General features: G+C 37.3%; 1 protein-coding gene across 1 annotated transcript; it reads right to left on the reverse strand.

The window, feature by feature from the left end:
• Nucleotides 1-8,845: 8,845 nt before the first annotated feature.
• LOC106084613 (uncharacterized) lies at nt 8,846-57,956 on the reverse strand. Its single transcript, XM_013248436.2, has 4 exons — nt 57,728-57,956; nt 11,966-12,743; nt 8,924-9,030; nt 8,846-8,860 (listed from the first exon to the last, which is right to left on the reverse strand). The coding sequence occupies exons 1-4, from the start codon at nt 57,791-57,793 to the stop codon at nt 8,846-8,848; spliced, it is 966 nt and encodes a 321-aa protein (XP_013103890.2). The 5' UTR covers nt 57,794-57,956.
• Nucleotides 57,957-70,297: the final 12,341 nt, after the last annotated feature.

A 70,297-nucleotide genomic window follows, 5' to 3' on the forward strand; every position in this document is an offset into this window, starting at 1 on the left:
GATTGACCATAATCTATATGGTGATGTCTGTCCGTCTACCAGGAGAAATTATTTTGCCACTGAGAATAGTTTCTAATGTTCTTTCTCATTGGGTTATTTTCAATAATCTTTTGAAATAAAATTGTATTTCAAAATATAATTTAGGCTTCATCTCATAAACTTAAAATGCTTGTAGCTCCTAAAAATATGTCATCATAGGATGAGAGTTTTATTAGTTCTTTTGGTAACTCACCGACATATTTAACTGTGACCCTATCAAAACTTAAACTGAGATCCTTTAAAAACTTAAAATATGCACACCATTCAACCGAAAGATATTTGCAAGTTGCGTATGCCAAAAAGGTGGAATATTTTTGAAGTCAAGATACACCCATGAGATCAAGAAATTTAGATTATAAATATAATTAAATTTTTATTGTGTGCATTGAAGAAGGCACAGCGGTTTCTAATTATAAGCGTATTCAGGTAGGCTAGTTTTCCTTCCTACTACTTTTCAACAGTAAACTGGATCCGTTGGTCAAAATTATTGAGATTCGTCAGGATGTTATATATTGCACGTATTTTTACTATCCCAAAAAGGTCGTCCAAATATTTTGTCATTATCTAAGGGCTAATATCACAGTTGGCTATTGATCTTTTTAACAGCTCTTCCATACAATATCGGCTATAATTAGGGATGCAGATGATCTAACTAAGGAAGAAGGGGATACTTCCCTCATAGCAATTAGTGCAGCCCGATTAAAGTTTAAACTCAATGACAAGGGGCATTCTTTTTTATGCCTAGTCCGAACGGCGTGCCACATGGCGACACCACTTGGTAGAGAAGTTTTAACATGGCAGGATACCTCACAAATATAGCCAGCATTAGTAAGGGGATAACCACGGTTGAAAATTTTTTTGACTATGACGTTGGGCGTCATGGGCGGACGTGATAACCTCTGTAGATGATCGCCATTGGATTTTTACAAAAAAATTTCTTCAAGCCCAACAACAAAATAAAAATATTGTCAAAATTCAAATAGAAATAATAAATAAAATTTTTAAATATTTTTTTTTTAAATTAAATTTGATTTTTTTTTAATTTCATTTGAATTTTTGTGACTATGTTGCTTCCAAAAATTCATTACATGGCAATTCATTACATTAAGTCCTTGGCAATTCATTACAAAAGGTCTTCGTAACTCATTATTTATGTTAAGGGGGTTAATGAAGGATTTTTTGAAGTAAATTAAAAGCGAAAAAGTGTCTATAATTATTGGCATTTTATTTTGAGTTTCACTTCTTCTGCCTGCCCACTGCACTAAGAGAGCCTTAAGGGCCAAAGAATTAAAAGTGAGCGGGACGTTTTTGTTGCAGGATTTTAGAGAATAAAGATGGTGGCCAAAAGGAATTTTTAATTATAATAAATATCTACAAAATAAAATCTATGCAGGCGGCAAGAGCAAGAAAAATCAATGAAAAAAAAATAAACGCTAAAGAAAGGGGTGTAGAAGGAAGGTCTACAAAAAAAACTCAAACACAAAAGAAACTTGTGTTTGCCAGCTTTCACTTCTTTCCTTGCTCTTCGCCAAGGTCCTTAACAACAGACAATGGCCAACAAAAAAATGTAAAGAAATATGCAAAAGCTATAAAAAAGAGCCAAAAAAATTAAGGGAAAAAAATTTGAATTAAAAACCAAAGCAAAGTGGGAGTAAAATTGCAGGCGGAGCAGGCAAAGTTGAAATAATGAAAAAAGGGGTATTAAGTGGTAAATGAAAATTGACATTTATATAAATTAAAAATGACAAAGAAAATTGGTATATAATGTAAAAGAAATTCGACTAAAAAGAGAAATATGCAAAAATTCGTGGAGCAGAGAAAACAACACTTTGCTTGCAAGAAAGAAAAAGGAAAGAGTGATAATTTATAAGACAGCAAGAAAGAAAAAAAAACTCTGGTAAATAAATACTACAAAGGAAAGAAAGGCAAAACAGTCTTAGGCATAAAAGAAAGGAGGAAAGGATTTTTTTCTATATATAAGACAATAAGACCCACACCCATCATGCCAACAACATGATTGTAATAATGAAGCGAATTGAATATTGGACACGAATAAAAAATAAGAGTTCTAACACCATTGTCATTGCTATTGCCATTGCGTATGGCCAATACCCCTTGCTTGCCAGCAGTAGCAGCAGAAAATTATGCTCTTCTGTTGCTGGCCATCCTAAAAGTATGCTGTAATAATTTGTTCAAGAAGTTAGATAAGGGATGATGGTGTTAAGCAATTGTTTTTTCTTGTTTTTGTTTTTGGTGTTTTTTGGCGTGTGTTCGAGTTTTCTTTTTGAATAAAACTTATATTGACGTTTATGGGTCCAATCCATTCATCGCAGCAGCTAGCCAGCCAGCCAGTCAACCATTCATGCATGCAGCCGTACATGCTGATGATGCCTACTATGGTCCAGCAGAGTAGTGTGTTAAGCATTTTTTGTGTTCTCACACACACAAACACACCAATAGCCAAAATTTTCCTAGGGAATTTCCCATACAATTTTTTTTTGTTTTTCCCCGGCATTGATGATGCTTTTGCTGATGATGTAGGAAGCTGTGATAATGCTCTGCTGCTGCAAGCCACCCCTTTTATATGTGATAGCTTTGTGTGTGTGTGTGTGTTTTTTTTGCAGAATTTTCCTCATTTTTGTTGTTGTTTTTATGCCTTGGTCTCTAGGCTTGTGTCTTATTTGTGTTTTTTAAATTAGAACCTGAGGCATATGACCAGCGTGTCTTGAATTTTTAAGTTCCCATTTGCTTTTACCCACCCCTTACACCAAGTTTTTTTTTGCACGAAAAAAAAGTAGAGTACATGAAGGGTGATTTCGTGTTATATTTTCGGTTTTCTTCATTGACTTTGACAGTTTTCCTTTGCCTTGTACTTGCTACCATGAACCATCGATCGTGTAGGCAGGCAGGCTGGCCTTTCTCATTTTAGTTGCTAGGATTTTTCATTGGTGATTGTTGTTACATATTGGTATTTCATCTAATGGATTTTAGAAAAGAAAATAATGTAGGTGTTTCAGTTATTGAAATAGTCATATAACACTGAGAAAAAAAATGTAATAAAAATCGACCATGCAACTCATTTTGAATGTTTAAAATGGTGATCGGTCAAAACAATTGCCAAAATTTTAGAAAATGATATAACTATTACATTACTGATATGACCTCTTTATAGAGAGATAGACAAATAGAAACTTGGCGCAATGGCCAGTTAATAACTTAAAATGCTTGTAGCTTCTTGGGTTAAAGGATACGGGCCTGGCAACCGCAATGGTCAACCGCTTCATTTGGAGACCTCTGGTACATTGAGTTCGTCCTAGAAAGAAAAGAAAGAAGAGAGTGAGAGAGATGAAAACTGATAGATAAGGATAAAAGAACGGTCTGCTTAGAAACCGGCAAAAGTCTTACCGACCAGAGGGCCGCCCCGTCTGCCACCCCAACCCTTGTAGAAGTCCAGAATGACTCGAACCAATAATACTACGCTCACTCCCCGCCATCGCGAGGTATTGGCACAGCAAATCCTCGACCGTGTATAAATCCCCCTCATCCCCACAGCAAATGCAAATTTGCCTATGAACATTCCATTAAAGAACAGGTGAAAACTTCTCATATATGAGTGCTGTCCGATTCAAGTTTAAGCTCAATGATTGGGAGCCTTCTTTTTATAGCCGCGTCCAAACAGCGCGTCACAGTGTGACACCTCTTTAGGGAAAAGTTTTTACATGGCAAATTATCTCACAAAAGTCGCCAGTATTAGTAGATGTTAACCAATACTGAAAAATTTGATGATGTTCTCGCCAGGATTTCAACCCAGTGCCCCTATACAGCTTGAAACCATCCCTTTATACAGAGGCACCTAAGAAGGTCGGGACGCTCTCCCAAAGCTTCCTTCCTTGGAAGACAACCTACAGATCGCAATCACCGCAATATTCTGCAGCTTTTCCATCATACCGCGTAGACCCAACTTCTCGAGGGCCCGGTGCTACACCAAGCACCCATAGGTGAGGATCAGTCGAACCACAGCAGTGTACATCCAGTGGACCCTTCTTGGCCTAAGTTCCCTCTCTGCCCCTGTTTGACTCTCTCCCCAAAATTTTTGTCCAGTTCAATTTCTGGTCAAAAATAATGGCCCGATATTTAGTCTGTCGAGAGAGCGGTAGCTCCACTAAAACAGAGACCACTTCCTTTAACTCGCCTTATCTCCTCCTTCTTGTGAATAACACCAGCTTTGTCTTTCTGGGGTTTATGCCAAGGCAATAAGCTCTCGCTCAACCAGACAGTTTCCTTAGCGCGACCTAAGGGACATGCGTGATAGCAGAGAGAAAGCGATCGCCAAACAAAATGTAGGCGTCATCAGGCGTTTACTCTTTCCTCATGGGAGCATATAAGAATCCCATTGAGGATTGCTTATGGATTGATGTTATGCCTAAGGGCAGATTCATCAAAGCATCATTAACTGAGGGCTTGGTGAGAAAGTTTTTGATCAGGGGAACGCAGAAGGTTTGTGTTCGGGGGGAGAGTTATCAATGGGCGAATTTGTTTCCAATTACCCAGGTAAGAGGTTGCAGGCTGTTTGGTGCAATGGAAAGCTGAGGAAACTGAAGCGGACTATGAGGAGACAGTGCCAGTCATATCAGGCTGGGTACGAATTGTCACCTCTATATGGAATCCCCAGATCGAAACAAGGGCGCGAGGGCTAAGAGGACCTCATGGCGGAGAAACTCTCGAACTTCTGGCTACAACTCACTTTCCGGGGTGGTCAGTGGATCTGTGATTTCTAAGTTACGTCCTGGCGATTGACAGGTTTGCGACCTACGAATCGACCGGACCGACTGGCCATGTTTTACAGCTTACTCGTGGTCCGTTTCAGTTTCTTAGGCCCCCATTTCACCAAACAGGCAGCGACCTCTTACCTATGTAAATTAGAGGGCAATTCTCCTCAAAGCTGCGCACCTGTCAATGCGTTTGCCCATCGATAAACAAGAGCCGCAACAGGGGGCATAAGTAGGCCGCCAATTTAAAGAAGCCTGTTCTCTCTATGTAACCCACCATGTCGTTGAGGGCGCTATCAACTGACTGAAACTTGGTGCAGGCATGCTGATAGCCTCTTATCAACGATGTGTCAAGAAGATTCCTGATGTAGGTGTCGCATGAAAGACTGATTGGGCTAAAGTCCTTGGATCGGGAATCGCTCGATTTTGCCGCCTTAGGTATAAAAGCGACCCTAACCTACCGTCACGCAGTCGGCATAAAGCCAAACAAAGCCCAAGCAGCATAGAAGGTGATATACCATCCGGTTCAGTCGATTTGCAGGGCTCAAACGAATCAATTGCCAGGATAATCCTCCCTTTTGCTATCACCCCTCAACAACCGATAGCTCTTCAGCACTGATTTATATCTGAGGGCCATCCATAACGTAGGAAATCACCAATCCACTGACCACATCCGATCACCTCGGAAAAGGCGTTGTAGTCAGGAGTTCGACATTTTCGGAACTTGACTAAGTCCAAGTTCCGTCATCACTCAATATACTCCCGAGAGCATTGGGGTCCTTAGATAACACTTTTCGAAACCTACCCCGACTCCTTATTTAGGTCCAAATTCGTATCTACCCCGGTACGACACCGATTTAAGGAGAAATTTTTACATGATGTTCTCGCCTGGATTTAACCCAGGCTTTCAGCGTCATAGGCGGACATACAAACCTCCGCGATACGGTGGCATCCATTTCGGATCCTATAAGGTATTTAAAAACTTGAAATGCTTGTAAATCCTTAAAAATCTTTATATCCGTCATTATAAGATGTAGTTCCCTTTGATACTCGTCAAAATATTAAACTAAGAACCTATAAAAGGTTATAATGCTTTACAGGGTGAGGGTTTTAACAGTTTCCTTATGCATCTCATTGAAATATTAAGACTTCCCTCATATCAATGAGCGAATATTGACTTCAATGATACGGAATTTTTATTCAGCTCGCTGCAGGTTTTTTCGACCTGGGGTTCGCTACAGGGCTGGGGTATTTAAGCACTCCTACAGGTTCTTTTGGTCCATAGGATTATGCGAAAACTTGAGATCGGGAATGAGGGTGTGAGCTTACGCGGACGACCTGATAATTTTTTGTTTTAATGACTGTAGCTTCTTAATATTCCATATACAGGTGGGATATCTGTATATTTAGTATAAAACTTGGAATTTCTCTTGAATAACTTAAAATGATTGTAATTCCTTAATTTTATGCATATTCAATTTCGGTCCATCCTAGATAGAGAATCTATGGCATGGGTATGGAAAGTTGGAGAATTGGATCTTGTTGTGGTTTTTTTATCGATACCCATCCCTGGGTTATATTCATAGGGTGAGGATATATAGGCTTATGTCTTAATTTCAAATTTTTGAGATTAAAGAGGATTAATTCGGCAAAACCACTAACTTGAATACTCACTACTATGGATTTTCTAATGGTGGGCCCTGCCACATTGAAAGCCATTTTTGTCTTCTTGTTTTCTTTAAGTGCATCTTTCGGTATGACCATTTTGATATAATATATAAACTATGTTCAAGTTAAAAATAAAATTACACACATTGCAAAAGAAAAGTTTTACATACCCTACATTTGCTGGCCACATACATATATTGGTATGTCAATTTCTAAGTATATAGGTTGTACTTTACAATCTTTTTTTTTCTCCATTATTATTATTTTTGGTTGTTTTTCCTTGTGAAAGGGTTGCAAGAATTTTATCTTAGGAAATTTCATTTGGTTTTCCGTTGAGTTTTTTCCCCTTTTTTTTCCTGTCACTGAAAAAAAGAAGAGCTTGAAAAGAGTTGAAAAAGATGTTGTTCTTAGCTTGGTCCATACAGAGTTTTTTTCTTGGTATATTTATTTGGGTTCATTTCACTTGATTCAACCCTAACGATGGCATGTCCATAAGACAGTCAAACTTTCAAACCGCTTACACACCCTTCATGCTTCAACAATGGTCTTGTGTGTGTGGAAAAACTCAGTGTTTTTGAAGTTTAAATAATAAAAGCACTTAGAATTTGAAGTTTTTCCTCCAGAGACATTTCAACTAAATAGTCCACTGGGTCAAAATGAACCAAAAAAAAAAACTGCGCAAAAAAACCAAATCCCATTCAAGTATGAAAAGAAAGCAAAAAAACCCCTTTTAATACACTCACCCACACACATGACTGACATGATGGCAAACCGGCCGTTAGAGATGAAACGGAAAACAGACTTTCAAATAAGAGATCAAATTACCTGCATAAACGGAATTGGTTTCTAACTTAACTAATCAATTAAAATCTAAACCTTCCAAAAGCAATGAGGAGATGAAATGAATGCGAACATTGGCTTTATTTTGATAACATTTATGGCTAACAGAGTAAACTTGCCATACAGCAAAAGGATAATTGAAATTGAGATATGAAGAACCTAAAGTTAAAAATAAAAACTTTTCTGGCACAGCCTATAGTTCAAGTGGTTCGCCAAATAGTCCTTGTCTTATACACAATTTTCCCTAAAATTTGCGAGGAACATGGATTAGAGAAAACCTTTTCCGCTGCCACGTTAGTTGTTGGAGTTTCCTGCGGAATATGTAACCATGCATAGTTCATAGGTCCATAGGTTGTATGGCTTCTGAATGTTCCCTGCCGTAATAGATGTTCTTAATAATAGGATTTTCCGTAGAGGCCTCGGAAATATACTCCACGGAATTGCGGAGTTCCATTTGCCCTTGCATCTTCTCAACACAGTCTTATAGATGTTTTAGTTCTGTTGCTTCCATAAGATATAATCAAAAAAAATAACTATTATTGGGCATCATCAAAAGCAGTGGTGGGCGAATACACATACACTACTGTATATATATGTGTATGTACGCATGAACATAAGCCCATGGGCTTGGTAATATTGTGCACCCTAACACTAACGAATAAACTTCGGCATAAATCATAAATAACTTAAAATGATTGTAGCTCCTTAATTTATAGGTTTTAAGTTTTACTCAAAAACCTATAAGCTTATACCAGTAGAGCCACCTTTATTGGCTCTACTGGTTTTTCTCCCTAAGGACGCAAATTGACCCAACTCTTATTCCATAAATACCAATGGATTGAATTAGATGCTTTTTTATACCCTCCACCATATGATGGGGATATACTAATTTTGCCATTCTGTTTGAAACTCCTCGCAATATTCGTCTAAGACCCCATAAAGTATATACCCAGTTAGCAATTTTAGCCGAGCGCTCTAAAGTCTGAGTTTTTTCCAAAGTATTCTGATATTTTATAAGAAAATTTGCCGATTTCTCAAAATTTCCCTTAGAAATTTATCAGATTTTCGGCCAGATTCTTCGTGTCTGCATTTTTTTTGTGGTTATGACCGAAAATCTGCAAATATTCTGCATATACTCGTAAGGGAATTTAGCATTAGCTTTGCTTTGAGGTGTAATATTTGTGTTCAATTCTTTCATGACAAGTTTTACATCGCGCACCATAATCGCTTGGTGCGTACTGAAAAAGAACACAGAATCGCTGCCATCTAGCAAAAGCAATGAAAATAATCGACCTTATAAATGCCAGGAATGTGATTGTTCCTACAAGAATAAAAAAGATTTGGTCGCGCATAAACGTATTCACCGTATAGAAAATGAAGATTATAAGTGTCAGATTTGCGACAAATTGTATAGGGACAGCGGTTCACTGAAATATCACATAAACAGAAACCATACAGGAGCTCGTCCGTACCATTGTCAATATTGTGGCGACAATGCATTCTCTACACTATGCGAATTATATAGCCATTTAGCGAGATTTCATCTAAAAGAGTGGAACGAGAAAAGCAAACTGGAAGCCGAGACGCGACAGTTGAAGAAAACTTACAAGTGCACCAGATGCGATAAAGTCTATCAGACACTTTTGGCCTGGAAAGAACACCAGGCGGCACACGGAGGAAAACTGAAATATTCTTGCAAGCTTTGTTCCAAAACCTACAGATACGCATTGCAAGAGAGTCCACACAAAGGGGCATAAGAAAAACAACAAAAAGTGAAGACAGTAAAGCAAAGGACACCAAAGACTAGTGAGTGAATAAAAAACGAAAGAAAAGAAAATTGTATCTCCCGAAAAAATAATAAAAAATATACAAATAAGTAAAAAAACACGAGTTTTGTCTGGGGTCTGGGAGAAATACAACAACAATTGTCTATGGGGATTTGAAAGTGAAATTAACTAAATTGTGAAATTAATTAAAACTTGAAATTAATTCCCGACAGTCCCACATTTAGATATCTTATTCGTACTCTACACTCAAATACCTTTTATTTGAGCCCCATATTACCATGGTCGGTAAATATGTCCGATTTAGGAGTGTTTTGGGAGTTGGGGTGGACCCAGGAACTTGGTCCCACATTTGGATGTCAAATTCGTATTCTACTCGCATCTACCTTTCATTTGAGTCCCATATTGCCATGGTCGGTAAATATGTCCAATTTAGGAGTGTTTTGGGGGATGGGGTAGTCCCCCAAACACTTGGTCCGAAAATTGGATATCAGATATGTTTTCTAATGTAAAATACCTTTCATTTGAGTCCCATATTGTTGTGATTGGTCTATAAATATATTTGGTAGATTTTGGGGTGCGTCGTCCCCCCTATTTTCACCACGGGATTATTATGCACCATCTGTGAAAATTTCAAGAAAATCGGTTCAGCCGTTTTTGAGTCTATACGGAACAGACAAACAAACCAACAAACAAACATACACAAATTAATTTTTATACTCGCCACGCAAGGATGGAGGTATATTCAATTTGTCATTCCGTTTGCATTCTTGATCAGCGTGAAAATCTGACCGATCTAGCCATGTCTGTCCGTCTGTCTGTGGAAATCACGCTACAGTCTTTAAAAATAAAGATATTAAGCTGAAATTTTGCACAGATCCTTTTTTTAGTCCATAAACAGGTTAAGTTCGAAGATGGGCTATATCGGACTATATCTTGATATAGCCCCCATATAGACCGATCTCTCGATTTAGGGTCTTAGGCCCATAAAAGGCGCATTTATTGTCCGATTTCGCCAAAATTTTGGACAGTGAGTTGTGTTGGGCCCTTCGACATCTTTCTTCAATTTGGCACAGATCGGTCCCGATTTGGATATAGCTGTTCTTTAGACCGATCTCTCGATTTAAGGTCTTGAGCCCATAAAAGGCACATTTATTGTCCGATTTTGCCAAAATTTTGGACAGTGAGTTGTGTTAGATCGTTAGATGTCAGATCGGACAAGATTTGGACATGCTGCCATATACACCGATCTCTTGATTAAAGATTTTAGGCCTATAAAAGGCGCATTTATTGTCCGATTTCGCCGAAATTTGGGACAGTGAGTTAAGTTCAACCCCTGGACATACTTCTGGAATACGGCACAGATCGGTCCAGATTTGGATATAGCTGCCATACAGATCGATCTCACGATTTATGGTTTTGGGCTCATAAAAGGCGCTTTTATTGTCCGATGTCGCCGAAATTTGGGGCAGTGAGTTGCGTTGGGCTCTTCGACATTCATCTTCAATTTGGCCCAGATCGGTTCATAGTTGGATATAGTTGCCATATCGACCGATCTCTCGATATAAGGTTTCAGTTTGGCCCCGATCGGTTCATAGTTGGATATAGCTGCCATATAGACCGATCTCTCGATTTAAGGTTTTAGGCCCATAAAAGGCGCATTTATTGTCCGATGTCGCCGAAATTTGGGAAAGTGGATTAAATTAAGTCCATCGACATACTGCAATATGGCATAGGTCGGTCCAGATTTGGATATAGCTGCCATATAGACCGATCTCTCGATATAAGGTTTTGGGCCCATAAAAGATGCATTTATTGTCCGATTTCGCCGAAATTTGGGACAGTGAGTTAAGTTCAACCCCTGAACATACTTCTGGAATACGGCATAGATCGGTCCAGATTTGGATATAGCTGCCATATAGACCGATCTCTCGATATAAGGTTTTGGGCCCATAAAAGGAGCATTTATTGTCCGATTTCGTCGAAATTTGGGACAGTGAGTTGCGTTGGGCTCTTCGACATTCATCTTCAGTTTGGCCCAGATCGGTTCATAGTTGGATATAGCTGCCATATAGACCGATCTCTAGATTTAAAGTCGTGGCCCCATAAAAGGCACATTTATAATCCGATTTCGCTGAAATATGACACAGTGACTTTTGTTAGGCTCTTCGACATCCGTGTCGTTCAGATCGGTCTGCATTTGAAACTACCAATATTATGATCTACAATATTGAACAATGACTTGTACTTATAACTCAATATCCGTTTCGAATTTGGTCCAAATCGGACCATTTTCGATATAGCTGCTTTGGGGCCATAAATTATGCATTTTTACCGGATTATGACGTAAGGTGGTTCACATATATACCCGAGGTAGTGGGTATCCAAAGTTCGGCCCGGTCGAACATAACGCCTTTTTACTTGTTATATATATAAAGATAGGGCTTAAATAGTTATGGTGCTACAAACATTTTAAGTTATTTATATTGATTTTTTAACTTTAAGATCAGTTACTGGGAATATTTTATTGGGTTGCCCAAAAAGTAATTGCGAATTTTTCATATAGTCGGCGTTGACAAATTTTTTCACAGCTTGTGACTCTGTAATTGCATTCTTTCTTCTGTCAGTTATCAGCTGTTACTTTCAGCTTGCTTTAGAAAAAAAGTGTAAAAAAGGTATTTTTGATTAAAGTTCATTCTAACTTTTATTAAAAATGCATTTACTTTCTTTTAAAAAATCCGCAATTACTTTTCGGGCAAACCAATATTTTGAAAGATAACGAGTTATTCTTACACCCTTCGTCCAGTCGATATCATATCATAATCTTTTCAACATTGTGTTACCAGCTATGCTTATTTCCTTTACTTAGTGGATTTGTCTTTAGCAAAGACGATTTATTTGATCCACCAGGAACTTGGGACTCCATACTTAAATCACTGGCATTTTCAAACTCTCCGCCTTCAAAGAACCCTATGAGATCATCAAACTCTTCAAAGTCGCCTAAGGAATTATCGGAATCTTCCGATGATAAAATACAACAATCAGGGTTAGAATGTTTTTCAGACTTGTGAGAAAATGGATCTTTAGATTTTCTAGGCTGACATTGAGAACCATGCAAAGCCTTAACTGAGTTATCAGAATCTTGAGGTCTTGTTGATGCATTTGTAGTTGATAAAGCATTAATGTTTAGATTTGTAGCCTTTTTACCATAAGTTTTAGAGCTAGAATCATTATTTTGAGAAGCATCTAAGCTGGATGTTTCCATTGATATTTCAATTTCATTAGGATTGCAGCATAGGTGAGAGTAACTGTTGTCGAATGAGGACAATATGACTTGATAATCTTGTGTTTTAGCCAACTTGCTATTTTGAATTGTCTCTGCGGGCTCATGATATCTCTTAGTGGTTTTTTGTTGTTTATGTTTAGATGTATCTTTTGATCTCTCTGCATTTCCATCATGACTTTCTTCTACATCTATAACTTCCATGTGGGTTTCACCAAAGTTCATTGAAGATTTATAAGCCAGTGATAGTTTTCTTTGGGCAGTTAAAACCATTTGCTGATATGAATGAAATTCAAATAGGCGACTCCAGCAATCCATGCAAATATTTCTTAAATGCTTACCCCTATTCATATCCAATAACTAAAAGAAGTAAATAAAGCAAACAACTTTGAATATCATATATAATCTTAATTATCATCTTTCTCCTCTTCAGCCTACCTTTGTAGTGAAATATTTAGCAGCCAAAGCAAAGACCTCATTTCTTTGGCCCTTCTCATCATATAGATTTTGTGGCCCTGTGCAATGATTTAAGCAAAGACGGCAACAAGCTGATTGCAACATTTTCAAAACTAAAAAATCGCTAAAATTCAAAAGTCTAAGATTTATATACACCAAACTTTGATGTTGATGTGTTAAAATTTCAAAAATAACTATTTAGTCTTGAGAGAATGCACTTTTAAATACACTTCCTTACAAAAAAAAAACAGGTAGTAGAAATTTCTTCAGCTAATTGGAAGTTAAGGCATATAGGAATTGCACCATGATATTCTGAGACTAGGTAAGAAAAAACAGGCTTTACTGGATACAGGTATCATGATACAGGTAAAACATCATAAAACAAAGTCAACACATTTGTAACTGCAAAAGGCCCAAGATGTAAGACCCAAGGTCAATGATTAACATGCGACATTACCATAAAAATAAGAAGAGGAGACTATAGAACATCTGCTGTAAGTGCGTACCGCACTGAAAGCCAAAAGAAGTTCCCCTTTAAGTTCTTATTTCTTCAAAAACTTGTCCGAATATGCAGATGTGAACATTCAGATATTGTTGGGCTGTTTAAAGCCATTTTGATGTATAAACGGTAGGAACCAGAAGGCTTCTTCCTTCTCCACAAGTATCACAATGGACACAATTGTATCTGTGGGATTGATTGCAAACTGCCTCTGCTAACCTACCATAAAATGTGTTTATAAAAATTGGTATGGTAGAACAGTTTATAAAAAATTTGTCCATTATCAATAGACTCTGTTTTCCTTGTCTTAAAATCAACAATTGTTCAGGAATGACTAAGGAAATACTTCATAGTATTTTTAATAGGAAAATTCTCCTTCAGACTTTCTGAAGTAATATTTCGTAAACATGAGGGTTGTCATCAGATTGTCTGAGAAGATTTTTCGTAATCATAACAGGCAGAATGTTACTGTTGGAAAAAATTTAACTAAAATTGTTTTTGAAGTAAATCCAGCTTAGAAAAACGAAAAGGCATCTCTTACTCATATTACCACTAATAAATTTCCCATGAATATTTCTTCAAGGAACAGATGATACTATTGTCATATCAATGAGTGTAGTTCGATTTACTTTTAAGCTCAATGATAGGAGACCTCAATTTTTCAGTGGCGGTTTTCTCCTAACTAATGCTGGTTACATTTGTGAGGTATCCTGCCATGTTAAAATTTCTCTACCAAGTGGTGTCGCTATGCCGCACACCGTTTGGACTCGGCTAAACGGATACCTCACAAATGTAACCAGCATTAGTTAGGAGAAAACCGCCAATGAAAAATTTTCTGATGTTCATACCGGGATTTGAACCTCGTTTACTCATATAGTTGATATTTTATGTGGTTAACTTAAAACAAGTAAAAACGTACTAATTCGGTCGGCCCGAATCCCACCGCCATGGATTCTGCTGAAAATGTATACAAAATAAAGTTAGTTGAAGGGCATAATTTTATTCTACATACCAAACTTCTGTCAAGCCAGGAAAAATTAAGCTTCTAGGAACCGAACAAGGATGATCGAGAGACAGGTTTACTTGGGAGCTATATCAGGTTATATATTGATTTGGATCGCATTCGGCACAGTTTTTGGAAGTCACCACAGAACACCGCATGCAAAATTTCAGCCCAATTGGACAAAAATTGCAGCTTGCCAAGAGGTAAAATCGGGAGACCGGTTTATATGGGGGCTATATCAGGTTATAAACCGATTAGGACCGCACTAAGCAGAGTGGTTGGAAGTCATAACAAAACACTTTATGCAAAATTTAAGACAAATCGGACAAAAATTGCGGCTTGTAAGGGCTCAAAAAGTCAAAACCGGGAGATCGGTTTACATGGGAGCTATATCAGGTAATAGACCGATTCCAAACCTACTTGACGCGGTTGTTGAAAGTCATTACGGAACACTACACGCAAAATTTCGGACAAAAATTACGGCTTGTAAGGGCTCAAGAAGTCAAAACCGGGAGATCGGTTTACATGGGAGCTATATCAGGTTTTAGACCGATTTGGGCCGTACTTGCCACAGTTGTTGAAAGTCATAACGGAACACTACATGCAAAATTTTGGACAAAAATTGCGGCTTGTAAGGGCTCAAGAAGTCAACTCGGGAGACCGGTTTATATGGGGGCTATATCAGGTTATAAACCGATTTGGACCACACTAAGCAGAGTGGTTGGAAGTCATAACAAAACACTTTATGCAAAATTTCAGACAAATCGGACAAAAATTGCGGCTTGTAAGGGCTCAAGAAGTCAAAACCGGGAGATCGGTTTACATGGGAGCTATATCAGGTTATAGACCGATTCCAACCGTACTTGCCAGAGTTGTTGAAAGTCATAACGGAACACTACATGCAACATTTCGGACAAAAATTGCGACTTGTAAGGGCTCAAGAAATCAAATCGGGAGATCGGTTTATATGGGAGCTATATCAGGTTTTAGACCGATTTGGGCCGTACTTGCCACAGTTGTTGGAAGTCACCACAAAACACCGCATGCAAAATTTCAGTCAAATCGGACAAAAATTGCGGCTTGTAAGGGCTCAAGAGGTCAAATCGGGAGACCGGTTTATATGGGGGCTATATCAGGTTATTAGCCGATTTGGACCGCATTAAGCAGAGTGGTTGAAAGTCATAACAAAACATTTTATGCAAAATTTCGGACAAAAATTGCGGCTTGTAAGGGCTCAAGAAGTCAAATTGGGAGATCACTTTATGTGGGAGCTATATCTAAATCTGAACCGATATGGCCCATTTGCAACTCCCAACAACCTACATCAATATTAAATATCTGTTGAAAATTTAAAGCGGCTTGCTTTACGCGTTCGACCGCTAACGTGATTTCGACAGACGGACGGACAGACATGGCTAGATCGACTCAGAACGTCGAGACGATCAAGAATATAGGTACTTTATAGTGTCTTAGACGAATATTTCGAAGTTTTACTAACCGAATGACTAGATTAGTTCATCCCCATCTTATGGTGATGGGTATAAAAAAGTCCATTATCGGAATATTCTTTTTAACTTGTCTTAAAATCAACAATTGTTTAGGCCGGGGTTACAAAATTCTTCGTAGTTATTGTGTGTGCCGTATTTCCAATTGTAAAATTTCCCTTCAGACTCTCTGAGGTAATATTTCTTAAGTAATTATAACAGGCATCAGGTTCGCTAGGTTAGGTAAGAGTGGCAGTCCTTTGGCAGACTCACTTAGACAATTTTAAGTCCATTGTGATACCACAGTAGCGACAGACCAAGGCCTGTAGCGGGAATTGAATCCACGACCCTGCTCCGGCAATCCGAGCACGCTACCAACTCGGCTATCGGGGCGCCTATAACGTTCGTTACTGTTGGAAAAAAAAGCATCTCTTACGCTATATTCTAATTACTACTAAAGCGTGAGTTTTTAGCTATTATCTTGTTGGCTACGCTAATTTAACAGCTCACGCACGTTTCGTGTTTTGTTTTACTATCAAACATTTTCAGTTTGGTCTATAATTTAGCCATGAACCGTCTTACAAACGAACAACGCCTTCAAATTATTGAATTTTGTTATCAAAATGCGTGCTCTGTTAAGAAAGTTCATCGCGCGCTTTTTCCATGTTACGACCAAGCTCATTTTTGACTCAATGGGTACGTAAATAAGCGAAATTGTCGATTTTGGAGTGAAGATCAGCCAGAAGCATTGCAAGAGCTACCAATGCATCCCGAAAAAGTCACCGTTTGATGCGGCTTATGGGCTGGTGGCATCATTGGATCGTACTTCTTCAAAGATGATGGGAATCGTAACGCAACTGTGAATGGCGAGCGCTATCGTGACACCACATACGACACAGCACGCGTAACCATAAACTTATTGAGAGGTGAGATCGGTAAAGATTTTATTTCACGTTCGGGGCCGGTCAATTGGCCGCCTAGGTCATGCGATGTAACGCCTTTAGACTATTTTTTATGGGGCTATGTTAAAGCTCATGTCAATACAGGCAAGCCCGCTTCAATTGACGCAATTGGAAGACAACATTAAAGCATTTATTCGTAAAATATCGGCCGAAATGTTGGAAAGAATATGCCAAACTTGGACTTAGCAGATGAACCATTTGAGACGCAGTCACGGTCAACATTGCATGAAATAATCTTCAAACATTAAATTAGATGGATCGTACTATTAATTCAAAAAAAGATTTCATGCATTTTTCTGAATTTTATGTGTTTTTTTTTTTAATCTTAATTTTAAAAAATCACCCTTTAGAAGATTGCGGAAAGCAATCAGCCGACTTAAATTTTTTTTTTATATTTTTTTAGGATTATTTGCCTTAAAGGTTGACATCTTTTTGGTTATTTATTTTCATTTCATTGTTTATGTTTGTGTCATTTTGTATTGAAAATCTTAACGTATATGGGACCTTTTCACGTTTTGTTTTGACAAGTGAAGCTACCTTCTATAATTCCACGGATACAGATAAAAATTGGAGAAGTGTCCTATAAACCTGCAAGGCACCATTGCCAAAATTTTTCTACTTAAGGTAATGCTCAGAATTTCTCTCTTGGATCTTTCTCTTTCGAATTTTTATTTTAGTATATAGAGTGCATAACAATCCGGTTGCTGGCTTCGGTGTATGTCCACAGTGGCATGTGGCGGATTAATATCCGCAGCCACTTTTCAACCTTAACTAATCTAAACTAAGGTGATACAGTCTTTTGAAGTTATATATAAATAAAGTTCAGTTTCTATATTCCAATCAACCTCTGAACTTCAGAAATCTTATGGAGAGGTCGAAATTTTGAGTATTCATGAAGATAATTTTTGATCAACAAAAAATATTCATATGGGTCTATCTGGGCTAATTTTTGTTAGATTTTTTTTTATATTAAAGGTACATTTCTGTCAGAGAAATTCACCTTAGTCTACGTGTGATAATTTTCAGCTAGAACAAAATTTACTTTAAGAGGGCCTTGGAGTCTTGGATTCTAGCCGTTATTATCTTGGAGAGAAGAGTATTCTGCAAAATTTCAAATTGGTTAAGAATATAGAAAATTTTAAGAATTTCTAATGAGCTCTTCATTTCTTCCAATTTCTAGTATTTGAGACTTTTTTCACTTGAAATATTTGATACACAAGCACATGGATACAAAAAACAACTTATTTTTAATATTTACTTTATTTTAAATTAGGAATTCGGCGAAAAATGGGAAACAAAACAAAAGAAAAACAAAACACTTACTCCCATGCTCTAACATCACTTTTTCCTTACCGCCAAGTTGAAAACTTTGGTAAAAAATAGCTACAAAAGTAAAATCCATATAAGAAAGATGTAACTCTTTCGCTCGTAGATGGCGATTCAGTGGTTAAAAGGTATGGAGGAGGATATGGGCAAAAAAATTATTGAAATTCCAAGAATCACCCTTGAAAAGGAATTTTACATAGAAAGTTTACATGAAGCTGACCAGTGGATACTTCTGGCAAAACATGCTTACAAGTATATTGAAGTAAGCACACACACAGACATAAACAACGACAGCATCATTTTTCAGGCGTAGAAGAAAGTGAAAGGATTAGGCCAACAAGAAATGCGTGTGCAGCCTCAACACATGCCCCTTTCCTCCCCCGGCCAAGAGCGGCTACAACATCAAAAACAGCATCCAAAGCCTACGCTGGACCATTCTTTCTCCTCTTTCTTCTTTTTATTTTCTCTGACGTTTTTTTTGGTAATCTTAACAACTTTTTAGAGAAGTTTTTTTTGTTTTATTTTGTTGTTTGGTTTTTTTTTTGGCAACGATTTTTCTTAACATGGTCATGTTTTGCACAGAAACAGCACCAACAACAACAATATATAGCATCAGTGGTCTCTTGGAGAAAATGCCATACAAATCAAATAGAAAGAATGATGGAAAAAGGGTTGCAAGGACGATATGAAAAAAAGAAAACACATCAACAACAACAACGACAGCATAGCATCCACATGGCAAACACCAAACAAACGCTCAAGTTTACATTTTTTAAATGGACCAAGCAAAAGCAGCATCATTAATTCGCCAACACACTCTCACACTCATCAGCAGGCACATGTAAACATACACAAGCGGACATACATACCCACAGAAACATACCAAGCACACGCACTTGCCACAGGACTCATCGGCTACTGCTGATGACGAAAAAAAAAAACGAGGAAGGAAAAAAGAAAAGGACAAAAACTTGGCATGTGACAAAATCTCAAAAAAAAAAATAATTGTAATAAGACAAAATTTCTTATAGAAAATTTTGACATGAGACAAACTTTCTTATAGAAATTTTTGTCGTGAGAGAAAACTTCTCAAAACCCAAAACTAGTTGGCATGTCTCTAAACTACGTTGGTACGTCCTTACCCCCTTTGTTGTTATGCCTCAAAATATTTTGGGATATGCTAAAACTATGTTGGGATGTCCCCAAACTATGTTGGTAAGTCCCCAAACGTTATTGTAATGCCACAACCTATGTTGGAATGTCCCCAAACTATATTTGGTATGCCCCAAACTACATTGGTATGTCTCCAACCTATGCTAGTAAGTCCTCAAACTTTGTTCTAATGACCCAAATTATGTTACTATGTCCATCTACAAAACAAAACTATATTGATATATCCCCGAACTTATTACGTATGGCCCAAGCAACATTGGTACGTCTCAAAATTTTTTGAAATGCCCCAAACTATGTTGGGATATTCTCAAACTATGTTGGGTTGTCCCAAAACTATGTTGGGTTGTCCCAAATCTATGTTGGGATGTCCCCAAAATATTTTGGTATGTCCCCAAACAATGTTGGGATATCCCCAAACTGTGTTGGTGTGTCCCCAAACTACGTTGGTGTATTCCCAACTATGGAGCTATGTCCTCACATTATGTGCGGAGGTCCCCAAAATATCTTGGAATGTTAGAATATCCCAAAACTACGTTGCTATGTCCCCCAAATTTTGTAATACTCCAACCCATGTTGGTATATCTTCAAACTATATTGGGAAGTCCCCAAACTATGTAAACTATATTGGGATGTTCCCAAATTATGTTGGGATGATCCAAACTATGTTGGTATACCCCAAACTATGTTAGTAGGACCTTAAACTATGTTGGGATGTTTCCAAACTATGTTAGTATGTCCCCAAAAATTTCTTATAAAAATGTTTGTCGTGGTACAAAATTTCTAGTAGAAATTTTTATCAATTTTGTCATGAGACAAATTTTTTTACAGAAATTTTTATTTCATCATAAGACAAAATTGCTTACAAGAATTTTTGTTACAAAACCAAATTTCTTAAAGAAATATTTTTCATAAGACGAAATTTATTAAAAAAAATTTGTCATGAAATAAAATTTCTTACAGAAATTTTTATCATTAGACACAATTTCTTACAGAAATTTTTATCATAAAATAAAATTTCTGACAGAAATACTTGTTATTAGAAAAAATTTCTTACAGAAATTTTTGTCATAAGACAAAATTTTGAATAGAAATTTATGTCATGAGACAAACTTTCATATAGAAACTTTTCTCATGAAAAAAATTGCTATTAACAATTTCTGTCATGAGACAAAATTTGTCTCATGAGACAAAATTTCTCATAGATGGGAATTTTCCTTTAGAAAAAATTTTCTTGTTTTTATTTCTGGTACCTCTTCTCCCAATGGTTTCTCAAGGCAACGTACCTTAAGCCTCAAACAGTATGTGTCGATGGTAAACATTGGACGTGTGTGAATGTGTGCGCTATGTTCTCACCACGTTTTTGTATAAGTGTGCCGATGTGGGTGTTTGTATAGATGGCAGCAGACTTTTAAATTGGCTTCGTTTTGCTGTTGATGGTCGTTTGCAAAATAAAAAAACTACTCCCACCATTAGGGGACGGGTGAGAAGGAGAGTCTCAGCCAACGGTTCAACCCCACCCACTTTATCCTTTCCTTTGCACCCAGTTGTGTGTTTGATTTACTTTTGTTACGCAAAAATTGTTGTGTGCGTAACTCACTCCCCCACTCCCCCTGTGGAAAAATCAGAACCTCACTCCATTGCAAACAGAAAGCACTTTCACTTTTACACATATACATGCAAAAACTCACACCTACACAGCCATGAGTGAAGAGAGATCGAGACAAAAGTAACTTTTTGTGTTGCTGTCCAGTTTCATTTGTTGTTGTTATTGCTGCTGCTGTTGTAGTGTTCCTGTGTATTTGTGCGAGAGAGTCCGAGAGTACAATTTAAAGGATTTTCCCCCCAAAAAAAGGGTTCAATTCAAATGCCTTGTTTTTTTCTATGCTCTGCTACCACCTTCATTGCCAAAGCAACAAAAAACGAAGCGAATTAAAAACGAGTGCTGGCTGTATGGCCTTTTAGAGGGTGCTGGACGGGTGGTTGGTTTTTTTCTTGTCCAGCCATGGTGTTTTGTTGTGTTACTTGATTGTTGTTGCTTAATATCGTCATCATCATCTTTGTCCTTACTCTGGCCAGGCCGTTGCTGTTGAGTCCTGTGTATGATGAGTGACAATGGCAAATGTTGTCCACCACCCCCATTACCACAATTTGGCTGCTGTTGCAATTTCTTTTTTGTTGTTGTTGTTGTTGCTGCCTTTGTATAATATTTAATTTATATTGTATTTCTTTTGACAATTTCTCTGTTTTTAACATTTTGTGCGTTCGAGTGTGTGTGTGTTTGTGTGTGAGTGCGTGTTTCCCAAAAAGTTGTCTTTTAATTGAATTTTTTATTGAAAATGTTTTAGGTCGTTGTTATTGTTGTTGGTTGAGCGGCTCGCTCGATGGCCAACACAAAACAACATTTGGCCAAAGAAAAAAGGGTTACATTTTAAAAACAAATTTATGTTCAACAATCAAACAAACAATGGAATACCCTAAAAAAGCACTAATTGAAATGTTAGGTACCATGTCCTTAGCTTTCAAACCTCTCTCCTCCCTCCCACATCCTCTTGCTCAAGGGGCTTCAAACTCATCCCTTTTTATTTGCAATTCGGTAGAAAATCTAAAATTTTCTAATTAGTTGACAATCTAAATAAGTCATTAAGAAGGGACATGCTATTTTTTTCACTCATTAGAAAGCAATAAACACAACAAAAACAGAACTTTCATAAAAAAAATAAAAGTCATATAGGGGGAAAGGAAACACGGACTTAGCGAATGATAAGAAACTCTGTCTCAAGACATTAAATTGCTATAAAAAACTTTGTATTATAGCAAAAAAAAAATTGCATAAAAGTACGTGTCCTACGTCGACAATCTCTACAAGAAATTTTGTCTCACGACAAAAATTTCTAAAAAAAATTTTGTCTCACGATAAAAATTTCTATAAGAAATTTTGTCTCACGAAAAAATTTCTATAAGAAATTATGTCTCATGACAAATCTCTCATGACAAAATTCTCTATAAGAAATTTTGTCACATGACAAAAATTTCTATAAGAAATTTTGTCTCATGACAAAAATTTCTATAAGAAATTTTGTCTCATGACAAAAATTTCTATAAGAAATTTTGTCTCAACAAAAATTTCTATAAGAAATTTTGTCTCAACAAAAATTTCTATAAGAAATTTTGTCTCATGACAAAAATTTCTATAAGAAATTTTGTCTCATGACAAAAATTTCTATAAGAAATTTTGTCTCATGACCAAAATTTCTATAAGAAATTTTGTCTCATGACAAAAATTTCTATAAGAAATTTTGTCTCATGACAAAAATTTCTATAAGAAATTTTATCTCACGACAAAAATTTCTATAAGAAATTTTGTCTCATGACAAAAATTTCTATAAGAAATTTTATCTCATGGCAAATATTTCTATAAGAAATTTTGTCTCACGCCAAATTTTCGTTAGAAAATTTTGTTTTACCACGAATTTTTTTATAAGAAATTTTTCCTCACTACAAAGTTTTCTATAGGAAACTTTGTCTCATAACAATATTTTTTATTGGAAATTTTGTCTCATCACAAAATTTTCTATAGGAAATTTTGTCTCACCACAAAATTTTTTTGTAAAAAACTGGGTCTCATTACAAAATTTTCTAAAGGAAATCTTGTCTCTCCCTAGAAAATTTTGACTACTTTAGAAAACTTCGTTCACCACCAAAATGTTTATAAAAAATGTTGACCCAATTATAATTTCATTTTTTTCAAAATTTCTTTTTCTTTTTGTCTTTCTTTTGTGCTGCTTTAACTTCTTTTTCTTGGTCCGTCCCCTCCTTCATAATCATTAAGTTTTCCAAAATTAAAAATTTGGAAACTTTTGTCTGTTCTAGTTGTTTGTCACACATGGAAATTCGCCCAAATTTCTTGGCTATTCCTTCGAGTTTCTCCATAAGTCTTTGTATTTTGCCAAATAAAACTTATGTACCAACACGTTTCTCATGTGTTTGGCCGGTCTGATTATGGTCCTTTAGTCTGAGGAGGGTATGGGGGAAAGAGAGTAAACTTATCATCATTATCTTATAGTTGTTTGCATACTTTCAGGCGATGCCTGGCTGTTTTCACTTTCATTAGATTTACCAATACATGGTGAAAGGATAAACCATAGGAGAGTGGGTAGTGGCTGTGTGTGGGGAGTGAGGGGTTGTGTTGTAAGGACACTTTCTAGTTTTCAAATGACAATGATGATGTTGATCACCAACATGAGAATGTGTTGTAAGCTTTGTTTGTCTTGCTAACATAGCTTCTCCGCCTCTTTCTATCTCTCGCTCAACTGCTTCGATTCAAATTTGCGTACCCCTTCATTCCCTCTACTAAACTATGTACAGGGTCCTTTGGCATATTCAAAATATCGTACACACATACAATACATTTGCCTGCATACACTTTCATATGCACACACACACATACACATCTATCTAAATGTTCATCTATCTACAAAATACTGTGGAATATATTTTAGAGAAAGGACATTAATGGTGTTGTGCTACTGCCAATGTCTTTTGCCTTTGTTTGGCTGCAAGGAGTTGTTTGTTTGATTGCTGTGGTGAGAGTGAAAGCGATGAAGGGGGAAGGGGTTGGGGTTGGTGTGCTACACAAAGTATGGGGCCGGGGCATTGTTAGCGCCCAATACACATATGCAAATTTTCGTTAAGGACATCATTCTCACCATTCTGTTAAAGTTTTATTGAATGGGAGGTGGTGCTGTTGGTGGTGAAGTTGGCTACGTACGAGAGAGAACGTTGTATTGTTCATGTGTAGCAGGACATTAATGGTCATGAGTTAGCATACTCTTATGTGTGTTGATTTGTGTATGCGTGTGTGCTTACACATACACAATTGTTTTGCTTACTTCTGTTGTTAGTGCCTGAGTTGATTGTTGTTTTCATTTTGTTTTGCCTTTAGCTGGACTTCTAGTTTGGAGCATATATTTTAGACTCCTGTCGTAGTAAATCGCTGTGTGGCTGCATGTGTGTTTGTAACTCTTAACTAACTGTATTGTTGTTTATGTTGGTCCTTTGTAGAATATATATGTATGCATGTGTGTTGTAATATTGTATAGGTGTGTGAGTATATGTGTATGTGTATTGCCATTAGTTATGCAAAATACTTTTAAATTCGAAAAAGAGTTGCCAATTAATGAATGTAAAAATGCACAGGTAAACGCTTCTAAACTTAAATGAAGATAATTGCCTTAGAGATAAATACAGCTGAAAAGAAGATCTAATGCGGTCAAATTAGTCATAGTTTGGGAACATTAATTTTTGGGCAAAATTCAACATAGTTTGAGGACGTTCAAACATATTTTAAGGACATTCCAACACTGTTTGGGGACATTCCAACATAGTTTGGGGGCATACCAACATAGTTTGGGAGCGTCGCAACATAGTTTTGGACATTCAAACATAGTTTATGGGACTTTCAAACATAGTTTGGGGACATCCCAAAATAATTTAGGAATATAGCAATATAGCTTGGGGATATCCGCACACAATTTGGAGACATACTATTATAGTTTGGGTACCCCAAACATAGTTTATACCCACATAGTGTGGGGACATTCTATCATAGTATGGGGACATCATTACATAGTTTAGGAACATACCAACATAGTTTGGGGACATCCCAACATAGCTTTCGGACATCCCAACATAGTTTGGGGCATCCCAACATAGCTATAGAACATTGCAACGTAGTTTAGGGACATCCCAATATAGCAAGGTAAGATTCAAACATAGTTTGGGGACATCCTAGCATAGTTTGGGGCGATTACAAAAATGTGTCTCATAACATTGTTTGAAAACATACCAACATACATTGGAGAGATTTCAACATAGTTTGGGAACTTAGCAACATAATTTTTGGATATTCCAACATAGTTTGGCCACATACCAACATAGTTTTCGGTCACCTTTTACAATCTTAAAGATAATACCTGTTACGTAATAACTTTTTCTTAGGTAAACTGCTGAAATCAATCAAAACCCAAAAGAGAAAATTAATCAATCGGTATGATATGGGATTTAAATAAAGGGTATTTGGGAGTAGAATTTCCCCACAGATGGGCAATTAAACGAATTATGACAGTATGGGATGCAAATGAAAGGTATAAGGTAAAGGAATCCATATCTGGCCTTTCGCCTTCCAATCTGGTTCATTTATCTAAATTTAAAAGCCCCAAACCTTCCGTACGAGTTTTTAGAACAATAAGGATTAATGGGACTCAAATAACCCGTTGCAAGCTACTGTTCTTCAAGAGATATCTATTATATATAAAAATTCAAGTGTTGCATTTTGTTCGTTCCGAGCAGACTCAAAAATGGCTGAACCGTTATTCATAAAATTAAGGGACCCCAAAAACTACTCAAACGGACATGTTTACCGATTGGGACAATATGGGTATCAAATGAAAGGTATTTGAGAGTAGTGTACGAGTTTGATGTAAAATTTGACCCCCACGGCCCGGGTGTCCGCCCAACCCACAAATTTCAGGTATTCCGATTGGGGGAATATAGATATCAAATTAAAGGTATTTTAGAGTAGACAACGAATTTGATAAAACAATTTGAGCCCAAGTGCCGGGGTCCGCCCACCCTCAAACCCTCCCAAAATTACAAGTTTACCGATAAGGACAATATGGGTATAAAATGAAATATAATTGGAAATAGAATACGAAACGTAATCAAAATTTGTGGCAAGGACCGGGGGCCCGCACCACTCAAAAACCACGCCCAAACGGACATGTAGGCCCATCAGGACAATGTGGGATTCAAACAAAAGGTACTTGAGAGCAGAATATGAAACTTATATCAAACATTGGGGTCTATTCCCAGGCGGGTCGCCTCACCCCAAAAATTAAGCCCCAAATGGACATGTATACCGAACGGGACTATATGGGACTCAAATGAAGTCCCATAGAATACGAAACTTATAAAAAAATTTGGGTCAATTCCCGAGGGGTCCAAATGGATATGTAAATCAAACCGGACAATATGCGATTCTAACGAAAGGTATTTGAGAGTTAAATACGAATATAAACTATTTTCAAATATGGACCATGTCAAAAGGGGGCTGCAAACACCTAAGGGTGTAGCGAAGTGCTTCGGTTTAGCTGGTTCTTATATATAGCACAACTTTATGTACAAAATGTGCCGGAGGCCACCGTAGCACAGAGGCTAGCATTTCCGCTTATGACGCTAAACGCCTGGGTTCGAATCCTTGCGAGACTATTAGAAAAATTTTTCAGCGGTGGTTTTCCCTCCTAATGCTGGCAATATTTGTGAGGTACTATGACATGTAAAACTTCTCTCCAAAGAAGTGTCGCACTGCGGCACGCCATTCGGATTCGACTGTGAAAAGGAGGTCCCTTATCATTGAGCTTACTTGAATCTCATTGCACTCATTGATATGTGATAAGTTTGCCCCTGTACCTTAGTGGAATGTTCGTGGTCAAAATTGAAATGTACCAAATTTCAGGGAAATCGGATAGTAGATGCCACTTTAATGGGCCCCAAGAACGGCCTGTACAGGCAGGGATGTAGAGGGTCCTCATACAACTCTCTGCGTTGAATTTTATCGAAATCTGGTAAAAAATGGGGCCATGACCCTTAATCGGTAGATCGTTCTATAGAACAGCTATATTAATTTATGGTCCGATCTGGGCTAAACTTGGCAAGGATGTCGTGGGGCCTAAGAAAATTCTCTGTGACAAATTTTAACTAAATCGTTTAATAAATGTGCGTCTTATGGGGCCAAGATAATAAATGTACGCTTTACGGGTAATAAATGCGACTTTTATGGGCTCAAGACCTTAAGTCTGGAGATAGGGCCATATATTTCAGCCATATGCAGATAGGGTCCGATCTGCTATTGTGTCAAATTTTAGTGAGCAAATCAGCAAATCGTTTAATAAATGTGCGTTGCATGTAGCTAAGACCTTAAATCGGGAGATCGGTCTATATGACACATTTATTTATTTTAAAGTCTGATATACCGGTATAGACAATACTTGACACAGATGTCGAAGAGTCGAATTCAACTCTCCATACCAAATTTCAGTGAAATCAGGTAATAAATGCATCTTTTATGGGCTAAAGACCTTAAATAGCCGGATTGGTTTATATGGGGCCAATATCGTGATATAGTCCCATCACCAAATTTAATCTGCCTATAGTAAAAAAATGATCTGTGCAAGGTTTTAGCTCTATATCATTATTTTGAAGGATGGACAGACGGACAGACTAAAATCTATGCACTTTATAGCGTCGAAAATTGATATTGCGATGTGCTACAAGAGGAACAATGAAATGAATATACCCATGTTCTTCAGTAGTAAGTATAAAAAAATAATGATGTATAAGGAGCGCATTATGTCTACTAACATAATGATGGTATTATATCCTTCCTTAGGGTATTATCCCTATTTTGCTTAGTAAAACTCTCATAAAAATTGTTTACCTAAAAACCTGGTAACCCCACCAGCACCTTCAAATTCAGACAATGCTTCAGGTTGATTCAATATTGTAGATAGTTTACCTATAAAACTACAACAGCAGACGTTAGTGATGTGTTTTTGTTGGTGTAACCAAAAACTTTAAAATTATGTCCCTGGGGAGAAGGCAAGGCGAATAACAACAACCTGATGGAAAGAGCTGGGCGTACGTTTGTGTGTGTCTGAAAGCGTGCGTAAATCAAGGACATCTATGGCAACATCAATGGGGAATAAGAGAAAATCTCCTTAACTAAGCAGGCTTGCAGGCAGGCAGGCAGGACATCCTCAGGCCACATGACCGGACGTAGGCTAAAAAGGGCTGGGGGGATGCCATATGTATCGTATGTATGTTAGTGTATAAACCTTGCATATGCATATGAGCTGGTATGCGTGAAGAATTGCTAGAGTTTCTGTCTGTGTAAGCCGGAAACTACCACCTAAAATTTTCATTTCAAAGCTGCCATAGTAATTCCAGAGGCCAGAACAAAAGGAAACCACACACGTTTAGACGTTAACGATGACTGACTCTGCGTTTTGGTCTTGCTCCTTATGCCTTAACGTCTGGCAAAGACTGTATTGGGTATTAAAAGTGTTCCACTTGATGGTGTAATGAGTGTGTGTGTATGTGGGGAAGTGGACACACACGTACACTTTGCAAATTTTAGAATTTTATGAAAATTTTCATTTCCCCCTTAAAAAAACGGAAATTTGGCAACGTGGCCAAAAATTGCCAAAAACGGAAGGGAATTTAAAAAGATGGACGGACGGACGGACGGACATACAAACATACAGACACTCATGAATCCTTAAAAAAAAGAAATTGAATGGTCAAGCATTTCATTGAATAAGGCAAGACTGAATGGCTCTGGGTTTGTTAGGCAAGGACTTAACAAACGAAGGCCAAGGAGGCCAGAACCCAGCCAGCCTGAGAAAGGAAGGTAGCATCAGACACAGTCTCTATGGAAGTTGGCCAAAATGGGCAAAATTTTTGTCCATATGTGAGTTAGAGTGCCACAAATGGTGCTTGGGTGGGTGTGAGTGTGACAGTGTTATTTATATTACATGCGCACTGCACACATACAAACGCATTAAGATTCAAATTTTTAAGCCCTTTTGTATTTAAAATATGTAAAGAAGCTTTAGCCAAGGCTACTGCTACTACTACTACTACTACTACGACTACTGTGGGCACATGTAATGATGCTGATGGACTAAAGTCAAAGGAAACTTTTTAGAGAAAGCATAGAAGAAGACCAAATAAAGGAGGGTGGCATATAAGAACGTTATTTGTATATGCAGAGCTGCAAACAAGGCTAACAAATTAAAGGAATGAGGATGTAAGCAAAAACTACACATATTGCCAACTCATATAGAATATAGGCCTATGCTGCTGCTGCCCACGGATGAGACGGTGGAGATGGTGAAGCTGAGGTTGGGGTTGGGTACCAGGTCCATTCTTTTGGTTAGTTAGCCAAAAAGGAGCTAACGAAGGCCACAGCTGTCCTTGCTCTGACTCTAACAATGGTAAGCTCTAGCAGAAATTAATTTATTTAAATTTCAACATAAGCAAGGAAACGATGTAAGTCAGTGAAGACGGAAGGGGGAGCATGTGGAAGGAGGAGAAAGGACATAATGTACACACATGATGATGGTAGAGCATGTCAAATCCATAGGCTGCTTGTTAGATGTTGAGTTAGCAAAGCACAATCAGGGGGGGAGGGGGGCTGATACTATTACAACATAATGATGAAACAGCAAATGATCCAAATTTTAAACTGTTCCTGTATTTTCCAGCATACAGCGACAGCAACGCACTCTCCACAGTCCACAGTCCAAAGTTCAACTTAATCCTTAGTGAAGTTTGATTGTAAAAGCAGCCAGAAGACCAAAGACAACCTTTGCAGTTTTATCTATTTTCTGAGAGCCGGCAGTGAACTGGGGGGAGATTTTATGCTTATAGACAAAAAGGACATAAACACAAGGACATTTTTACATAGAAGTTTGCATATATTTAAATGCAGCATAAAGCTTCATAGACCGCTAAATTATTATATGAAATATGGGCCAAACAAAAGCAGAGAAAATGGAAAAATGTTGAAAGTTGAAAAAATATGAGAGAGAATATTTGGGCAAATGAAGTAACCAAGGGGCCAGTAGAATATATTTTAAGAAGTTTATAAAAGGAAAAAATTTTATGCTATAGGTAGATACATTTTAGGGAAATCTGATAATAAATGTGCCCTATATGTGTTTAAAACTGTGTTAATCGTGAGATCGGTCTATATGACAGCTATTTCCAAATAAGATCCGATCTGCACCATATTCGGGAAGGATACGTAGGGTTCTAATACAACTCACTTTATAGCTAAATCGAGTAACAAATGCGCCGTTTATGGGTAAACGATCTTTATATGGGGGCTAAATTCAAATATGGTCCGATTTAAACCATACTCGGTATAGTTAATCTTGACCAAATCCGGCACGGTAGTTGAGGAGAGTAACACGACTCATCGTGCAAAATTTAGGCGAAATCGGGTAATAAATGTGCATTTTATAGGGCCAAGACCCTAAATCCCGAAATCGGTATATATGGAAGCTATATCCAAATATAGTCTGATCTAGAACATACTTGGTACGGATGTCGAGGGGCTTACACAACTCGTTGTTGTTGTTGTAGCAGTGTGTTGTGTTCTATCTCTCGGCTGTTTGATTCCGTTGCTACTGATCCAGGAACTCTGCAAAAAGGATGGGGTGCGTCCGAAGGGATCTGAGTCTGAGACATGTATGGTCCCTGGTCATAATCGGAACACACATCTTGCACGTTGGCATCAATCTTTGCTGTGTATGAATTGAGGCGGCTGCATCTGACAGTCCGTCACAGTTCTAAGGGCGGCATTCTGACAGATCTGAATATTATTCCACTGTGTGTCACAGAGCTGACGAGACCACACTGGTGCTGTATAACTAACCACAGACCGGCCAATTGCTTTGTATGTGGTCAACACGGTTTCTTTGTCAGCTCCCCAAGTGCTGCCGGCAAGTGACTTGAGGACCTAGTTTCTACTTTGGACTTTATCGCAAATTGCTGTGGCATGTGAGGAGAATTTGTAAGAGCTGTCAAATGTGACACCAAATACTTGGAGAAACCTGATGATCGGAATTGTCACCCCGCCGACCATCACTTTCAGCTCCCTATGCACCTCATGCATGTATTGGGTTGCCCAAAAAGTAATTGCGGATTTTTTAAAAGAAAGTAAATGCATTTTCAATAAAACTTAGAATGAACTTTAATAAAATATACTTTTTTTATACTTTTTTTCTAAAGCAAGCTAAAAGTAACAGCTGATAACTGACAGAAGAAAGAATGCAATTACAGAGTCACAAGCTGTGAAAAAATTTGTCAACGCCGACTATATGAAAAATCCGCAATTACTTTTTGGGCAACCCAATATGTAGTGAACAATGTTGCTGAAGATTTGGTGGCAGATATCTTCAGATTTCTTGCAGCGCAATAAGAGGCAAGTTCGTGGAGGTGGACATTCAACCTATCGCAGATATCATCAATGATCGTACAATCATCCGCATACGACACGAACTCTATGCTGTCTGGAGGGGGTGAAATGGTGGAAAGGTAGAGCTTAAACAGTGCCGGAGATATCACCCTGCCTTGGGGAACTCCCTGTTTTAATCAACGGTGTTTCGATTTCTTATCCCTAAATTCCACAAATGACTGGCGACCACACAGATTATACGCGACCCAGCGTTTCAGGTCTGGCTGGAGGGACGTGTTGAATGCCTACGATAGGTCCAGTACCAAGAGGACCGTCCTATCGCATGGCCTGGTGGATTGAAGTCATGGCAAATGTGTGCGATGATGGCATGCAGAGCATTTGTTGTGCTATGCAGTCTTCGAAATCCATGCTAATTCTCGGCGAATGGAAATTCTCCAACGAGGCGAATGGAAATTCTCGGGAGGGGTAGTCCCTCAAGCGTCTTGGCTACTGGTGAGAGTAGGGAGATCGATCTGTACCACTCCCCCGGATCCTTTCCAGGCTTCAGTTCCGAGATCACTATTCTAGACATTGTGTACTATAAGATTGTTCAAAGACAATTTGAGAAGAGTTATAAGGTACTCTACTCCAGTTTGATCCAGATTCTTCAACATCAGTGCAGAGATTTCCATGACAGCCAGTTGTACGCACCGGATTGACCCAATAGAATCCTTCATCGGCAAAGGCTGACGCCTTAGTGTATGTGTTCGTCCTTTTTTCATCATGGGGGAGGCACATCCCTATGTGCCTCCTCCGCACGCTTCTGGTCCGTGCCGGGATTGAAAAAAACCCCGGACCCTGGTTCTGTTCGGTTTGGTCCGTGTCGGTGAGGTGTCACGGGTGCATCGAGTGGGAACATTTCCGATCGTGCTCTGACCTTACGTCATTACGATAATATAGTCACACTGAATATGTTGCAAGGTGCTGTACGAACATAGACAGCAGTGGGTCACAAGCGTCGTCGTCGTCGCCTTCTGCGCCCTCGTCGACGGACTAGGTAACCCCCAAGACCTCTCCCGTGCGGCAATATACGCAACAGCAGCATCCATATATTCGGAAGAATATATTTGTTGCAGCGATGCAGGAGACAAAGCTGACCAACATCTGCAGCTTGCACAGTTGTCAGGAATACAATGTGCTACGTAAGGATCGCTTAAGGAAGGGAGGTGGGGGATTGGTCTTCGTGATACACCATTCCGCGCAGTATAGACCTATCTCGCCTGCGCCTGGTGCCAGTGAACGCAATATGAAATGCATGGGGTAGCAGTCAGGACCGGTATTGCCGAGATAGAGCTATACAATGTGAACATACCCCCGGTTGGTAGTTTTGACCCAGTTAATGGCTTAGCTTAGGAGGCCACCGTAGCGCAGAGGTTAGCATGTCCGCCTATGACGCTGAACGCCTGGGTTCGAATCCTGGCGAGACCATCAGAAAAAATTTTCGGTGGTGGTTTTCCCCTTCACATTTGTGTGGTACTATGCCATGTAAAACTTCTCTCCAAAGAGGTGTCGCACTGCGGCACGCCGTTCGGACTCGGCTATAAAACGGAGGCCCCTTATCATTGAGTTTAAACTTGAATCGAACTGCACTCATTGATATGTGAAAATTTTGCCGCTGTTCCTTAATGGAATGTTCATGGGCAAAATTTGCAAAAAAAAAAATCCAAATGGATTAGCTTAAAAGCCCGACTAAAGGGGGTTACTGTCTGGCCATAATCGTCTGGTTCTAGGAGACTTAAATGCGTATCACATTTCATGGCATTCTCACCTAAGTAACGACCAGCGGGGCGTAGCTTTGGCAGAGTAGATTGAAGACTCCTCGTTTTGTACGGATTACGAGGAGATATGGCAGTTCGCCAGACATTTTCATTGCATACCCTGATCTCCTGAGTGACGTAACCACACAAACCGTCATTTCTTTGGGATCAGACCACCTCCCCATAATTCTCACCATCGACCAACCACCTGACTTCATAACCTCTGAGTGGCGGATGTTTATCAATCAAAAGAAGACCGATTGGGTCGGCTTAAGAGAGTACACCGATCGCCACATTTCGTCGTGCTAGATTTGAGCGAAGTCGGTTAATAAATGTGAGTTCTATGGGTCCAAGACCCAAATCGAGAGGTCGGTATATATGGCAGCTATGTCTAAATATATTTGGATCTAGACCATACTCGGTACAGATGTTGAGGGGCTTAATACAAGCTAGATTTCAGTGAAATCGTATAAAATTTTGGTTTTATGGTACCAAGATCATAAAACTGAAGATCGGTATATATGGCAGGTTTATCAAAATATAGTCCGAGCTGGACCATATTCGTTACGGATGTCGAGGCGCCTTACACGACCCACTGTGCTAAATTTAAGCGTAATCGGGTATTAAATGTATATTTTATGGGGCAGCTGAAACCAAATATATTCCGATCTAGATTATACTCGGTACGGATGTCGACCAACTTTGCTAAATTTAAGCGTAATCGGGTAGTAAATTTGGGTTTTATTGGGCCAATATCTCAAATCGGGAGATCGGCATATACAGCAACGGTATCCAAGTATAGTTCAATCTAGACCATACCAAGTACGTTTGTTAAGGAGCATAACTTAACTCACTGTGCTAAATTTCAGCGAAACCGGTTAATAAATGCACCTTTTATGGGCCTAAGGCCTTAAATCGGGAGATCGGTATATATATGGCGCCTATATCCATATATTGTCCGATGTAGACTAAACTCGGTATGGATGTCGAGTGTCCAACGCAACTCACTGTGCCAAATTTCAACAAAATATTGTCTGTCCCCGAGACTAGTGGAAGGAGATTGGAAATTTTAAGTAAATAAAAAAAAAACAAAATGTTTTACAAAGTGATTACTACTGTCCGCTACTACTAAGTTTGAAAACTGACAGTTTAACAATAATTTTGTGATACCTTTTTTTGGAAATGATGTGAAAGTATGATGACTCTTTAATCTTTTAAATAAGTGAAGTAAAATTTATAAATTTAAGGAAAGTTTAACACAAATTCGCACTATTCTTCAAAAAATTAAAAACACACTTTGTTGGCCAAATACTAGTAAAAAAGGATTTGGAATCTGTTTTTATTAAACAAAAATCCAAATCTCTTTTGTTATGACTTTCAACAACCGCGTCAAATATGGTCCAAATCGGTCAATAATCTGATATAACTCCCATATAAACCGATCTCCCGATTAGACTTCCTGAGCCTCTAGAAGGCGCATTTGTTGGCCGATTGGACTGAAATTTTGCACGTACTGTTGTGTTACGACCTCTAATTATCATGCCAAGTATACTCTAAATCAGTTTCTAATTTAAATGTTGCCTGATTTGGGAGAAATTTGTTTCCCAAGAACTTTGCACGTTTTTACTTTTTTCGATCTTAAGATTTTTTTTTTAAACGTTTATAAAAATTTTATTTTTATAAAATCTTTCTTCAAAATTTTGTGTTAATACAAACTTGTTGTCAACTTTTTTTCTCTGAAAAATCTAAAAATTTGGTCCCATTTTCTATATAATATTGGGTTGCCCAAAAAGTAATTGCGGATTTTTCATATAGTCGGCGTTGACAAATTTTTTCACAGCTTGTGACTCTGTAATTGCATTCTTTCTTCTGTCAGTTATCAGCCGTTACTTTTAGCTTGCTTTAGAAAAAAAGTGTAAAAAAGTTATATTAAAAATGCATTTACTTTCTTTTAAAAAATACTTTTTGGGCAACCCAATAATTTTTTTTTAATACTATCTGGTTCGACATATGCCTTCAAATTTAATGGCGTAATTATGTTAAAACAACAACATCCTAATTTAATATCAATACATTATAAGTGTAGAAAAATTCTCACATTTCTGGACACAAACACCCTCACAATTGTATGACTTGGCGAAAGGACCTTCTTTGGAAATATTAAAAGCATATAGATGTTATAATGCATGCTGGTCTGCGTGTGTGTGCGTGTGTGTGTAGGTAGTGAGGGCGAAGAATACAAGAGTAACAAAATCATTTTAAACTAAACCATTACTCCAAAAAGCTACCGGCAGTCCAAATTTACGTGCCTACACCTTTTTGTTTCAAAACAGGCCAAAATGAAGTCATGCTGTATAGGGCTGGCTTAGTTACATCACCTTTCTCTCTCTCTCTCTCCCCGTCCATTCACTCACTGTGGCCACATGTTTGTACGTACACATGTATATATCGGGATCCATGTCTTATTTTGAAAAATATCGTAAATCTATTTGCCACGTTTTAAGTTTCATTCATTTTGAAAATTCAATGTTGTTGCTTAGAATGGTACGTGCTTTTCTTACTGCGGACGTGTAGCTGGCGACTGACTGTTTTTCAAATGTGAGTTCGACTCAACGAACTCAGTTTGCCCTTGGTCCATGGCAATCCACTTATTGAAAACTATGGGCCCATCATCATACCTTTGACTCATTTGTTTAAACTTATCGCTACACACACACACACACACACGTATTTAGAATCATCTGTGCACGTATAGGAAATGAAACGAATGGCAAGTCATAGTGGGTATGTGCCGGTATTGGAAATAATGTTAAGGACAACAGGTTAAACATTTAAAAAAGAGTGAAGGAGGGTAAGTTTTTATTCCAGGAAAAGTAGAATAGTTTTCTACTAATTTTGGAAAAAAAATTTCTAATTTTTAGTAAAAAATAATAAGTTACAAAATTTTTTTTATGGACACAAAATTTTAATGAAATGTAAATTAGTAAAATTTTTTATAGATTTCTCTAAAATTTTAACAAAAACAAAATTTTGACAAATTTTTTTTGTTTGATTTTCTAGAATTACAATTTTTTTTAAAAAAAATTTGCATAACAAAACTTTTTTTAATTAATTTTCTCTAAAAATAAAATTTTAACTTATTCTTTAAATCTGTTTTTATAAGAAAAAAATAATTATGTTTAAATTTTCTTCAAAAAAATTTCTATAGAAAAAAAACGCTGGCAAAAAATTAGAAAAAAAGTTTTTACAAAAAATTTTAAACAACATTTTATAATAAAAATATGTTAATATAATTCTCTAATAAACAAAAATTTTTAAAAATTTTGTTTTGGAAAAATGTTCGACAAAATTTTCTAATTAGAAAAAGGGTTAAAAAATTTTTTTTTAAAACTTTCTAAAAAAAATTTTTACAAGGCTTTCTATAACAAAAATTTGAAAATGTTGACACATTTTTTAAAAAAAAACTTTCTTATTTTTCTTAAATTATGTGATAAAATTTTCTATAAAAAAAAGTAGACAAAATTTTCTAAAGAAGAAATTTTAAGCAATTTTTTAATGGAAAAACGTTTGCCAAATTTTCTGTAGAACTATTTGGACAAAATTTTAAAATTTTTCTTTGGAAAAAATTTTACATTTTTACCTATTAAAAAAAAATTAAAATTTTATATAGAAAATAATTTGATAAAATTTTCTATAGAAACAAATCTATACAAAAATTTTCATAGAACAAATTTTAACAAAATTTCCTGCAATGGAATCTCAATAAAATTTTCTAATGGAAAAATGTTTGACAACATTTTGTATAGAAAAAAAATCGGCAAACGTTTCCATAGAAAAAAATTTGTACACTTTTCACATATTTTCTATAGAAAAAATTTTAACAAAATTTTCTAATGAGAAAATGTTTGACAAACATTTCTATAGAAAAAATTGGACAAAATTTTGACAAATTTTTTTGAAAAATAAAATTTATAAGGCTTTATATAAAAAATAATAATTTGATAAAATTTTCTGTAGAAAGAAATTCAGACCAAATTTTCTATAGAAAATTTTTTCTAATGGAAAAATGTTGTTCAGACAAAAATTTTCTGTGGAAAAAACTTTGACACTTTTTTTGCAAAAAACATTAAAAAAATATTATATAGAATATAATTTGATAAAATTTTCAAGGAACAAATTTAGACAAAATTTTCTATAGAAAAAAATTTGGCAAAATCTTTGATTTCGACAAAATTCCTATGGAAAAAAATTTTAAAAATTTTTATAAAATTTTATATAAAAAATAATTTGATAAAATTTTCTATAATAAAAATTGAAATAAAATTTTCTATAGAAAAAATTTATATAAAATTTTTTATAGAAAAAATTTATATAAAATTTTCTATAGAAAAAATTTATATAAAATTTTCTATAGAAAAAATTTATATAAAATTTTCTATAGAAAAATTTACAAAATTTTGTTAGAAAAAAACTCGACAAAATTGAAGAATTATTAACACATTTTTTTGAAAAAAAAGTTTTATATAATTTAATAAAATTTTCAACAGAAAAATATGTTGACAAAATTTTTCAAAAAAAAATTTTGACAAAATTTTCTAATGGAAGAAAGTTTGACAAAATTCTGTATAGAAAAAAATTTGACAAAATTTTCTATAGAAAAAAAATTAAAAAAAATTTTTAGACATTTTTTTAGAAAAAAAAATTATAAAATTTTCTATGGAAAAAATTTGATAAAATTTTTAATAGAAACAAATGTCGACAACATTTCCTATAGAAAAATAATTGACAACAACTAATAGCAAAATGTTTGCCAACTTTCTAAAGAAAAAATTTAAAAAAAATTTCCATGGAAAAAAAAATTTCGAAAACTTTGACACACTTTTTTGAAAAAAAAAATTATAAAATTTTATATAGAAAAAAGTTTAAATTATTTTTCTATAGAAAAAAATTGATACAATTTTTCTATGGAAAAAAATTTACAAAACTTTGACATACTTTTTTGAAAAAAATTGATAAAATTTTATAATTTTATAATTCTGAAGAAAAACAAATTCGACAAAATTTTGTGCAGAAAAAAAATTGGAAGAACATTGACAGTTTTTTTTTTTGAAAAAAATGACTTTCTATAGAAAAAATGTTGACAATATTCTCTATATATCTCTGACAAGATTTTCTATAATTTTGACAAAAATTTCTTAGAAAAAAATTATGACAAAATTTTCCACAGTTTTGACAAAATTTTCTATAGAAACAAACCTAACCAAACTTTTTGAAAAAAAAAGTGTAGAAGTGTGCATTGTAACGTAGAATTATGACAAAACTTTCTTTAGAAATCCATTTTTTTCTATAGAAAAAACTAATGTAGCAAAAAGGAATGAAATTATGCCAAATTTTCTATAAAAATAAAATTTTGTCAAATTTTCCATAAAACAAAAATTTTGACAAATATTTTATAAAAAGGAGGAAGGAGGAGGGAGTGGATGGCGCCTGCTGTTTTAAAGTTAGACGAGACCTCCGTCCGCAGGATGGGTCCAGGGTGGGACTAGAGGTTTACTGGGAGACTCAAGTCATCGGTGTGAAATTTCAGGTAAAGGTGTGTGTCATTGCGTTGGCAGCAAAGGAGATTCGAAGGATGGACTTGCCACCTTCGAAACTCAGTATATATGTGGACAGTAAGGCGGCCCCCAGAACCTTGAATTCAAGTACGATGAGGTCGAAGTGCGGGACGGAGTCTTTGGAAGCCCTGAATGGACTGCTGGCTCATGACATTGTATTGGCCTGGGATCCCGGGCACATCGGTATTGTGGAAAATGAGAAGGCGGGCGATTATGCCAGGAGAGGATCCTCAACAGCGAGCAGACTTGTGGCGAGTCTTGCACACGCGCCTCTTGCCGCTAAAGGCGATGGCCAGTGCGGAAATGGTGGCGAGGTGGGGTGGTAGTTTGTGAAGGGATGTCGAATTGCCAGGACACACTGGCCAGCTGTTGACCGAAAAAGCACGAGAGAGATTATATGAGCATTAACTGGAAACTGTGCGATAGGTTATTTGGCCCCAATGTCTTCATAAGGATGAGGAAGAAAAAATCGGGCACCTGCTCTTCTTTTGCCCGGGTCTAGGCTTTCCCTAGTAGGCAAGCGGTTCTCCGATCTTGGCGAACTTGCTGATTTATCTCTGGGAAGTCTCCTTTAGATGCGTGGATAAGACGGGGTTGTTCACCAACAATGAACATTTTTTGGAACTCGGGGCCTTAACAATAGATCCTTGTTCAACTGTCGTTCCGCGAGTATGTCCACTTGGGACTTTCCTCTCCTTGGTTATTAACCAATTGATTTACATTACCCCCTCCCCCATTATAATCCTTGTAGTCCTACCCTTAGGTTGTGGTTCCTGACCATTCACTTCATTTTGCATATGAGTAGAAAATTTTGAAATGTTGGAGCGAAGGTAGGAGGGGTTTTGGGAAATGGTTAGCGATATGTGGTGTATTTTCTTTTTTTTTTTGCTGGGGCCCAAAGTCTATTCCACATATCTTACATTGATTGCTTTGTGGTGTCTGTTGCGATATTGTGGTTGTTGTTGTAGTTGTTGGTGCCTTAGCTGGCAAGCAAATTGTTGGTATTTGGCCTTTCACAAAATTCATATTAAATTAAAAATTTTTGACGTTTCAGCAATAAATGCGTACAAGTGCCAGGATATTTGAAACTTGTATTTCATTGTATTCGCAAGGATATACAAAAGCATGCAAACAAACACACATATGTTTATGTACATATGTACCTATAGGACTACTAAAGGAATTAAGGCAAGTGTATATGTATGAGAGTATGGCTACATTAGTGGTCGTAATCATCGTAGACATTGTATCTTGAAATTTGAAAATGGTTACTCTTGATTACTTAAAAGCGAGTGTGTGTGTGTGTGTGTGTTTGATAAGAGGAAAGTAAGGGGGAAAATTTACATACAAACAGGCCTCAACTACTGGAATGGGTCGAACATAAGAGAAATGGTCGAACATATCCTGTTGCCAAAGCATCTGATAAGTTGTTGGTGTGCGTGTGCAAGGGAGTTGGGCTATAGTCTCCACTCTTGGCCAAGGCTTTTGTGGTAGTGCTGATAATGGTGGCGGCCGTGTTGTTGGTCGTGGTGTAAGCAGTCACTCATCTAATGATTGAAGCGTATTCATGCTTGGTTAGTTCGCTGAAAACGTGAAATGTTATTTAAATATTAATACTAATAATGTTGTGGAGGATGTGTGCGGATGTGAATGTGTGGCCACGATATGTTTGGTCCTTGGCTAAAAGCTTTGGCCGGATGATTAAAAATGGTATGAAAAGGATGATGTAGGCAAATATGTATGGAGGTTTTCCGTGGGTGTATAAACACATACACCCATATGTTTGTGTGTGTGTGTGTGTGTGTTCGTCTGTCTTATATGTCCACATGTATAATTGTTGGAATTGCTGATTAATAGACAAGCGAAAGTGAAAGGAGCGTGATACATGTACAGCAACAACACCAACATCTCCTCTAGACACTGACTGGGTACACGCATTTTATAGAAATTTTCTAAAAATGTACAGTTTAGACCAAAATGTAATTTCAAGATAAATCAAGGATATTCATTGAAATAGCCGCAGAGTGGGAAGTGGGGAGGGCGCATGGGGGGCTAGAGTGGGGTTCCATGTTATTAAATGAATGAATGTCAAATGTGTTTGCAGGAAGCCATATATTGAGGCCCTCTGACACATGCAAACCCATCCACTCACATTCTCACTTATTAATCGATAATGGCAACTCTCCATTGCTTGTGCAAAGCACTTTTGATTAATCAAGGATCAAAGGGATTCTTTGTTTGTGGGAAAGGGAAATTAAAGAATTTTTAATGAAGACGGCTTAAGAGGAAATGAGTTGTGATGAGTCAGAACGAAAATCAAATAACCTTTTAGTAATAATTAAAAATAATAAAAATTTAAAAGTTTGCAAAAAAATCAAAACATATAAGAAATTAAAAAACGATATATTTTCAACAAAAATAATTTCAAAAATATTAAAAAAATTTTGCAAATAAATTAAATTTTCTAAAAAAAAAACAATTTTTGGAAATGTCCATAGAACTAAACAAACAAAACAAAAATTCCAATAAATAAAATTTAGACCAAACCTTTCCATAGTAGCAAAAATTAGAAAAAAATTAAATTTGGAAAATTAGCTTTCTAAATAAAAAGTGAGTTTTTTAATCTAAAAAAAATTTCTTAAAAAAAATTTTTGCCGGAATTTTTGAAAAAATAAAATTGAGATTAAATTTTCTATAAAATAAATTTTTGATAAAATTCTCTATTAAATTAAAATTTTGACAACATTTTCTGCTAAGTTAAAATATTGAATAAATTTCTTGCAAAAATGATATTTGACAAAATGTTCAACAGAAATAAAAATTTTACAAATTTTAGCAAGGAAATAATATTTTGACTAAAAAATTTGACAAGGTTAGGTTGACAAGAGGGTGCGGATATTAATCCACCCTATGCCACTATGGACACACTCCTAAGCCAGTAATCGGCTTGATGTGTGCTATAAATACTAAAAAAAAATTACTAAATTTTCTAAAAATTTGACTAATTTTTTTAAAAATTTGACTAAAATTTCTAAAAAAATATTACAAAATTTTTCTATTAAAATAAAATTTTGAAAAAATTTCCTAAAAATAACATTTTGATAAAAATTTCTATAAAAATCAAATTTTTGATAAAAATTTCTATAAAAATCAAATTTTGTCTGTTTACGCTTTCTTTGTAAAGCACACATCTGAATTTGAATAGCCCTCGCCACCCTCCCCTTTTCCCTTATTTTCAGAAACGCCAAATCTCATATGCAAAATTTTGAAAAAAATTAAATTTGAAAGTGAAAACATTTTCTATAAAAAAAAATTTATAAAATTTCTTAAAAAAAAAATTAAAAAAAAATTAAATTTGACAAAATTTTTAATAGAAATAAAAATTTTGCAAAAATTAGCAAGGAAATATTTTAACTACAAGAAATTTACTAGGTTAGGTTAGGTTGACAAGAGGGTGCGGATATTAATCCACACTATGCCACTATGGACACACTCCTAAGCCAGTAATCGGCTTGATGTGCGCTATAAATACTAAAAAAATTTACTATATTTTCTAAAAATTTTATTAAATTTTCTAAAAATTTGACAAACATTTTACTAAATTTTCTAGAATTTTACTAAATTTTCTAAAAATTTTACTAAATTTTCTAAAATTACCAAATTTTTCTATTAATATAAAATTTTGAAAAATTTTTCTTAAAAAATAACATTTTGAAAATTTCAAAAAAAATCAAATTTTGTCTGTTTACGATTTCTTTGTAAAGCACACATTTGAATTTGAATAGGCCTGTTCACCCTCCCCCATACGCCAATTTTCAGAAACGCCAGATCTCGGAGATGGGTGGTGCGGTTTAAGCGAAATGTAGATTAGTGGAAAACGTATCTGATATCCAATTGTGGGGCCAAGTATTTGGGGGACCACCCCAGCCCCCAAAAATCCAATGAAAGGTATTTGCGATTAGAATACGAATCTGATATGCAAATCTAGCACCAAGTGTGTGGGGGCGCCCTTCCACCAAAACACCCCCTCAAAGAGCTCAAAGAGGACTAATTTACCAAACATAACAATATGGGGCTCAAATGAAAGGTTTTGGGAGCACGATTCTGATATCAACATTCTAGAAAAAGTGTCTATAGGGCCACCCCATAACACTCCAAATAGTACATATTTGCTGACCATTGCAATATGGGGCTCAAATAAAAGGTATTTTAGAGTAGAACACGAATCTGTTATATATTTTCAAGCCACTGAATTGGAATTGAAATTGGAATTGATACCCACTTTCGGGACCGGGTTTTGGAGGTCCACACTATACTCTAAACCCACCAACTAACACCCTGGGAGCCTTCCCACTCCCAAAATCCCCATGAGAATATCGGGCTCAAATAAAGTATTTTAAGAATGAACTCTCCGAGCGAATTTATAGACCGATAAAGATCTTACTGGATTCAAATGTAGGCATTTATTTTTTATGCTGTCCCTGCAGGACTTTGAACTGGTGATTTCACCGGTTTTCAGTGACCAGTGATTTTCATATGGGCATGTCATTCCTTGGGACCAACAATTTTGAATCGGTCATTTCATTTAGACTATTTTTGTCTAAGCTCATAACATCGATGAATGGCTGGAAGAAGGCCACTGATGAAGAGATGGAATCCCAGAAACTGCAGTCCGGTTAACCTTAGAACAAAATTGTTTAAAGCATTTTTGGTTTAAAAATAAATAGAATCACCCGCCGTTGTCAATGAATAAGTTGGACAACCATTGGTTTAGTAGTTGCTACTGTGGTAGCAACCAAAAAAAAAACTGGTCTTGAAGGCATAGACTACAAGAAGAACTATGAGAAAAAAACAGATAACAAAAAAAATTAACAAAATTTTTATACAAATAAAATTTTGACATAAAAATTAAATTTTTCCCATAACTTTCTATAAAAATAAAATCTTGATAAGATTTTGTCAAATTTTTATTTGGAAAAGACATAATTTGGTGAAATTAGATAGATAGAAATATAATCAGGTCAGGTCTTTTGCCACACTGCAAACCATGACCTTGGCTTATTTACGCAATTTTCACAGAAAACGTGACGTCGACCTAACACAACACGAAACCAGATTCTTCAGCTTGCTTAACTGTATTGAAAGTCAGGGCAGCAGGTCAAATTTCAAAATCATTTTCATAGCCTTCAAGTTCGCGAGGACATCCACCTGAACAAACATCCGCCTAGAATTCTAAATGACAGTCAAATACATACATACTTCAATAAAGATCCCAACTGCGGTATACCGATATGCCAATGCCACAACTTTAACCTACTCTCGACGGCACATAGCTTGGGGTCTACAAAGTCTGATTGACTGCCTAAATAATTCATGACAGTCTGATAAGGAAGCATTTCCAGTCTCGAAATCGTTATCTGATCCTTCAAGACTGCAGAGATCTAGTTTAAAAATTGCTACACATTTCCAAAAGACTATTTGACTCCTTATGTTTTAGGAACTACAAAAGATCAACTGATCCGTTAATTGGACCCATCCTTATACATTGAAGATCCAGAAAAATAGACAGTGTGCCTCATCCGCAATCCCGAACAGAATTGACAAAAGCTCGAGATAGAAGAGCTCCCGATTTCTATCCGCATCAGTCTATGGGCAATCTTCGTCGATGAGCTCTTAACATACAGTTGCAAAATTCTCAAATGGAGTATGGTTTTGAGCACCTTCTTCGGCTCACTTAATAACATAGCACATTGGCTTTCATCCATCCACACAGCTAGTCTCGGTGAACCTTGCACGAGGTTCGTAATTGAAAAGAAACATTTTCAATGCCAACGTCATCTGTGTAGACCTGAGAGACACATTGATTATCAATAGTAACAAATAGTAAAAACCACCCCCCCCCCCTTCCTTGTAACGTTGTTGTTGTAGCAGTGTGTTGTATACTGACGCGGCTGCCCTTGCAGATGAAGGAACCCATCGGGTCAATCCGGTACATACAACCGGCTGCCATGGGATTGCTTCCTTGTGATACACGTTTCTCTCCCCCTTTTCAAATCTAAGACGGCCGCCAAAATAAAGTCGCCTATCGCCTATTTACCGTTTGCCACATCATGAAGAGTTCTGTCAACCAACCGAAACTTAAGCTTAGACAGGCGTACCAGTCTGCCCAGAGCCTTCAATCTAACTAAGCCACTCCTCGGCAGGGAGTTACCTGGTTTTTCCGCCAGAATAAAACCCTCCTTTGAAACGGAATAATGAACTTCGTTGCCACACTTTCTGGACTAGCAAAATGATTTCTTCATAGGGGAACTTATGTTGTTTCTTTTTCAAATTCTGCTCTAACTGCGGAAAAGTCATTTTCGTTGAGCTTTATGAGACCCCTTTCATTTTTGGTGAGGTCCTTGTCTCTTCTACCGATAAATACTTGTAGTTAAGAACTAACCCAAAGGCATCCTTCGCCTCTTGGTCTTTGTTTTATGCGGTCTTGGCGTTTAGCTATCACCGCACGAACTACCTGTTGGGCAAATTTGCAGTGTCCCTGATTACAGCTGCTATTTGAAATGGACGACTCATCGTAGCAGTACCAAGCATTTTTATAGATGGACATGATATAGATGGACATCCGAGTCAGTCTTTGTATGACTGACTCGGATCATAATTATTTCCAGATGCTTGCTAGGCTAGGCCAGCTTCTCCACCAAATCCGAAACACTGAAACACATCCGACGAAGTACAATGCCTTTTCCCGTTATTTCTGAAAAGCATTTCTTGCTCTCTATTTATCGCGTTAAGTTTCCCTCCCCCGTCTCCAGGATTTGTCTTTTCGCATGTAGGTCAGGTAAGGTTGCAAGTAGGTTAGATTAGGTTGTAACTTTAAGTCTTTTTTTTCGCATGTTTCTTTTTACAGAAGAAATTCAAAGATGTCCTTTAGAACCTGTACTTGGGCTTTTTTATTCCATTATACTAAGGAATTTTCATTATTTAAAGTACAATGCCCTTTCACCTTCTAACCTAGGATCTCTTAGCTTCCTCGACGCACTCAACAAAAGTCAAACTCACAGCAAGATAGTCATAAGAAAATTTTGTTCCAATTTTAGAAGTTAATTTGCCAAAAAAACAAGAAAGTGAAAACTAAAATTCCTACAAAAATTCGTCCTTTTTTTGTTGGTCTCATTTAACCTTCAAAAGGGAACCACACAAAAGTTAATATTTAATAATAACACATAACGAAAAGTCGGAATGCATGTGTCCTTCTTTAAGGCCAAACAGCAACAACAACAACAGAAAAAGGTAAACAAAAGGTCGGCCGACAAAAAAAATTTAAAATAGGAAATTCTAGACAAAACAAACCACAAATCAAACAAAAGGATATTAACATTTTGTTTGAAGAATAAAAACTAATAAAAAGGCATACGAGAAGGAAAAAGGGACAGGACATCTTTCAGGCTCATCCCAAAGGAAAAAAAAAACGGAAAAAGGCGCAAAAATTAAGGGAACATTTAACCCAAAAAAAAAGGAAAACTGGAATACAGAGGAATGAAAAGGAGATGAGACATTGGTGAAAGCTAGAAGACAAACACATGGGAAGCCAAAAACTAGAACAACAACATGTTGCATGGCATTGCAATAAATTGCACATGTCCTGTTTAAGGCAACACACACACACAAAACTCAAAGCCCTAAGGAAAGTTAGGGAAATTGTTATGACTCAAAGAAAAACTCACTCAAAATGCAGGAGAAAACAAAAATGACACTTTTCTCTCGCCATTACTCTCTCACCCTCTCTTTGGCTGCAAAACATCAATAGTTTTTCAACAAAGCCACTCCATTTTTCGAATTTTGCCGCGAAAATGCATCTGCAGTGTATATAGCCTAGAGCAAGGCTCTATATACATATCTGCAGGATGTTGTATATGCAGCACATATACCCAAACAGGACTCTTTTACACACACACTCAACTGCTGAAATTCCTTTACAATCCCATAATTCTAAATTGCATACCGGCAAATGTGTCTGGCTCTGGCTCTATTGCTGGCCATGCTCTCGACGGGGGTTGTTTTTTCTTTCTTGTTTTTGTTGGAATTTTGAAAGTCCTTGTCATTTTTTTTTTGGTTGTTCCCATTCACTATGGAAAATTGTGCATTTCGAATTTACTATCCTAGAGCTACTGGCATTGTGTTTTTCGCCATAATTGCATCTTCATTCATGTGTATCCATCAATATGCTGCTCTGTCTTGCTGGCTTGGCTCTGGTAATTATCAAACGCCAGGGATGATGTGTGATAGATAGATAGTTCGATGATAGTCTACAGCTGGAAAATATTTTCTTTCAAAAAGGAAGACGCCAATATTAAAAACACTATAAAGAGGGAAATTTTCTCTACGGACAAAATTTCATACGAATTTTCTCTAAAGACAAATTTTTCCATAAAAATTCTCAAGCACAAAATGCAAAAAAAAAACAGTAAGGAAAGGCAAAAGTCAGGCGGTGCCGACTTTATAATACCCTACACCTACCCTTTAAATAAAAAAGTGGGACTATATCTAATTCTGAACCAATTTTGATGGACTTCGACGGATATACTCAGATAGGTTATTAAAACCACTGTATCAAATTTCGAGCAAAGTAAATATGTTTAAAATGTAATAACTATGGTTGACAAATGACGGGAGATGGGAGCTATATCTAAATCTATACCGATTTCGATCAAACTTTATGGATGGATATTGTAGAAATCGTCGAGGAAAGCGTTGTACAAAATTTTGGGAAGATTGGCCAATAAATGCGTTTGCAGTGGGTCTAGGAGTGAAAATCGGTCGATATATATTCATTTGAGCTATGCCTCAATCTGAACAGATTTCTCTGAAATTCACCAGTAATATCGAGAGTCATAAGAAAATCCTTCCTGCAAAATTTCGAGAGAATTGGTTAACTAATGACCATTTTATTGTTGTATTACCGCCAATCGGACGAACATATATATGGGAGCTATATCCAAATCTGAACCGATTTCTATAAAATTCACCAGTAAAATTGAGGGTCATAAGAAAATCCTTCGTACCAAATTTCAAGAGAACCGGTCAACAAATGACCATTTTATTGCTGTATTACTGCAAATCGGACGAACATATATATGGGAGCTATATCCTAATCTGAACCGATTTTTATAAAATTCACCAGTAAAATTAAGGGTCATAAGAAAATCCTTCGTACCAAATTTCAAAAGAATCGGTCAACAAATGACCATTTTATTGCTGTATTACCGCCAATCGGACGAACATATATATGGGAGCTATATCCAAATCTGAACCGATTTCTAAAAAATTCACCAGTAAAATTAAGGGTCATAAGAAAATCCTTTGTACCAAATTTCAAGAGAATCGGTCAACAAATGACCATTTTATTGCTGTATTACTGCAAATCGGACGAACATATATATGGGAGCTATATCCAAATCTGACCTGATTTCTAAAAAAATCATCAGTTATATTGGGAGTCATAAGAAATTCCTTCTTGCCAAATTTGGACAGAATCGATTAACAAATGACTATTTTATTGCATTATTATTGCAAATCGGACGAACATATATTTATATGGAAGCTATATCCAAATCTGAACCGATTTCTATAATATTCGGTTTTAATATCGAGATATATAAGAAAATCCTTCGTACCAAATTTCAAGAGAATCGGTCAACAAATGACCATTTTATTGCTGTATTACTGCAAATCGGACGAACATATATATGGGAGCTATATCCAAATCTGAACCGATGTCTATAATATTCGCTTTTAATATCGAGAGACATAAGAAAATTCTTCCTGCAAAATTTCGAGAGAATCGGGAATATATGGGAGCTATATATGGGAGCTATATCCAAATCTGAACCGATTTTTTCCTATTTCAATGGGCTTCGTCTCTACGCCGAAAAACATGCCCATACTAATTTTGAAGACGATTGGATGAAAATTGCGACCTATAGTTTGTAACATGGACAGACAGACGGACGGACAGACAGGCAGACGGACAAAGCTAAATAAATCGAATCAGAAAGTGATTCTGAGTCGATCGGAATACTTATCAATGGGTCTATTTCTCTTCCTTTTAGGTGTTACAAACTAATTCACTATGTCATAATACCCATTACCACAGTAGTGGTGTAGGGTATAAAAACGTTGTTAGGAACCATACTTGATACGACTGTTGGAAAACATAGCGAAACGTAGCGTGAAAAATGTGAGTCAAATCGGGTGGTTATTCTGCTTCTAGAGACTCAAGAAGTCAAATCTGAAGATCGGTTTATATGGCAGCTCTGTTAGGTCATGAACCGATGTGGACCATGCTTGGCACAGTTGTTGGAAGTCAAAACAAAACACCTTATGCAAGATTTCTGCCAAATCGGAGTCTCAAATCGGGAGATCGGTTTATATAACAGTTATATCAGGTTATAAATCGATTTAAACCATATTTGCCACAGTTGTTGGAAGTCAAAGCGAAATCGGATAAGAGTTGCGCCTTCTAGAGGCTCAAGAAATTTAAATCTGATATCGGTTTATATGGCAGGTATATCAGGTTATTTGGACCATACTTCGCACAGTCAATTTGGACCATACTTCGCACAGTCAATGCAAAACACCTCATGCAGCCAAATCGGATAAGAACTGTACCTTATAGAGGCTCAAGAAGTTTAGGTCTGATTTCGGGTTTATATGACAGCTATATCAGGTTATAGACAGATTTTGGATCATACTTGACACACTTTTTGGATATCAAAGCAAAACACCTCATACAAAATTCGGATAAGAACTGCGCCCTCTAGAACCTCAAGAAGTCAATGTCCAATATCGGTTTATATGACAGTCATATCAGGTTATAGACCGATGTGGGTCATTCTTGGCACAGTTATTGGAAGTTGAGAAAAAATACCACATGCAAAATTTCAGCTGAGTGGGATAGGAACTGCGCCCTCTAGAAGCTCAAGAAGTGAAATCGGTAGATCGGTTTATATGGCAGCTATATCAGGTTATAGACCAATTTAGACCAAACTAGGCACAGGTTTTAGAAGCTAAAACAAAATAAATTAAGCAAAATTTCAAGCAAATCGGATCAAAATTGCTTTCCCTAGAAGCTTAAAAGTCAAGATACGAGATCAGTTTATATGACACCTATATCAAAACAAGGACCGATATGGCCCATTTACAATCTCAAACGACCTACACTAATAGGAAGCATTCGTGCCAAAATTTCAAGCGCCTAGCTTTACTCTTTCGAAATTAAGCATGCTTTCCACAGGCAGACAGAAGGACGGACATGTCAGAATCGACTCAGAATGTCAATAATATACATGTTTGTTGGGTCTCATATCAATGTGCTAGAAACTGAATTAGAATGTCCCCCCTGAGGACAAAACATACAGCAATTTCTATGCGGGATTCCCATTTGAACCACCCCGTAGCCTATGGCACAGTGTCCGGTAATTAGTCCCTTAATAGGCCTCAGTAACCTCTAATCGACAGTAACCAACTCATTCATCCTTCCTCCGTCGATGGCAGACTCCAGAGTCCTGGCAGTCCGCCACCGACTCCATACCTGACTCCATCTCTACATATTACTTGTCAGTCTTCTCATTTTCTTAAATACCATTGTGCCCGGGAACCCAATGCCATTTTATGAGCCTGGAGTTTTTCAGAGATTCTAAACCCTCCGCCAGGCACTTCAACTGCAATGTCACTAAGACCTTAAGCGCCGCCACATTAATCCTAAGTTTCGAGGGTGGTAAATCCCATCAGACTATTTCAATCATGGATTTCGTAATGCCACAAAGTTGAAAAAACCTTGCACACGTCCCGCAATCTCAGCGGCATGCCGTTATCAAAGTAGACTCCAGAGTAGATCCTCAATCCCGCCCAAAACTCCATCTTGGAGCCATCAATGAACGGCAATCTCAGCGCCATGCCGATATTGGAGTAGACTCCAGAGTAGATCCCCCCAAACTAATATCTTTGAACCGTCAGTGACGACCGAGGCCTCATCGCCCTATAACATATCATTAGCCTCAATGCTCTATTTTGGAAAAGTGAATCTTGAAGATCTTATCTTTAATCGATCGCGGTGCCAAGTTGTCTGAAAACTTCCTTGGCCTTCCCTTACTCCTTCCTCCTCATACGGGAGACAGTAGGCCAAAGAGTCCTTGCATTCCGGCTTCCATGTATGAATTCCCATCTCGCCAACGAGGGAGCTACTTGCAGTAGCTCGAAAAATGGCACGCAAGCAAGATCCGCGACTGATTCAATTGCCGAGTATGAGCCCTTCCTGGAACATTCGCCCAAGCAAGCGATATAGCTTCGACCTGGAGTTTATTCAGGGATTTCGAATATTCCGCAAAGTTCTTTCAACTCACTGTCCTTGAGTGCCGCCCTACTCCCCACATGGCAAATTAGGCGACATGCCGAGATAGAAGTAGATCCCCAACCCCGCCACAAACTCCATCTAGGAACCGCTGGATGAAATCGGAGGCCTCATAGTCCTAAAACACAGTATTCGCATCGTAATTATCTAGAGTTGTGCTTTGTCCTTACCTATCCTCCTTCACCGTGAATAGCCGGCATCGCTGCCATGCCTGCTTGCGGTATGGATCTCCATATTCCCGACGCAGGACAGCATTTTAACCTTCTCAAAATTCTACTAGGAGTCCTCCTATCTACAGCTTTCCACTGCCGTGCCCCATTTGTGCTGACATATGGGGCACGGATATGGTCTCACAATAGCCTCATACATCCAGTAAATCATCTTTCGATTAGCTCCAACTTCCAATCCATTGGCATGAGTAGAAGACGCACAACGCCTATCGGCTTCTTTCCTCTACTTCCTATCGGAAATCCTTTGCCAGGAGTAAAAGGCGCACAACGCCTATAGGCTTCTTTCCCCTGTATACCTCTTACAGGTCAATTTCCAGTCGAGGGATATGCCCAGGTATTTCAATATCTTCCATAACTGCAGTTGAAGAATGCGCACTACATCTGTAGGAACTGGATAAGCAGCAGAAATTGGAAGCTTTGGTCCTAACATTGTGGGTATCTGGTCTGGAGCTCCGAAGAGAAAAAGGATCGGCAGAATGTTTGAGAAGCTGCAGTGCAATATTGAGGTCCTGGTCTCAGGGGTGCTGATCTTCGACTTCTGAAACTGAACAGGTTAGGAGTTCGGAGACTCATAGATTTTGCTCGAGACTATAGGCACGAATGATGACTGTATGTGGAGCGAGGACATCCATTACAGGAAAAAAATTTTTCGTTGATGACTAGATCGTCCTTTTCTAAGACATAGAGATTTGATTAGATCTCTTATAGATGTGCCCTTAGACACCGAGGGTCCTTTAGACTGAAAAATCTACAACCTGGCACACTTTGGAGTTCGCATGCTCGTCTAAGTTGGGTATGGGCGGCGGTCTACGCTTCAGAGAGTACGTTCTTCGTTAACGATAAGGGTTTTGCTTTCCCAGAGAGAAAGACTTCTCTATAGACATCTCTTGCTTTTTCAGACTCTGGATTTACAAGTTTGAATGTAGGCTCGATAGGAGAAAATCTAGGCAGAAATGTTTATAAAGTTCTTATGGATTGAGGACTCCCACAGACTCTTTGGTGCTTGCTGAGTTTTGGGAGAGTCAGACACCGCTAAAGTCTCTGTCGTGAAATTTCGGAGCTTATCGAGAATTTTAGGGACCACCTCCGAATTATGGGGTAGGTTGCAAGGATGTACCTGGTTCTGGGCCATCAGGGGGTTGCGCGAATGAGGTTGCTAATGGGATAGGCAATATGGGTTTAACTCATGAAACCGAATCAGTGAGCCCTTCCTGTTCGAGTAATCAAGTAGACGTGTCCTTAGACTTAGTGATCAGAAAACTGGACATTCTTCTTGAGACTACAGGCGCGACACGTGGCACGACGGACCAATTTTCAGGATGAAACTTTCGCTCCAGAATAGACCGCCCTTAATTTAGTTTTTCTAGCGAGGGTATCTCTTTTTTGGACCCACGATTTTCAAGAACGAATAATACCTGGATGGGAGAAACTGGGGAGAGCAAGCTGTGTAGAATTGGATCACTGATGGACGTGGCTAATTACACTAAATCAGTGAGCCCATTATTACGCGAGTGTTTTATTAGGATTACCCTAAGACTGAGAGTGAGCGGATCCCGGCGGCTATTGAGTTTGAACCCTCGTTGGTTCTACTCGAGACTACAGGTATGGCACGACCATTGGATATAGATGACTTCTTTCCAGGGAGGAAATTCTTGGACTTTTTCCTAGAGAGGAAATCGTTATCTCAAGCATTCAGCCCTTTTCTGGACCCTCGATTCACAAAGACAGATCAAGGCAGGATGGGAGCGCCGAGGTAAGTGTCTGAATTGCGTTCTAAGGTCATACAGACTTCTCGGTGAAGGTTTTCTTGATCTTGCGGGCACTCGATACGATTTCGGGTTAGAAGCAGGTATCAAGCGTCACGATCTATGTGGTGATAAATGTTCTGATCTAGGGTTGAGAGACCCTTGAAATTATCGGGAAAACTGTCAGGTTGCACTGGCTTGCAAGCCATCTGGCGATGGATGGGTTTGAGATTTCTGATGAATTGGGCAAGAGTGAGTCACTGACGGACGTGGGTTATGACATCGATAGGTAAGCATGTCCTTAGACTGAAGGCGTCAACAACTTCAGTCCACTTTTCGATTCTGCACAACGGGTGGTTCTCAGAGCGAGAGAGTCTTGGTCTGCAGGCACCTCGCCGCCCTTTGCTTAAACCTCGGTATACCAGAGCGGCTCCAGGTTAAATGGAGGCACTAGGATGGGATTCCTTGTACAATTAAGCAGTAATACAGACCTTCTGCTAGATGTGGGTTTTCAAGTTGTTGGTTTTCTCGAACTTGCCGTCTTTTGATATAATTTCGATTGGGATCATGATCTTTGTCGAAACGTCAACTCTTTGCAAAAGTCGATCTTTTTATAAAGCCGAAAAGTCGACTTTTTGCAAAAATAAGTCAAAAATTCGAAAAATCGACTTTATTGACAAAAGTCGTAAAGTCTAAAAGTCGACTTTTCATCCCAACTTGGGATCCCTACTGCAGACTCCACGTCTCTTATTTGTTTACACTGCTAGCGATGTTTTACAACTTTGACTCTAGACTCTTTCTTTGGATTTAGACTCTAAAGAGAAGTTACGCAAAAGCAAAATGCTCACAAAAGTCGCCAGCAGTTGAATTTTTTTCTGCCAGGATTTGAACCTAGCTGTTCGACGCTATGGGCATAAATGTTGAGATATAAAACTGAATACTGGAGATATAATAAAAACCATGAGTGGTTAATTTTTTCTGTTACACATTTTATATCCTTGAATTGAAATGTGTGCGTGCTAATGATTGTTGGGTTTCTTTAAACTCAAGGCGCATAATAGGTGCATAATTTTCCTCAGCTGATCATATTGCATGCTGATGATGTTGCAGGAGGCCTTTCTTCACTAAGAACTGTAAAGCCATATGCAATCAGCCAGACAGTTTAGCAAAAGGACCAACTCAATTGCATGCTGCCACTGCTGTGGTGCGTATTATCTTCCTTGCATTACTTTGCCTTGGCATCGTTCTCATGTGGCAAAGATACTGTAGTTGTTTTTGTTGTTGCTTGCATTTCTGCTGGGCTAGCACTTCAAGCAGCATGATCATTCTTCTTCACAAACTATTGGAATTTACTGCACACACGAAGAGAGTGGCATGGAAAATTCGTTTACATCTGCCATTTTCACGACATCAGAGGAAAAAAGAAAATCTTTTGTTTTTCTTTGGAGAAGAATGTTTTTTAATAATTTTCAAATGTTGTTTTTGGGAGATTTTCCACATAAAATATCCTGGGATTATGACAGGACACCTTGGTCTTGTTGCCATTCTGCATTCTCTTATTGATGAATGGATTGGATAGGCTGTCTGACATGGGTATTAATACTCAAAGCCTTATTTGTTCGAGCCGAGAAGGATTTTTTAATAAACAGCTTAGGGGACATAGCGAACAGATAGACAGCTAGGAAGACTGGGATTGTGAAAGGATTATGGAATATATTGTTAAATTTAACTTCTAAACAGTCAAATATATGTTAAATAAAATTATATTTAGTAGTAATCAATCCTGCTTATAGTGTCTATTTATTATGATGATTTCTTAAAACATCTTTTTTTAAGTTATAATGCCTTAGTATTCTCTTATTTATCTATCCCTTCATGTAAAGAACCCTTGGCTTTTCTTAAAAGCTTTGTTTGGCCACACTTAAAACCAAGTACTTGAGTACCTGTAACTGTAATTGTAATGAGCACATAATCTCATGCATTCTTATCAACCTAAAGAGAAAGAGAGTAGTAATACATCAAACCGAATCAGACTCATTGTGAAAGAGAGTAGAAAGATCAAAGAGTTGTTAACTGTCAACAAATGATTGATATGCCAAGGGAAATTGAAAGAATGATCGATTGAAAAGATTAAAAAAGAACGGTGGACATGAACATGGACATTACTGCCTAGTGTGTGCGTGTGTGATAAGTGACATATACTTCAAAGAGCAAGAGAGGGAATAATAATTACAAAGCAACGCTTGAAGTATGGTATTTGAAAGACAAGTGTTGGTTTTATTGAGGTGGAATAATATATAAAATAAAAGAAGAAATAATAAAAATGCAAATGTTATAAAAAAAGTTTACAAAAAACATAAAAGCAATAGAATAAAAGAGAAATATCAAAAAATTGTTCTACTAATTTAAAAATATTAAACAAAATAAAATTAAGGTAAATATGTGCTACTTATAATTTTTTTTAGATTTGTGTTCTGTTAAATGTAACCTGTCTTGGTAATTGTCTGCTATTAATTTTACCACTTGTTTCATGTTTTATGGCCTTTTAAAAAATTAAAAAAAAAAAATATTACAGCACATTAAAAAAAGAGTTGACAAAATGAAATGCTGTTTATTGCTGTTCTTGTTTGATATTCTCTTTCTACGCCTCAAAACTAATTAATTATGATGGCGTCTGTCCAATATAGCATTCAAGACAAAATGTTGTTACTCTGTTACTGTGGTGTGCTCACTCACATGGTCTTCTTTGTCGTCATCATCAGGGGAACATTGTCCATATGCCTTGATTTCCATAGTCGCCGGCAATGGCGGCAGCGGCGGCGGTTTATTAAAACAAAAGTTGATCATCACAAAAATTGTAAAACAACAACACCAAAAAACAAACAGCACGACCGCCAAGCAATAACAAAATGTTGCCAAATCCCAATGAAATAAAAATGAAAAAAAAAACACACAACAAACTCCACAAAAAAAAAAATCAAAAAACAAAATAAACATTCAAATGTTGTTGTAAAGGTTAACTGGCCACAACGATTAAACGTCAAAGCGTATAACGCAAATGTTAACTGTTGGATAGGCGGTAAGGGGGGATGTGTCCTCCACCCCTTTGCCAAACCATCCATAGAACAATGACAACACACAAGAACAAACTGACGCATACACATATTAGTGAGGACAAATCATGGGTTAACACTTTTTAGTAAAAAATCGATTAGAAAAAAATCGAACAAATCGACTATTTTATTTCTAATTTTTTGTCAAAATTTTATATTTTAGAAAATTACACTAATTTTTATAGAATATTATGTCAGCATTTCATTTATATAAAAAATTTTGTCAACATTTTATTTTTATAGAAAATTTTATTTTTATGGAAAACTAGCTGAACCGGGTTCGCTCCGCTGCGCCTTTTTAAACCCTTCACCATAGGATGGGGGTATACTAATTTCGTCATTCTGTTTGTAACACCTCGAAATATGCATCTAAGACCCCATAAAGTATATATAGTCTTGATCGTCATGACATTTCAAGTCGATCTAGCCATGTCCGTCCATCTGTCTGTCGAAAGCGTGCGAAGGAGTAAATGTATTGTAGGTGCTTGAAATTTTCCACAAATACAAATACTTTGCACAAATATTTTATTATTGTGAGGTCACCGTAGCGCAGAGGTTAGCATGTCCGCCTATGACGCTAAAAGCCTGGGGTCGAATCCTGGCGAGATCATCAGAAAAAATATATTCAGCGGTGGTTTTCCCCTCCTAATGCTGGCAACTTCTGTGAAGAACTATGCCATGTAAAACTTCTCTCCAAAGACTCGTTCTGACTCGACTGTAAGAAGGAGGCCCCTTATCATTGAGCTTAAACTTGAATCGGACTGCACTCATTTATATGGGTATAATTTGCAAAAAGTGATTCCTACAGTTCCATACTACTATTCATCAAAAATATTATAACAACTCTGTAGGTCCCAGAATCTGATAAACAGAGATGTGAAAGTTAAAATTGTAAAATAGGAAAATTTGCCCTCTTTTTTTTTTGTCCCCCGTTGCACCTTAACCCTTATATTTTACTATCTCTCCTGACACAGGTTACAAATCCCTTCAATTGGACTAACATGTAGGTAGGTAGGAATAAATAAAAATCTTCTGCAAAAATTATGTGATTTGATATAACACCTTGTCATTGTTATTGTTGTTGATGCTAGTGCTACAATTCCCCAAACGTTGAATCAGCCAGACTGAAGGAGTCTCGCTCTCTCCCTCTCTCTATCACTCTCTCGGGCACTAAATAAAACAATAGCCATACGGTGTGACAACAACCACACAGCAATGACAATAACATACATTCACTACAATTGATAGCGACACAACAACAACAAGAAAAGATTGACAATAAAACAATAAAAAAAGAAGAAACGAAAATAAAAAAAAAATAAAACAAAGAGGTTGCACACACACCAACATTCAGTAGTCAAGCCGATATCCATCCATGCAAACGACACACAAGAGCGAAGCATAGAAAAAGCACACAAAACACAACAAATTTTGGAAATCCAAAAAATAAATAAAAACCGAAACAACACACACACACGTAAATGAACACTTACCTCTGCTGGACACATGTGTGTCATGCTCGAGTCATGTGTGCTCTGCAGATTCTGCTGGGCTGGCATGCTCGCTTGTCTCTGCTGCTGTAGTAGACCCCCTCTGCCAAGTTCTAAGGAGTTGAATTGAGTTGAGCTGTTGATCGGCCCCGTCCGTTAAAGTACTCCCATCAGCCTTCGCCATCGATAACGCGCACAGAAAACATCTGAGCCGAGTTAGTCGCTTTTGGCATCCGTTTGCAAGATGTAAATTTTTAAGTAGCTCTGCTGAAATTTATTTTTTTTCCAAATGTTTTTTTTACTTCACAACACCGAAAAAAAATTAAAACAAATGAGACACAGCTCTACTCTACTAAAAGCCATCGAACGGTCGTTTGATAAGTCAGTAAAGTGTTGCTATACGTGTGTGTGTGTATGAGTGTTTTTTTTTTTGGTAGTTTGCTTTTTTTTTGCATATGCGAAGACACGGCATCGAAATAATTGAAGTATCTCCCCTTTTGTCGTTAGCGACCATGTGGATACCCTACTGGGATATGCAGTACTTGAAGGCGAAGCATAACAGGAAATGATTTGATGAATGGTCTGGGAATTTGTCAAACAAATCTGAGGAAATAGTTGATACTCTTTGATGTCTAGACCAATTGAATTATGTAAGACGTAGAGTAGGATTGGCGCCCATATGGAGTATAGTGTTATTAACGCAAGAACTTGTCAGTGACTTATTTTAAAAACAAAATAAGTAGTTAAAGCTGACATTGTGAAGAGTTATGATATAAATGAACAACTCTCTTAAACTTTTTGAGAAAAGTGAGAAATTTGCTTTGTTCAATAAGCTTAAAGGGGCCTTTACACATAAGGTAGAGTCTTTCGATTTTAGGAAAATCACTGCAAATGGATGAAATCGTCAAATATTTTAAACGGGACGCTTAGATTTATAATCAATTAACATAACATACGGCATAAAATAATCGAAATAGATCTCAATATTCGATCCAATTCAAACTCCTTCAATATATGCAAGAAAATGAATAAAACTTCATCGATAGATCTCAGTTTTTGGCGGAAAATCCTCGAGACATCTCCTCCAAAGACGCTCTAACACATAGTCAAACCCGGTTCTTAAATTAGAAACTCTAACCACATTCCAATTTAGAAATGACGGTTTCAAATCTAAAGAGAACATTGACCTGATTTGTCATGGCAAAGTACCCAAGGAAAAACTTTCCCCTTCGGACTCTTCTATAAAATGGAGGTTCCTTATCATTGAACTTAAGCCTGAATTGGACAGCAACCTAAAGCTTCCCGGAAAATGTTTTTTTCCTTAAAATTTTTTATTTTCGTTGGCTATCGTTTGTTCCAGTAATCAAATTCAGAAGAGATCAGGCGCTTCGATTTTCTTTGTTTCTTCTCCAATTTCTGAAAACTTTATTTCCTGAAATTTACTGAGGTTGTTTCAAAGAAAGGGAATTCTTGGATAGATTGCGGTTTTTAACGCAATATCCATGATGAAATCTTCTCAAGTCATTATTTACTCAGACTTCTCCAAGTTATTTTATGGCAAGTTTAACATTATCAGAAACTCTCATCGCTTTCCAGTTTTTGGTGGTGGAGAATGAAGAACCTTCCTAAGACTTGCAGTAACTCTACAAATAGGAACTAAGGTTAGATTGAAGGGCAGGCGTTTAGCAACTCCGTTCACTAGTAGCTTTACTCGGAAACCTTAAATATATTACATTCAACCTTGAGGAGAGTAAACAAAAGAAGTCGAAGAATACAGATAGACATCAATTCTAGGACGGGGCAAACACGAAGGAGGCTAGGCGGATCCTAAAGTTTTTAGTTTCCCTAATCAGCCAATTCTGTATCCTACATTAGTCCAGAATGAGGTGAGCACAAAGTTCCCGTACGGAGACCTAGAAAGAAAAAAGAAATGGAATTTTCATTTTCTGTCCGTCCCAACTTCATCTCGGAATTCGATGACAGAAGGTTTAAGCGCGTTTGAAATGTTAAAGATTTCTGGATAATTTTCAGACTCATTACATAGCGCTGACTTGGGTTCCCGAACATCATTTCTAGAATCAATATATAGCGCTGATTTGAGTTCCCGAACACGATGATATACTGCGAATGTCTCGTTCCTGGCAAGCGCACCAGTCACCGATGTTGTTATTGTTGTAGCCACATTTTCATGTGGAGGTGGCGATCCTCGTCAAGCTTCTTTAGGTGAGCAAGCTCGTTTCGATCAAAAGAACCGATTGCCGCGAGAACAGAGTGGCCATTGGTTATTTAAAGGCGCTAATAACATATCGGGCATTATAGGCACTTAGTATTTGTGCAAGAGCCGGTACCACCCGACCTCTCACTGAGACTCTCCGCTCGATACCGCTGATTGTCCGCAGCTATTCCGTTTGGAGTATTCCACTATCCGCAACATGTGGACGCGCCCGGTAGCTCGCAGCTAAGCCTTAGATGACAGTAATGAACACCACACAGATGAGACCGCAATGTTTCAGCCTGTGTGGTGCCCACAGCGAGCCGATCTTGCATATTTACGATTTGTCAATATAGTGAACATGGTAGTAGGGACGACCACTTCTCCCATCTGGACGACACAAACGCATCGTTTCTCCTCGGGAAACGCATCTCTGAGAGTCTCCTCGAACACTTATGTGCGCCTAGGCATGCAGGACCACTGGTTGACACATCGAATATATACTTCAGTGGTCGGTCAATCATGTATGCGTAGACACGCATTAACTCTCATTGCCGACGCGCTTGCTCTCTACTCCCTTCTTTTATCTCTTTATTTCATCTCTAATCCGTTTTGCTTTGTTTCTACCCGGTTCTACGAGGGCAAATACTTTCCATATCTTGGGAAGGAAAGTTTTCTCCGATTTGGGCGACGCAAACGCATTGTTTCTCCTCTAAAAACACATATCTGAGAGTCTCCTCGAATACTTATGTGTGCCAAAACGTGCAGGAATACTGGTTGACACATATCGAGTTGATACTTCAATGGTCGGTCAATCATGTGTGCGTAGACGCGCTGTAACTCTCATCTCATGCGCGCTTGCTCCCTACTTCCTTTTTACTTGTTATCTCATCTCTAGCCTCTTTGGATAAGAATGTGGAAAAGACAATCGAGCACTTGCTTTATTCCTATCCTGTTCTACGAGGGCACATACTCTTCGCATCTTAGGAAGGCAAGTTTTCTCCGGTGTGGGCGAAACTAACGCATCGTTTCTCCTCGGGAAACGCATCTCTGAGAGTCTCCTCGAATACTTAAACAAGATGGAGTGGTTTTTAATTGGAATACGATAAGATCCTATACGCGGTCATGTGCCTAGACGTGCAGGACCACTGGTTGACATGTGTCCGTAGACGCGCAGTAGCCCTCATCGCATACGGCTTGCCCCCTACTCCCTTCTTTTATCTGCATATGTCATCTCTAATCCGCTTTGATGAAAATGAGGAGAATACAATCGAACATCTTTGTTGATATCCGGGTCTACGAGAACACATCTGGGCGATGCAAATGCATCATTTCTCCTCGGGAAACGCATCTCAGAGAGTCTCCTCGAACACTTAAACAAGACAGAGTGGGTTTGAAATGGGATGTATTATAATCCTATCCTATGTGAGCCTGCAGGACCGCTGGTTGACACATATCGAGTAGATATTTCAGTGGCCGTGTAACCATGTCTTTTACCCATTTACTTCGTCTAATTTAAGAACTTATATCCTTATGCTCCCTTACGTGTCGGATAGACAATTGCTCCTAACTCTCTTCCTTGATATCTTCTTTTGATCTAACCTAGAGATTTACAATGGCCAAACTGACTTGCGAGCGAAATCACCTTTATGGTATGGCTACCCATTCACCCTAAACCTGACCCAACTTAGGAACTTAAAATAGATATCGATTTAGGGAATATGTGAAGAGCATTCCTGCATTTCCTTTTTTACACCCTGTTCTTTAAACTAACGTAAGTAAGGTCTATGTTCTCCTTCCAGCAGGAGTTCTCTCACTCTCTTAATTTGGCTAAACGAATAATGATGGGACTCAAATGGGTTTTTCCCAGGATTCACCAGTGAATCCTGGGTTTTTCCTTTGAGACCAGGTAAACAGATATTTTAAGATCCACTAAGTAAAGTAACGGAAAGCAATAGGCCGACATACAATTTCTAATTCTAGTCATTGTAGATGTCAAATATAACTGTGTTTATATAAGTTTTTGGTTGACATATCCCCTAGATGTAAAGGGTGATTTTTTTGAGGTTAGGATTTTCATGCATTAGTATTTGACAGATCACGTGGGATTTCAGACATGGTGTCAAAGAGAAAGATGCTCAGTATGCTTTGACATTTCATCATGAAGAGACTTACTAACGAGCAACGCTTGCAAATCATTGAATTTTATTACCAAAATCAGTGTTCGGTTCGAAATGTGTTCATTCAACGTAACGTTGCGTCCAACAGCATCTTTGAAAAAATACGGTCCAATGATTCCACCAGCGTACAAACCACACCAAACAGTGCATTTTTCGGGATGCATGGGCAGTTCTTGAACGGCTTCTGGTTGCTCTTCACTCCAAATGCGGCAATTTTGCTTATTTACGTAGCCATTCAACCAGAAATGAGCCTCATCGCTGAACAAAATTTGTCAAAATTTGAACACATTTCGAACCGAACACTGATTTTGGTAATAAAATTCAATGATTTGCAAGCGTTGCTCGTTAGTAAGTCTATTCATGATGAAATGTCAAAGCATACTGAGCATCTTTCTCTTTGACACCATGTCTGAAATCCCACGTGATCTGTCAAATACTAATGCATGAAAATCCTAACCTCAAAAAAATCACCCTTTATTATTTTCAATAGGGACATTTTTACCTTCCTAATGTTCATGGGGCCTTTCCACAAGTTACGCAACCTTCTATTAGTAAATCTTGTTATACTACTACAAGTAAAATTTGTGTAATTTCACTTACATTGTGACTGCGAGAGATGAACCAGAACGATCAAAACTAATCTCCTGTTCCTAGACCACGACGCCTAAAGCCTTAATGTAGGGTATCTCCCCAGAGTTATTCTCTTTTTATCCACATGTGTATGTTGGCAGTAGGAACAAACAAACGGACTCATTGCTTTATGGCTGGCGTATCCAGAGTTTCACTCTCCATACAATATAACATTTTGAACCCAAACTTGCCTGTTAGCCTATCCAAGCAATTCAATGCTGCCTTCTTACGTTATTAACATATGATGTCGTTGATTTGACGTTTCTTTTTGGCTGTTCCACGTGCGCTGGCAACGTATATAAATGCTTTAAGGCATTTTCATGACTAATTCTTGAAAGACGCCAACAAAAAATCTCCTTGAGTTAATAAAGCGGTGGACCGTTGGGCCAACAAAACAGCCTCTGTGTATGAAGCCAAGTGTGCAATGAGTCATATGCAAGTGTGACCAACGATGGGCTAAGCCAGTGGGCAGAAAAACACTCAACGAATGGGAGGTGTTGCATGAAAATCTCAATGCATTTTTATGTCTAATACAGAAAACCAAAAATTTGCATAAATTTGGCTAAAAATAAATTAGACACGCCAAGGCAGGACCGAAGATTTATGACCGGTATTCTGGCAACATATGCATATAGGGCTGGACAGACGGCCATAACATTTGCTTAATGACCCATATAAAGTTTAATTACTTTCGGTTTCTACCTACCCTGCAGCAAAAGAAGAAGAAAATAAAAAAAGAGTGAAATTAACTCCATAAAGCAAAATACCTGAGGGTTAGCACAAGGGATTTGGTTAAGGGCTAAAATATGACAAAACCAGGTAAGAAACTTGAATGTCATTAGAATCACTCTTGAAATTCTAATAACAAAATCAAAAGAAACTCATTTGCCTTATACAAAAAGGTGTTTTGTATTGTCCGTCCATACTTACTTCACAGGCCATTGTTGGCTGATCTTCATTGCTGAAGAGCATCACTAGATCAGCATATATGAACGTAGCTAAGGTGTTTTCCCACTTTTAAAGACTTAATTGATTTTTAATTACCAAAGTCATAAACTGAGCCGCTAATCCTTTTTGTCAAGACAGGGCAAGGTTTTAACAAGACAGGGATCGTACAAATTATGAAGTAAATCTGCTGAATCTTGAAGTAGAATTGGTCACTCTTTAAGGACCAGAGAAAATTTTAGTTTTTTTTTTTTTATAGGAAAAAGGTGTCTGTTTTGAATATATGGTCCCAAATAACACTTAACCCAAAAAGGTACAATGTATTTGATGTCACCTCACACTTTCTTTTTTATGAACCTTGTATACAGGGAACCCTTTTGTCAAGTGCCTAAAAGAACGGAACGGAAGTGGATATTTGTTTTGTGTTGGATTTGTTAGAAGAATAACATGCCATATATGGAAATTTGATTTTGTGTCATTCATGTGTCGAGATTAACAAGGAATCCCTGAACGAATGGCTTTTATTTGAATGATTCATAGCAACAGCTGTTTTCTCTTATAAAATCAGCTGGTATTGATAACCATGTGAAAGAACGAGGTAAAGAGGTTAGGAAACCTAGCATAAACGATGCATCATAAACTAATAGATGGTAGCGGAAAGAAATCAGCCAACTTACAATTTATTGAATTTTTGCAAGTATTAGGAAATTTAGTTGTCAAATTGCTCTTTGTTTGATCAGGGAGAGCCGACCTTCTGCAGCGTTTATTCTGATGCAAATGTAAATTTGCCAATGAACATGCCTTTAAGGAACAGGGGCAAACTGCTGACATATCAATGAATGCTGTCCGATTCAAGTTTAAGCTCAATTATAAGGGGCCTCCTTTTTATAGCCGAGTCAAGACGGCGTGCGTTTGAGGACTTTTTGTGTCTCCACTCTGCAATGATAAGGAGAAGGCATAGGATTATAGGTGAGTAACATTTTACCTGCCAGGACTCTTCAGGCACATGGTCCTCTCATAATTCTAAACTACTGCATGGGACTTAAAATGATACGAGATGAGTATGAACACCATACGTTTTGGATCTCTAAGCTCAGTAGTTGAATGCATCAAGAGAAGCTCAGCTGAAAGCTAACGGACATGCTTACGGGTTGCGGATGGTGGGATGCTCCATATTCGGATTAGCTGCAACGGCTGTCGCGGAAAATCAGCGGTATCGTGTGAGAGGTCGGCCGGCACCGACTCTTGCTTAAATAGTCAATATGACAACTATGATAAGACGAGTTATTGGTTCCTTTAAGTAACCAATGGCCATAATGTTCCTGCGTCGATCGATCCTATTAACCAGTACGACCATGCTCGCCTATGGAGCTTGATGAGGATCGCTACATTTACATATAAATGTGGATACGACAACGACCACCTTAAATGGCTGACTGTAAGGAAATACCGATTAAGGCTCTTCTCCAGAACGCTTGGCTCTTTTTGTTTTTGCCATTGGCATGGAACTTTTCTCGGAACTAAGTAAGCATGGTCTTGAGATACTAATAAGAGACCCCACTGGTCATTGCAATGTAAGGTCTTTGACTTTGTTCTGCACACAGGGAGAAGCGAATTTCTGTAGGTTTTGTAAGGACGTCGAGTGTGAACATCTTTAAGGACAGTACAATTGCCCAGTCTTGCAGTGTAAGACGGAGATTAATGCCTTCTCTGAGGATGACATAATTCCCATCGTTTTGGTGCCGGCCCATAACGGAGTAAGGGGGAATAAAAGGCAGACGATTTGGCGGTGAAGACCAGAGGACTGCCGTCAATAAACTTGGTTAACCCGAAGCCTTTTGGGTCGACTCAGTCCGAGTTAAGGGCGTGGGCGACGAATGCGCATGCAACCCTGTGGAACAGCGAAACGGTCGGTAGGACGGCGAAAATCCTATGTGGGGATTCAGATCGTGAGAAGACGAGGCTATCACTGAAAGGAAGTAAAAAGGAGGTCAGTATGGGACTACGAGCCCACTTATGTAATATCGGTGCGGCAAGTGATAGCATGTGTAGGGCATGCGGGAAATATGACGAGACCTTGGAGCATTTCCTTTGTCATTGCCCGGCTTTCGCGTCTAGCAGATACCGGTACTTAGGTGGGGACACAATATCAGACATGAACCAACTTAAGGGCGTGGCTTGGAAAACAATTGAAGACTTTATAAGTAGCACGGAATTCCTTGCATAGATTTTCTTTCTCGAGGTTACTTTTTTTTAGTATTTAGAGCACACAACAAGCCGATTACTGGCTTAGGTATGTCCATAGTTGTGGCATGGGGCGGATTAACATCCGCACGCTTATTTCAACCTAACTTAACCTATGTGTGTCATAATTGTCAATTTACATACAATTCATCATTTTTGCTATCACAGTGGAATACTTTATTTTCGTACGACATAACCTAAAAAAGTAACAACAACTTATATTTTAATGGGTAAAAATTGCTACAGTTGTGGGGAAACTGGCAAAATCATAAAGTTGTGAAAACAATTTCATTTGGTGTTGCTTTCATCCAACTGACAGCAAAAATAGCTGATTTCTTTATGTTTTTGTCAGAAATAGTAATAACGTACTGCCCCAATCGAAACAATAACATGAGATATTTGGAAATGTGATTGTTTTATGTTAGTTTCATTTGCATAACACTATATGTGCAACTTTAACAATAGAAAAATTTCCAGTTCTGTTCAGTTTAAATTAAGGAACAGTACCCTAAGATGTTATCCCTATAGCTTGGAACTGGCTTCGACTTTTCGCCCGAACGACTGTCAAAACGTACAATGAAAAAAAATGTTGACGAATATAATGCGAACACATTGCATGATTGATATAACAAGGAGACATATCTGGCAACACTTGATCAATGCAATACTGATACCCATTACTAGCATAAATATATATCTTAGGTTCCCAGCTTAAGTCTATAATGCAACACTGGGGTGATAAAATCCCAACATGTCAAGGGCCCATATGTAATCATCAATGTATGTAAGAAGGTATGCCAACAGTCGCTTAATATTATTATTATTATTTTAACCCTCCAGATAGACTGATAGGTATCTGCTTTATAAAATTTTTACGGAGTCATGATGAACAACCTTGAAACAGAATTTCTCTAGGTAATAAATTGCCAAGAATCTGACCGGTGAAACAATAAGGTGCCCTTATTTAGGGCAACAACTTTGATAATGTCATTGAAAGCAATGATGATAGAACAGCCGAGATCTCTGTTTAGGTAAAAGTAGCTTAAACCCCTACGGCACTATTCACAAAACTTAATGAAGCCTTAAAAAAGGTTTATTTGACAGTTCTATAAATTTCAAATCTTCATTAAGTTTTGTGAATACCGGTGTTTATTCTTAATTTTCGTTTTTTTTTAATTTGCTACATTTAAAGTTCACATTTTTAAGGAAATGGTGTAAATATGTATATCTTTTCCAACCCAGAGTTTAATTAAATTCAAATGCCACTTTTTTTCTTAATTTCCATCATAAATATTCAGTACTCGAACTAAATAACAACAATAGCAATATACAGACTTCAATTAAAACTGAATTCATGCCCAAATCTTGCCAATTAAAGCAAAAACAATATTCGGTAGTGAAATCCTCTCGTTCGCTCTCTCTCTCTCTTTTTAACACTCTCTGGTTTTGTTGTTTTCATTAAGATTTTTCTCTTATTGCAAATGATAATCAAAATTTGATTACATTCAAAATAACAACGATTGGACTAATTGCTATGGGTTTTCTGAATAGCAGAGAGGCGAGGTACGAAGAAGATGAGTAGGAGAAGCAAGAATAAAAAGGAAAAAATAACTCTAAACATGCATAGCAATGTGCGCGCGTTACTAACTTCAAATTTTTTTTTGGGTAATGATTGCTGTTGTGTTGTTTGTCGGTTGTTATTATTATTGTTGGTGAGCGTATGATGGTATGGTTAAGTAAAGAACTAAAGCAAGACTTATGACGAGGACGCCGACGCCGCCGTTGCCGCTCATGTAGCTGCCGCCAGACAACGACAAAAAAAATAATTTTTTTGTGGTATTTTTGCTAGTACTTAACAGAGTTGCCAAGAGAAAAAATTTAAATTGTATATACTGGATAATGTGATTCATGGGGACTGTGGTATTGCTGAGACATGGACGAGTCTTTCGTACCAGAATGTAGCTGGGATTATGACAATCAGTCATTACGACAAAGGTAATTGCACATTTCCTCATGGACATTACAATGAGAAAAGTGGGGATATTGCCCCCCCTACCAATTAATGGTATACGATTCAGGTTTAAAAGACCTTTTAATTGTAGAGTTCGAACGGGGTTTCATAGTTACCATAGGAATAACTGCATACGAAATAAATTATCTTGAAGTCACATAAGCAAATAGAAAATTTTATTCCTATAGAAATCTGTTCAATATTTCTATAGAAACTTGTTTCAAAATTTTATTTCTATAGTTTTGTTTGAAAATTTTGGCAAACTTTTTTACATGCAAAATTTTGTCAATTTTACATTGCTGCCTTACCTTTTTTCAAATGGCATAGTTCATCACAAATGTAGCCAGCATTAGGAGGGGAAAACTACGGTTATTAGACTTAACATGATAGGAGAATGAATAGCGCAGGTCATATCACCATAATCGAGTCGACGAGAGGAAAGTTGATTGGGATGGAAGAGGTTTCTTGCATTGACGGAACTATCTTAGCGCCATCTGAAAGCTCATTTTAAATGGATAGATCAAAGTTAGAGGACAGAGTGGGTCTACGTTGAGAACCCAGCCACTGAGAACTCTTTCGATTACCGGATCTTAATAGATCTTGCTGGCGGAAATCCAGGCGATCAAGGAATGCGTGAGGTGGTTTGGTATTAAGGCGAGGACGTCGAGCGTGGACGTTTTTACAAACAGTCAAATGGCCAACAGCTTTTGGAATGAAAGAATGCAATTTTGTTAGTATAGCTTTCGGTATCATAAAGGGGGGACATTGGGCTACGAGCACACTTATGTATTATACATGAAGTGTGTAGAGCTAGTTGGGAATTGACAGCATTTTCAATAGGGACACGATACCAGACTTGGACCAGTTGAGGGGCCTGGAGTGGAGAACAATTGGGGATTTGTTGAGTAGCAAGGAATTCCCCATTTAGAATTTTTCGAAGCTGCTTTTGAGTATTTATAGCGCACAGCAAGCAAGATTAGTGGCTTAGGCTTTTGTTCATTGTAGCTTCGGTAGGCACAAGATATCACACGTGGACCAATTTAGGGGCGTGGAGTGGAGTACAATTGGCGATTTTAAAAAATAAAATAGAAATTCTTGTTCAAATATTACTTTAACATCTTTTTAAAAAACTTGATTCCTATGAAAGATGTTTTCTATTTTTTTCTCTTGGGATCTTGTAAAAATTTTGTTTCTATAGAAAATTTTTTTCACAATTTTGTTTCTATAGAAATGTTTGTTCAAATATTGTTTGTATTAGTAATTTGTCAAAATTTTAATCAAAAAAAAATTTAGTTTTCAAAGAAAATTTTGTTTCTATAGCAAAAGTTTGTCAAAAGTTTGTTTCTATAGAAAATTTTGTCTAAATTTTGTTTCCATAGAAATTTTTGTTAAAATATTTTTTGTATAGAAAAATTTGTCAAGATTTTGTTTCTACAGAAAATTTTGTTTCTATAGAAAATTTTGTATCTATAGAAGGTTGTGTAAAATTTTGTTTAATTTTCTATATAAAATGTCAACATTTTATTTTTATAGAAAAATACCTCTTAATATCTATAGAATTTTTTTTTTTTTTATAAAAATTACAAAATGTTGTTTGATTTCGTTTTTATGATTTTTGTTCTACATTTAAATATATTTTTTGAATTTTTATAAGGAAATGTTTTTTCTTACGGATTTGCATAAATGTGTTTTATACTCATTTTATTGGGTTTTATTTTTTGATTAATCTTTGACATGTTCCTTTTTACATGCTTTACTCCAAACTTACCCCATTCTTACTGGTTTGGAATTTAATAAAACGGCAACTCTGTTACTCAATTTGAAAAGCAGTAATTAAACACCATGGGAAGAGAGAGAGTGAGAAATTCTTTAAAATGTTCAATTTCATAGAATAGGAGGAGGAGGACCATATGAAAACACATTTGGTGTATGTGTGTTGGTAAACTAGCCATAACTTACATACAGACTTTTTTAATCATTAACAACTCCAACAAAAAAATTCGTATAATTAAAGAGTATCTTTCATTTCTTCATGATGATGATGATGATGTTGTTATTTTAATTTTCTCTCTCTACCTTTACTACGTACTGACGATGTTCATTGTTGTATTATTTATTAGTTATTCTTTCTATGGCTTTTTCGTTATTTTGAGTGATATTTCAACTTCTCTCATTTTACGGAGATGAGAGCAGGAGAGTTTGTGAGTTGAGTATCAGCCAGGCTTGGTGATATACTGTTGTAGTGTGTGTGTGTCCATGCATCTCTGCTGGCTTTGGGTTTTTGTTTACTTTTTTTGGGTACATTTGCTTTGCCAAGATTTCAATTCTCCTGGTTTTTGCTTTATTCTTTG

The sequence above is a fragment of the Stomoxys calcitrans genome, chromosome 4, assembly GCF_963082655.1.
Source record: "Stomoxys calcitrans chromosome 4, idStoCalc2.1, whole genome shotgun sequence".
Classification (NCBI taxonomy): Eukaryota; Metazoa; Arthropoda; class Insecta; order Diptera; family Muscidae; genus Stomoxys; species Stomoxys calcitrans.

Coding starts and splice junctions, on each gene's coding strand:
- LOC106084613 (XM_013248436.2), bottom strand. CDS start 57,793: ATGCCAGCCCAGCAGAATCTGCAGAGCACACATGACTCGAGCATGACA. Junction 12,744..57,727: donor CACACATGTGTCCAGCAGAG/GTAAGTGTTCAT, acceptor TACTTCTTTTAG/TTATTGGATATGAATAGGGG. Junction 9,031..11,965: donor GCTAAAGACAAATCCACTAA/GTAAAGGAAATA, acceptor GCGTATCTGTAG/GTTTTGGAACAAAGCTTGCA.